The sequence below is a fragment of the Parasteatoda tepidariorum genome, chromosome 10 (genome assembly GCF_043381705.1).
Source record: "Parasteatoda tepidariorum isolate YZ-2023 chromosome 10, CAS_Ptep_4.0, whole genome shotgun sequence".
NCBI lineage: Eukaryota > Metazoa > Arthropoda > Arachnida > Araneae > Theridiidae > Parasteatoda > Parasteatoda tepidariorum.
Genome location: NC_092213.1, coordinates 41137982 through 41210070, shown reverse-complemented (window position 1 = coordinate 41210070; position 72089 = coordinate 41137982). Strand labels below are relative to the sequence as shown.

The following is a 72089-nucleotide window of genomic DNA, read 5'->3' as shown; positions in this document are numbered from 1 at the left end:
ATATTAAAAAATGTGTGCAAGTCAAAAGTATTAACAACCAACCTTTATAATCACCCTTTTACTTATTCATTATTTATTTACTTTTACATTTAGATAATATTATAATGTTTTTTTGCAAGAAACTATTACTTTTTATCATTGTTTAAAATTTACTTAATACTAATGTCACACAAAATTTTATAATAATGCAATAGTTTTATTAAGTGAAATAAACTGAAAAAAAAAATTGTTCAAATGTCTCATGAACTTATTAAACTAAAAAATAAATCCATGGATATCGGTATTATACAATTAAAATATGGAAATAATTATTAAGTAACCGTATTGAGTTTAACATACATTTTTTTGTGATATTTGCTAGTTTCACTATATGTTTGTAAATACTTACTTGTAAAAATTTTTCTTCTATTTTTACAGTACATACATATATTACTATTTCTGAGTTCTATTGTTTGCATGTCTTATATACTACAACTAAATATAGATATTTTTTAAACTGTGATTTATTATATTTTTTTAGTTCATTATTCATTGAGTTTAATTTGCATTACATTACATTTATTTAATTTATGGTGCTATTTAAAATTTAGTATTTTACGAACAAAATATGTCATGTTTTAAATGTGTATTTATTTTCAACTCATTAAAACATCTTATTCATTAAAGAATGATTTTGACCTCAATTTTCTTATGTGCTAACTTGATTTTTGAATTAAATTTTCATTTTTAGTTTTATTATTTTATATTTACTATTAATTATTTTGCCCAATGTGACATAATCTTAAGTTATTAATATTTAAGAATTGTTTTTAAGCTCTATATATATTAACAAAATGCAAAATAATTTTCAAAGACTTAACATGATCATGATAAAGTAACTAGTTTCTAACAAAGAACTCTTCTTAATCATATTCGCCATTATAAAATGATCTAGAGAATTTTTGATTCGATATTAGAGGGTGAAAAATGAAGTCTGAAATTGGGAATATCTTGCAAATGGGAAGGCAATAATCTCACCGAACCTAGCACAGTATATATGCACATACGGACTCACAAGTATTTCCTCTAACATGTAAAATGATTGGAGCTTCCATACACCAAAATGGATTGTAGTTTAATGAATTATGGAAATGTTAAAAAGCACGTTTTTGCACAATACGTGACGAAAATCGACGTGGTAAAGGAAAAAAAATCTCACTTTTTAAAACACCCAATGAATAAAGCACCTTTCAAGGCTTTTAAAAATCGAAAATAAGCACTTTTTAAAAACGCCATATTGGGTTTGGTTAGCAGCAGTTTACACATGGCTCTTCCATTATGCTATATTTATGCTGTTGAGAATATTATTCTGGCGATTAGAAATTTAGTACCTTTCTTTCTTACCCAATGTTATCAAAATTGCCAAATATGTAAAATAAAAAACTTGTGATATGCATCTATATTTGCAGAAATACAAAGTGCAGTTTCTATTCTTAGTATTTAACTCCTATACATTTGCACAAAATAATTATGCCTTCAAAACTACTTATAATAACCTTTTTTTAAAGATCTTGTCTTTTACTATAGAAAAACTAAGGTTTCTTAAAACAAAAAATCAAATCTAAAATCTGAGTTACAAAATGTGAAAACTTATGGGTGTTTGATTTAACACTTATATGAATTAAATAGTATATAGTGAATAAACTATTAAATAGTGAATAAACCATTAAGACTGAATCCTAATATTTGAAAATCCAATCAGTTTTTATTTAGTGTTCCTCTTGTTTTGTACTACACCGGAAAAGATAAAAGTTTGTTAGGACATGCAAAAGATTCATGGGGAAACTAAAATGTTTGTTAAAATTTTTTTCCAATATTCACTTAACCTTTTTATTTGTCACACACATTTTGGTGACTCTGTTAATCACAACCTAAGCATTTATAAATATATCACTTAAACAAATTTGCTTTCATTTAAATGATAGCTTTTTTGTTTCTCATTCTGTAAATATTTTCTGGAATAAAATTACTCAGGATTTTCTTTATAATATAATTTTCATAATTATGTAAAGCATTTTAGACTCATCCGCTGCAAAAAAATTTAGATTTACTATAGCAACAGATTTTCCAGATAGGGTCTATTTTAAATAAACAGCTGCAAGCATAAACCTTGAAATATTTCAATTCAATTCTTGAAAATTTTGTTATAATAAATTTGGCCACAATATTTTCCCTCATGATTAATAAGACCTAATAGTGTTATTAAACCAGATCTGACAAAATCTTGTCGATATACTATGAAGTATTTCTGATTTCTTAGCTGAAAATATATTTTTTTACTTCAGGCATTGAGCTTTTGTTTTTCATCTCATAAGAAGCTGGAAGTGTTGCTCATTAATCGCTAGAAACACCTGTGCCAAACCAGAACCATTGGCTTCACAGTCCGGCACACTGACCGCTTAACCATTAAGTTTAAAACATAGTCTACACTAATTAATGGTATATTTAAGGTTAGCCCTGGAACCATCAAGATAACATTAAAAGGCCTGCACATTTCTGAATATAATAGTGTATAGTCTGCCTATGGAAAAACTTCACCCGCCATTAGTTCGAAACAATAGTGGTGACTATGGCTACGATGTTTAACTATTTCAAGCATGGTAGCTACATCACCAAGTCAGGTTTTGTTTCAGGTCCATACAGTCTGAGAAAGCCCTCATCTTAGAAACTATTTCCATAACAGCAGACTGCCTTAGACCTCGTTAAGGCTTTCTATTAACAAAATAGTTTACTGAAGGGGATGGGGAACCGATAAATGTGCCACTGCATTATTAAGTTATCTAACAAGTATCTATTGTCTTTTAGAAGAAAATATTTTAAGTAAAGTGAGGGTAATTTTTTGTACGTAGTCTCTTAACAATTTATTATTCTGAACTCTTAAATTTTTTAAGATCATTCTGCGCCAAGAAAAAAAAATGAAATACTAAATACTCATCTTGTAACAAAACTTGATAAATTAATAACAATAAATGACTGAATACAAATACTTGTGTTATCAGTCTTAAATACTTGTGTTATCAGTCTTCTTAAAATAAAATCTATAATTAAACAAATAAAATGCTACAACTAAGAAAATGTGTTTCAATATTTGCATAGCTTAAGTTCAGTATGTCTTGTATAAATTTATTAACAGTTCAAAATCAATGAGGCAAAATCAAAATTGACTATAAAAATGGCAACAAGTATTAAAGAAAACATTTTATTGACAAAATTTTCACTTCACACAATGGCTACTTGAAACAGAAAATGCACACAACACTGAGTTAATACTATGTTATCATCATTACATCTGTCAGTGAAACAGGATTGATGAATCATTTAAAAATTTAAATCTAAGAAAAACAATCTTGTTCATTTTATAATTTAAAAAGAATAAATGGAAGAACACAACATCACGAAAAAAGCTTTTTTCAAACTGGAAAAAACAGCTATGCGTTTAACTGATAAAACACAAAATTAAAAAGAAAAAAAAACTGCAAGCATGATTAAACTACAATGAGACAAACACACATCTTTTTGCTAAAAACAGTGAGAGGCTTAAACTCAGTATGGCTTTTTTCTTTTTTTTGTTTAAAAACTATGTTATGAGACATGGTTTATCTAGGAATGAGTTTAAGTGTGTGGATGAGAATGCTCTGTAGCAGACAAATATTCAAGGATGATACAAAAAGTGTTTACAAAATGAGAAATGATAAGACTTGTACTGTTAATGATTAAAAATGGTTTGTGAGAAAACTGTTCTCGCCAGTTGATCACAAAAAAGGACAGTCAACTCAAACTGCAATCATTTTACTGTAAGAACTAGCCCGTGTGCTTCAGATCAAAAGCGTGGGGGGTTTCCCTACAAACCTGTAAAAGAAAAAAAGAATAAGTCTTTCCTATTTAAATATTTTCACCAAAATGTTCAAAACTTTAACCAAGAAAATATTTTCTTACAATACATTATTTTGAGATGCAAACATAATATAAACTTGCATCAATTTCTCTAAAAAAAAAAAAATTAGCACTTTTTTTAGCTCTAACTTCTTATTTTTAACTTATGAGGGATAAGATATTAAACTGTCATTCTGAGACTTGATCAGACCATCAGATCAATGAGTACCAGCTGGTCAAAGTAAATGTGGCCTGCAAGGCTGACCACATTGCTTTAATCACGAAATTGTGGAACCTTAACCTACCAAAGCTTACAATGGACTGTTGTAGTAAAGTTCATTTTTAGAATTAAAACAGTTTTTTTTTACAAATAGCCACCTGGGGAATGACCTTTTGTCAATACAGGCAACTCAAGGGCAGATTTGTTGGCTACTCTTTCAGGGGCACCACATTAGGTGGGCTAACAGTGCCTCCCCAGTAAGGACAGATAGAACGGAGAATGAAAGAACATCTATGCCTTGCCCCGGATTTGAATTTAGAACCAGCTCCTAGACCCCTACAGTCCAGTCAGCGTATTAAAATAGTAAAGTAGTACAAAACAGAAGTCAGGTGCTATATCCTACACAAGCTCCACTTTCTAGTTCACTGGTTAAAAAAAAATTTAAGAAAATATATAATACACTTTACCAACAGTTCCCAATTTTTTCCATTATGGAACCCTAAATGATGGAGCTTCTGAAGCAGAACCAAAAACTAAATAAAATTGGCCATTAGCAGCTTCGAATATGCTAACCAGACTTTATATAAGGAAATAAGTTTAGTCAATGATGAAAAATAATCAAAACTTAGATATATTATTGGTATGAGAAAAACTTTCATAAAAATTTTTAAGATTAAGATAATTATAAATTAAGAAATATTTAAGATAAAAAAATTGACTAACAATTATTTTTAAAAAAATTCCTACTTCTTAACACTAAACTCTAGTAATACTTTCTGGGAAAAAAAATTTCCTAAAACATTTAAAGAGATAATGCCTACCAAAAATGCAGCTCTATTTTAATAACAAGTATATATGCAAAAAAAATCCACCTCAATATTTGAAAGAAAAATCTATATATTAACATTCAAGTTTTCCAATTACAGAAATTAAGAAAAAGATTAAAGCCTAATAGAAACTCTTAATTGCTGCATCATAATAAAAAGTCTAAAATAAGCAAAATAGTGAAAATCATGGATCAAATTTTTTTTGCAAATTTGAATCAAAGTGTTGGAAAAACAAGGAACAGAACTACAAAACTCATAGTTTTAGGTCTAATCTAGCTTCAATGTTACTAATTTTGTTCTTCTATGGGTCTTAATTAGTTTTAGAACTCAATATGCTAATAAGTTTTAGAACTTAACAAAAATGTGTCAAAACTATTTCTAATAATAATATATAATAAAAAATAAGGTTTTATACTATTATTTATCAAACCTATTAAAATGTCCAAATAAAAAATAAAAAACTTTGTCGATAAGTAATTTTCGATATACATTGCCAAATATTCGACTAAAGAGTGAAATATTCACTACACCCCGAATTACAGTTGATAAAAAATTTTATTAGACAAAGTGTTTTAAACAAACATTTAACACAAATTAATGATGCAATTGCTTAAATTTCTTTTAATTTTATACCTAAAATAAATGAAACAAACAAATAGGAAAATTTAGAATGAGTAAACTTTTTTCTAATTTAAGAATAAGGTTACAAATATACACTATTCTTTTTTTTTTTTTTTTTTAAAANAAAATTAAAAATGATATTAAAAAATCAGCTCAAAAACATAGTAAAAATATAGATTTATCGCTTCATAAGTATACAAAAATAAAATTTTAAGAAAAAGTACTTTGTGAAACTACCGTTTTTCCTAAAGTTGAATTTGTGAAACTACCGTTTTTCCTAAAATTGAATTTGTGAATGTACCACTAAACGGTAGTAAATTCAACGTGGACAGACCCCTGTCTTCTATGGGTCTTAATTAGTTTTAGAACTCAATATGCTAATAAGTTTTAGAACTTAACAAAAATGTGTCAAAACTATGTCTAATAATAATATATAATAAAAAATAAGGTTTTATACTATTAATTAAAATGTCATAAAAATTAAATAAAATTCATAGTAACATAAAATAAAATTTTCGAAATACATTGCCAAATATTCGACAAAGAGTGAAATATTCACTACATCCCGAATTACAGTTGATACAAAATTTTATTAGACGAAGTGAAACAAACATTTAACACAAATTAACCTTATAAACATTTAAGCAAATTAATTGCTTAAATTTCTTTTAATTTTATACCTAAAATAAATGAAACAAACAAATAGGAACATAATTTAGATTGAGTAAACTTTTTTCTAATTTAAGAACAAGGTTACAAATATACACTATTCTTTTAAGAAAAAGAATCTACAATTACCATATTTTGGCGATATTTAATCATCCTTATCATCACCAGAGCCATCATGGTCTGAAGAACTTTTAGTGTCTTTAGCATCCTGTATAACAAACAAAAGATTGTAAGGAATTGTTTACATACGCTCATTACTCAATTATAAGACGCTATTTACAAAATACTTACACTCTTCTTAGGCCTGCCTCGACCACGTTTTGATCCACCAGATGAACTGCCGCCTGTTGACTTCTTTGCTTTCTTGGCGGTTCCCTTGGGCCTGCCACGACCTCTCTTTGCTTTGGGTTCATCAGTTCCACTATCCTATGAAATCAATAATTACTGTTAAATTTTTTTTATGTATTCAATTAATAAAAAGAGTTACCTAAAAACTATTTTAAAGAGATAGAAAATAGTAGTAAAATTACACTAATAACAGTATATTATTTCAACTCACAAGAAATATTTTCTCTGTAACGATAAAATTGAAATGCATTGCAGTGTTCCTTAAGTGTTTAAGAGGGTGGCCTACCCAGCTGGCATTTTTGTAGAAATAAGTCGCCACCCCTAAAAGACACTGCCTTTTATACCCCATTTAAAAAAAATTATTCCACTGCCAAAATAATAATTACACACTGGTATAATTATCTGTGTTGTGTTATATTCTGATTACTATTACAAATAATTACTTTGTTAGGATTATTCTCAATTGGTTAAATTCTTATAATTTTTTTTTCTTTCAGAAGGGTATATTATTTTTGAGATTTTAAATTTTAGAATTAGCAAATTTCTTTTTAAATGCACCTTTAAATGCTTATTGTCTTCAGTTAAAATTTCATTCAGTACATTTTTCGGCTTAAATTGGTAATTTAAAGATTGTTGAGAATCAAATGCAGTTATAACACAATATTACACATTTTGATAAATTTTTAAGGTACTGAGTGCCCTTTCAAAACTCAAAGTGCCCTATCTGTGAGGAAGTATCTTACCCTTTTAAATTCCTAGAAAGAACTATGGTACTGCAAAATATACTTCACATACACTAATTTCAAATAAATAAGTTATATATGACAACCCGTACTTATGCGCATTGCACCATTACACGAATTTGTAAGCGGAATTTTAACTCTTCTATATTAATGGCACACCCTGATTTGGAATTCATGAATCACTGTTCCCAGTTGCAAATCATTTGAATACCGAATAATAGGAAAAGAAATTGGAAATCTCGAATATACAAGTTCGAGGTAGAATTGAAAAAATATCGGTTTAATTAAATTAAACCAAATTTGTGATTATGAATAAATAAACAAAAATCTTTTATTGGTTGAAAGCTAAGTTATTTTCAGTTATCTAACACAGAAATTTTGTAAATAAATACCTGCTCCATGCACATTCATCAATGCCTTCAAAAATATTAATGTTTTGAAACGGATGATTGAAAATGTGATCCATTGAATTTAATATAATGCAGTATAAATTAGAATATCAAACACCTAATATCAGTTTTAAAATATTTAGCAGAACACTAACTTCAATATTTAAAAAAATACTTCAGAAAGAGACAGACAAATATTTTAAATGAAGTCTTAACTCTTCTAATACTTCACATCATTTTTACCTTTGATATTTTCTAACTTATTTAAAAGCAACTCAATACCTTGAATAGATTATAAATAAATAATAAACTAACTTTTTAGATCTTTTTAACTAATTTATGTTTTACTAATGTCAAAGGTCATAATAAAAATCTTAACAATTACCTGAAGATGTTTTAAGATATTCTACTACTGAGACAGATTACAGAAATCTAATATCTTAAGATATTATTAAAACAAATGACACTTTCTTCCATTGAACTTACTTTGCTTTCGCTCCTTGGCTCTGCTGCTTTCTTTGGCCTGCGACCACGCTTAGTTTCAGTTCCTTCACTGTCAGACATTTTATTTCACTATTATAAGAAAATTACTATTATAAGTAAAAGAAAAAAAATACAGGAATTACAATTACATACATGATCTATTAAGAATTCACAAATTCTAAAACCATAAATATATCCATTCAATACTGTTTCTAAAAGCTATACTGTTTCTAAAAGCTAAAAGAAATGTCAAAAAATTTGTCACTTTCAAAGAAAAACAGTGTGTTTAACCAGATTTTTCAACAACCTTTTAAACACTCAAAAGATATTTTTAATCACTTGAAAAAAATTCATAACCAGGATTTGTGCAGCAATAAAAATTATTTCTTCCTATTGTTCAAAGTTGATTTATATACATAAAATTAACAAAATGCAAAAACATTTCACCAAGACATTACATTATCGTGATAAAATAACTAGTTTCTGATAAATATTGCAGAAAAAACTGCAAAAATCATGTGTTTTTTTTACATTATAGAAAAAAAAATCTAATTTTGAAAGATTAAGCACATTTTACAGAGCCCCAATTTTAAAAAAAGTACTTTTAAGGGCCATTAAAAAACTTCAAATATAAGCAACTTTAAGCACTTAAAAATGCTCCACAAATCCTGAAAAATTGATCAATTAAAATTTCAGAAAATGTGACAAAAGACTAATAAATTTGTTTTAAAAAAATTAATAAAGCCATTAATTGCTTTGGTTAAACACAATTGAAAGTAAAGTACAAATTTTAAAGAATATATTTTAGCTACAATTAACAGACAGAATAGTTTTTTTTTACAAAAGCAAGCTGTGAGCAGTATTAATTTTAACACTTAGATGCAAATAACTGCCCAACAACTGGGGTGTAAAATTATTCAGTTACGGAATTTAGCAAGCAGGTATTTAAGAGATTTAGATAAAATGAAAAACTTTCAGAAAATACAATATCTCAATCAAAAAACATTCTACACACACTGATTAACTTTTGTAAAAATTTGCAAGTTTAAAATCTATTTAGCCATCTTGATTAAGATTCAGTTAAGATACTGACAGATTAAGGTACTGAAATATCCCTAAGTTAGTGATTTATCTTACATAAAAAAATTATAACTATCTAGTAAATTTTTTAACATAAAAAATAAAAACTGATAAGTACACCAACCATGGTACCCACCATAAAATAAATGAAATTGGCAATGTTTGGTTAAGCAGGTACTTTTCTCTAATATGAATTATTTTTTAACACAAAATGGCTATCACTCTTAAAAAAAAGTACACTAGAAAAATAGTTTAATTCACTTGTGCCTAGACTTTAAGAAAAAATAGCATTATAAACTGAATTTATGGGAGCATAAATTAAAAATTGTGACATTTGTAATTTTTTTTTTTTTTTTCTGTAGTTCAACTAAAAAAATAAATTAATTATAAAATATATACATCCTTATGTGCAATATTAGAACCAGTGAACACATTTCTTAGAACAATTAACAGAAATTAGACAGGAAAGTAGACTAATTTTACTATTTAAAAAACTTGTTATTTTGAATAAATGAATTATATTTAAAACAAGTAAATAATTTATTTAAATATAACCAAAAATAATTAAAAATTTCATACAACAGATCAAACACAAATTTTAAGACCTAAGTAATATGGAATAAATATAGCTAATAATTAATCAAAAAATACATAAAGAAAGTGCTAAAAATACGAAATATAAAGAAAATTATTTCATCCCAGTAGAAACAAAAAATTTCCATAATTCAGTTTTTTTAAAGAAATAGAAATTAAAAAATAATTACCCTTAAAATTAAATTTCAAATCGCTAACAAAAAAAATAAACGATATAATGTTCTTATAAAGAGACTATTAGATCCAAAAATTTACGTTATCAGATTACAGAAATTTTAATTAGCTTCACAAGTCCATTTAAAGGTGGCTTGAAAACACCATTTTTTAAAAATATTAATTAATTCCTTTTAGTCTTAAATAAAATTTTTAAAAATAGCAAAACATATGGGGATTTATTATTCAATTTATTAATACGATGTAAGAGAAGTAAAAATAGACTGTTTCAACAGCAATGGAGGATAGTATTCAATTTTAGCCATTTTTGACCGACTTGCAATAGGGATTCGAATAAAATCGGAAAAAAATTTTTAATAATTATTAAACAACATAAAAAAATTAGGGCATACCAACGGGAATCCACTAAACATATAAAAAATTAATAAAAGATTAAATAATTAATAATAAAGCTTCAATATTTTATGATCGCAGGCACATCTTCAATGGCTGTGTAGTAAGAGACGCTAACTCGAATACTGGCATAAGAAGGTAATTTTCAAAAAATCGTAGTAAATTAAATATATATTTTGGAGTGTTACAAAAAAATTGTAAAAATAAATCATACTCTTTACAATTTATTTTCAATAATTAGTTCTCTTACCAGTTAAATGTCCTTCACAAAGAAAATGGCTAGAAGATGCTCTGTATATGCCGATGAAGCTAAAAAAGATGCCGGCCTAAATCTCTCCCGCGCTTTGACTGTGAGCGGCAGATGGCAGAAGTAGTAGGGAGCGAAATCGGAGTCGAAAAACAGAAAAAAGATTGAAAGGATGGCGCTGGAAGTTGAAATTTGAATTTTATGCCGGAGTTGCCAGATTTTCGTCTGAAAAAGAAGATAAAAAAAACTTTAAATTCGTTTTATTTATTTTCGTTTTTTTTTTTAGAAAAAAAAGACTGAAATAAATTTTTACGAGTAAAAAGATAAAAACATGTGTCACAATTATTGTTTGTTATTTAAATATTGTTTGTTATTTATATTGTGAAACATTTAAATCACATTTTGCTTTGATAATACGATAACGGAAAAAAAAGTTTTTTCTTCTAAAAATGAGGAGTTGCCTGATTTTCGTCTGAAAAAGAAGATAAAAAAAACTCTAAATTCGTTTTATTTTATTTTTTTTTAGGAAAAAAAATGACTTAAATAAATTTTTACTGAGTTAAATTAGTGACCTTATACGAGAAAAAAAAATAAAAACATCTGTCACAATTATTGCTTGTTATTTATATTGTAAAACATTTTAATCACATTTTGCTTTAATAATCCTATAACGGAAAAATATTTTTTTTTAAAAAATGAGGAGTTGCCTGATTTATGTCCGAAAAAGAACATAAAAAAAACTCTAAATTCGTTTATTTATTTATTAATTTTTTTTTACTTTATATCACTCAAATAAATTTTTAATGAGTTAAATTAGTGACCTTATACGAGAAAAAAGATAAAAACATCTGTCACAATTATTGTTTGTTATTCAAACATTGCTTGTTATTTTTTTTTTTTTATTATTATTATTATTATTATTTTTTTTGTGAAACATTTAAATCACATACTGCTTTAATAATTCTATAACGGAAAAATAGATTTTTTTTAAATGAATGATCTTCCCTATGATTAGTAAACAGCGTAATTACTAAGTCAATAAATGTACTTTGGTGAATTTAATTAAGACTAACAAATAATTAGTAACAGTCAACCAACTTACAAGAGGCAAGCTGGCAGGGACCACGGAACCAGGTGCTGAGGGGGGGGGGCATTAGCATTAGCCCCTCATATTTATTAAATAATTAGAGAAAACCTATAAAAGAATGTTTTTTTTTTATCCCCTTCACTCATAAGGTGTTACATTGAGCACTGCAATACTTTAATGCAATCAGTGTCCACTGTAATATCTCATGGGTTATGCGATGTTACAGTGATCACTACAATACTTTAATACAATCAGTCACTGAAATATCGCATGAGTGAAGGGTCCGATCACTGAAATATCGCATGAGTGAAGGGTCTGATCACTGAAATATCGCATGAGTGAAGGATCTGATCACTAAAATATCACATGAGTGAAGATGCTGACGAATACTAAAGCAACAGAGCTCAGCCTTAAAATAAAAAATCATATGAAAGGGATAATATTAAGAAAGATTAATATTACCCGAAAAGAGGAAGACAATGGTTAATAACAATCACGTTTTCTTTTATCAAAGTATATACACTGCATTAAGCATTGCGTGGTAATGGTATATTAGTGTTCTGTTGATTAAGAACATACATACCAGCAATGTTTATTTTGTAGGTCATGGCAAAAAATTACCCGAAAAGAGAAAGACAGCGATTAATAAAAATCGTGTTTTCTTTTATCAAAGCATATACTTGCATTAAGCATTGGCTGGTAATGGTATATTAGTGTTCTGTTGATTAAGAACATACATACCAGCAGTGTTTATTTTGTAGGTTATGGCAAAAGATTACCCGAAAAGAGTAAGACAGCGGTTAATAAAAGTCGTGCTTTCTTTTATCAAAGCATATACATTGCATTAAGCATTGCCTGGTATTTTAGCGTTCTGTTGATTAAGAACATACATACCAGCAGTGTTTATTTTGTAGGTTATGGCAAAAGATTACCCGAAAAGAGTAAGACAGCGGTTAATAAAAGTCGTGCTTTCTTTTATCAAAGCATATACATTGCATTAAGCATTGCCTGGTATATTAGTGTTCTGTTGATTAAGAACATACATACCAGCAGTGTTTATTTTGTAGGTTATGGCAAAAGATTATCCGAAAAGAGAAAGACAGCGGTTAATAAAAATCGTGTTTTCTTTTATCAAAGTATTGTATTAAGCATTGATTGGTGGTAACTCAAGGAATTGAGCGTTCACCTCCCAATGAGGTTATCCGAGTTTGAATCCCAGCGGCGGCTAATTGATACGAACTCTACCTACAGCTCGCACAGACGACAGTGCTGACGTAAAATATTATTGGTGGTAGACGGGTTATGGGTGAGATATGGTTATGGGTTAGATGTCAGGCTGGGCTAACCATGAGAGGTTTTCGTTTTTTTCCTCTGCATGTAACGCAAATGCGGGTGAATTCCATCAAGAAGTCCTCCACGAAGGCTAGTTTGTCCCAATTCTTGACCCAGGAGTTCCCTTCATTTTTAAATTGAGTTCAAAATTACGAGGCCACGATTTGAACATTGATAATCGTTCACTCAGAATAAGGTCGGTTGTTCAACACCGGTAGTAAAATAAAATATTAAACACAAGATTATTTTTTTATTTTTTTTTTCATTTCAAAAAAAAATTTTTAAAAAAATTTCACGTTTAGCAATCAAAACCATCGCAAAATTTATAAATAATACTTAATATTATTAAACTATTAATACTTCAACTAAAATTTTTAATAACACTAATAATAAAGAGGCTAAATATTTTGATTTAATTATTGCAAATTAATTTCTTAATAAATAAAATCTGTTAATTTTTTATCAAACTCAAAAAACTAATGAATTAAAAAGACTGAGAACAAATTTGTCGAATCAAAAGTAAACCAATTTAGATCATAAAATCTTTTTAAAAATAAATTATTCTTCGTAGAATAAATCTTAGCTCTTTATTTACAAGTAGATACACTAACTACATGTTTAATAAGTTTTAAAATTACTTGTATTTAAATAAATGGGAATAAAATTAAATGGATATAATTGAAATATATTTATTGATAATAAAATAGTAAATTATTTTACATACTATAATGAGCACATTAAAATATGAAAATTATAAGAAATGAATTGTGAAAAATTATAAGAGTTACTTTCTTATCTACATTAAAGTTCTTGAAAGAAAAGAAAAAAGAAGATAATATATCGTTTCCCATGTTATTAACTTATTTCCCAATTCTATTAATAAAATATTTATCATCAGTTAGATTTAATATCAATAGCTTATTATCACAGCCTTAAGTACACTAGATAATGCAGTATGGTATAAATAATAATTTCTACATAAATCTATGATTTAAAAAAAATCATGAGATTTAAATCAATGATTTTCTTAATAAATATTTTTTTTAAATCATGCCCAATCCTGCTCTTTATTTTTCTTGACATTTTCTGTAGCAGTTTTTAGGGATTGACCTTCACACACACACACTCAAAAATCGGCGATATCAAAAATCACACATTTTTTATATAATTCATTTCTATGATATAAAAGTTTAATCCATGTTGTTGTTTTAAAAACTACACTCTTAATATAAAAGAACATTGAAATAAAATGAGACACATTTGGACATATAAATTACAATAACTTGTATGAAAAATGCTTACAAGAAGGAGGAAAAATATATCCAAGATTTATTTTTATTATAAACCCGTCGTTGAACAGCTGACCCAATTTTGGGTTTACGACTACTAATGTTACCGTTCTAATGTAATTTTGAACCTTATCCAGAAAACAAGGAAACTCCTGGATTAAGTATTGGGACTAATTTTGTCTTCGTGGAGGGCTTTTTGATGGAAATAACTAGCATTTGCGATACATGAAAAGGAAAACCACGAAAAATTACCACGGTTGGCCCGGCAGTAAGGGGACTCTAACCCATAATCCGTCTACTACTGAGGATATTTTTACGTAAGCCCTGTGGTCGGTGCAAACTGGGTGCGGGACTCGTATCGACCGGCCATCGCTAGGATTCGAAGCCGGCTCACCTCATTGGAAGGCGAATGCTCTATCTCATGAGCCACCACGGCTCATGTCCAAGATTTTATATTTTATTTTATATCCGTCGTTGAACAAAGTCGACCCAATTTTAGGTTTACGACTACTAATGTTCAACTTCGTAGCCTTATACTTTTGAACCAATCCAGAAAGCAAGGAAACTCCTGGATCAGAACCCCCAGAGGTAGTGATTTGTGATGGGAACATGGAGAATTTTGAGGCTCCACAGATTTAACGTGCATCAGTCACCATTTACCACGGGGAGTCTTCGGCCTGCGGGGATAGAATCCACGAACTCTTGGACATGGGTCCAGTGTCCTACCAACCAGGCTATCCCGGCATCTATTTTGTTAATGTAAAGAAAAACTTGTAACATAGCCATTAACCAGTCCTGAATTTTTGGCGTCCCTAATTTTCAGCGGCCCAGGGTGGTAGCCAAGTTCTCCTAACCTAAGCTTGGTCTTGCAAAAAGATAAAGATAAAAAGAAAAGATAAAAAATAGTAATAATAGTTAAATATATCCAAGCCGTGGGGGCTCAGGGAAAAGAGCGCTGACCTCCTAATCAGGTGATCTGGGTTCGAATCCCAGTGATAGCTGGTCGATTCGAATTCTGCATCCGACTCTCACCAACCACAGTGCTGACGTAAAATATCAGCAATGGTAGACGGATAATGGGTTGGAACCCCCTTGCGGTCAGGCAAGGCTAACCATGAAAGGTTTTCGTACTTTTCCTCTCCACGTAACGCAAATGCGGGTTAGTTCAATCAAAGTGGCCTTCACTGTGGCAAATTTCTCCCAATACTTGATCCAGGAATTCCCTTGTCTTTTGGATTGAGTTCAAAATTACAAGGCTGCGGAGTTGAACAGTAGCAGACGTAATAAGGCCGGCTGTTCAACGCCGATTATTAAATAAAATAAATTAAATAGTTAACTTATATAGTTGGAATGACAAAAAGGAGTTATTTAGGAATTGCAAGTTTTAAAAGTAATTAAAAGCAAAATAAAAGACAAAGGTAAACATGTCCCAGAATATGGGTGAAAAAAATTTATAATCAAACGTTTATAGCAATTATTATAGGAAAATTAGATTTTGAACTTATTCAAAAAAATAAATGTAAATAATATTTAGTAAACAAAGTATAAAAATGAAATAGACATGTGTGTGTATAGATAGATAGATTTAATTATTTTTACGGCAGCTTATTTTTACGATAGATTTAACAATTCGGCAGCTTACCCATTTTTGTATTCTATCCTGTTTCCTAAAATTTCTGTATTACACAGTAAATGCTTTTCCTAAAACAAGATTAAATGTTCTAAGGATTCTTTTAATCTGCTACTTTTTTTATTTTAATGATTCCTCTTTTTTTATTGTGCTAAATATATTATGTAAGCTGTTGCATTTTTAAGCGATTCGGATTAAAATTGCAAAATAAATATATATTTAATTAGAGAAAATACGTTTTTGTGTCTACAATGCATTCGTAACTTAAAATATGGTTTGTGCAAATTAATTAGCCTATTTTTAAGGTTAGACTCATAAGACGTTCAGTTAGAGAGTTAGACATTTTATTTGCACTTTTCGTTTTTTACACTTCAAGTTTTCTACAGTTCAAAATAGTATAAATATTGTTATACGCTCCTTGGTTCGACTCGCCTCATTACAGCGAATAGCGATCCTTCCAATACAGCGATCAATTCACAAAGTTCCGTTCACTATTAAACAAACACAATGTTATTTTAATGTCCATTAGAAACTAGATGAATCGTTGACTCCAATATAGCATTTGAAAATCAATCATTTTATTTCGAAAAAGTTTGAAGAAAGATATTTAAACCATTATTTATTATCCTAGGTCTGCGCATAATTTTTAATGCATTTTTCCAAAACTGATTGGTTCAGTTTTAATAATCACCACATATAGCAATGTAATATTTTATACCTATATTCGAATATTTGGTACATATTACATAATCCATCAACATCTGAGTTTATACATATTTGTCAGTGGCAGCCAACTAAAGCCGAAGTTTTTTTTTTTTCTTTTTGAACAAAAATTAGAACTTTATAAGATTTTAGAGCATGCCCATTTTTCTATCTGACCTTTTAGTTTACTGTTAAAATATTTATAAGTTATAAGTAGAGGTGGAAAAAAATATTAATACACTATCTTAGCTACCACTGAAAAAATATTTTCTGAAACTACGGAAAAATCCGTTGTAGAATTCTTATCAAAACCAGTTTGTCAATTACCATAATACCAGTAGTGCATATTACGGTCATTGATACATATGAATTAAGCGTCATCTGTGAAAGACGATTTCCTATGGTTTTCTTATACAAATTTCCCATTAATCTCTCCTCCATGAGCTTGGCTTTTTAGCACATAGCATATTTTATTTCAATTAATAAACATTATCTATATTAATTTAACATTAGTGTCAATAATAATATGCAGATCTTTTACGGTTACCTAAACCGCAAATAAGTATCTTTTCTACTTATTTTTTAGTTCAGAAGTTACTTTTTCTTTTCAATCAATACATTTTACCAACATTAATTAAGCATCATAGTCGATAATGGTAGTATGATGATTTCTTACCTTTTTTTTCTTGATAAATAAATAACTTTACTCCATTTCTTTTGCTTTCTAGTACACAGCTTATTTCTTTTATTTCAATATGCATATATTACCTTAATTAATTAAGCATCATCGTCGTAATTAAGCCTCATTGGCGTCGATATTGTTGAGACTGATTTCCTTACTCTAAAGGAGAAAAACTGGCGAACAAGTGTCAAAAGTAGAGAGAAGTGGATTCGAATTCAAAGGAAGGCATTGGCCCACCCTGGACTGTCTAGCCAGATATGATGATGATGGCGTCGATATTTCATGTTTCTCCTAAACTAATTAGTACCACTTTCCCATTAATTTTGCTTCTGAATACACAATTTTTTTTCTATTCTGTTACCGTTGGTTTTAAATAAGTATTTTTTTAGAAACACGTTTAAAAGAATTAATTTGAATAAAATAAAAGAGCGTGGTATCAGACGAGGTATAAATAAATAAAATTATTAATTAAACATAATTTACAAAAGAATAATATGTGTTTATAACAAAAAGAAGAAGAAAAAAGAACCATATAAGGGTCCGTTCAAATATTACGTAAGCATTACGTTGGGTTCAAATATTACGTAAAAAAATTTGCACCACGAAAAATTTTAATTAATATTTAATATAATTAATATTAAATTTTTGGGAAAGAGAAAAAAAATTTCAGGATGTTTAAAAATTTTATAAAATAAATTTTCCTCTTTCATTAAAGTTTAATCCTAAAATTCTTAGATCCGCAGTGGACTGATCGTAAGGACAAGATTACCAGTAGAACACAGAAGTCTAGCATCACTGACTGCGGTCACTAAGCGGGTGGGTGATCACTTTGATCAGCCTGCATAGAGACCGAGGGTGCGCGGTATCGGTTCTCGTTAAATTGTTCTATAATAGAGTGCTCGACTTCACGCACTGGTAGTTGGGTTACCAATCCGAATCCGGCGTAAAAAGGTGTGTTTCTTTGTGCAGAAAAAGTACGTTTTTGTGTTTGATTTCTTATCTCAACATATCGCCAGTACTAATTAATTAGCATATTTGAGGTCACCCTCTCCCAACCACCCCTTGCTTGTCGAATATTTTATAGAAGAAATGCGGAACTGGGAAAATGGAAAACAAAATTGTCAAAAAATGACTTTTCTGTAGCGCTTCGCTCTCTTTCTTTTCCATTTTCCGGTAAACGTAAAAAACTTTAACCACACTCCGAACCACTTTTTTTTCCGATTATGAAAACGGGAGAATTTGTAAAAATAAAAATCGTTATTATGAAATTTAAATAGAATGCAGAGCTAATGAACCTAAAATATAGATTTTCTTAAAAAATATAATAATAAATTAGGCAATCATATTTCTATTAAATACATAGGTGAAATTCTATTTTTCATGAACAAAGTATTTTATTTTCTATTTCAAATCCCCATAGAAGCATGGGATTTTTTAAAATATAATTTTGGGAAAAAGTAATAATTTTTTCGGCATAGGTTAGTGCGATTTTGGTGGACACTAAATAAGATTTAACAATTAATTTTATATTCTACGTATTCTCCTAATTAAGCATTCATAAATAATAAAAATAGTTGGAAACAGAAATCTCCTATTATATGGGTAAATCTTTTTCAAAAAAAGAGTGATGTTATGTTTGCTTTTATATTTTACAGTAAAATCATTTTGGAGCATAATTTTTGCTTGCAAATTCAATGTGTATTTTTTTTCTGTTCAAATAAATCTTCCAAATAATTATGGCGTTAATTATTTCACTGCTTTTAACTTCTTCCCGGACGGTATAAACCATCTAGTATAATTGCAGTAGATTTATATTCGATTATAAGTGAAAAAGCTTTGAAGGAAGTCACAAGCAACCTGTGCTCAAAGATGTGCACAATATATTTTTTAAAAATCAGAAAATAGATATTTTAAAATAAATTGTCATGATATATCGTGAACACCTGGCTTTACGATCAATATCTAATCTATGATAATTATCAGCAACAATAACATCGTTATCATTATTAAAAAATATAAATGTTGTCGCGATCATTAACGACAATCATAATATTGAGTACGATAATACCGCGAATAATATTGATATTTAGCGAACACGAAAATACAGATGAGATTATCGACAGCAAAACATTGAAAATTAGAACAATATCAGTAAATATCAATACTTTTTGGCGATATATTACGATACTGAAATTCCGATATTGAAATTCCGACATTTGATTCGAGTTGAAATAGGCTTCGGATAATCAACTCCCAAACGAGATTTATTGCGAATCCCTTCTTTAAAGCACAAAAAGAATTATTTTCATATTTTTCAGAATTTTAGAAGTCTTTTAATTCAAAATTGTAGCATTTTTATAGCTATAATTGAATTCTTTGCATTTTTATTTTAAATAAACAGATTAAAAAACACAACATGTTTGTTAGGAAATTTGACCAGACCCCCGGAAATCCCGGTCCCTGTGACTGCTGAAGGACCCTATTTTACACCTTTGAGTACAGTTTTGATGAAAAATCGAAGTTTCGTATAATTGGTTGTTGGATATTACCGTTCATCGAAACTCGAACTTTATTTAAATGCTGCACCTATCTATTTTTTTTTTCAAACTTGCATTTAAGCTTTCCGTTATTGACGGATTAACACAACTGTAATAAAATACAAAGAAAAGAAGAAAAAAAAAGAAACCATGAGTAAACAAGTTTGAAAAAGGCAGTATGAGCAGATGTTCTCGGTTGAACTATTGTGTTGATGATTCCATTTTGAAACGGCATAGCTTAGAGAGGGTGATCTGGATAACCGTCTAACATCTGCCCTCAATAAACGGGGGCGGGAAGGGGGGAATGAGAAAAAGGTATGGATTTAAATCTATCCATAGAGTTAAATTAGAAGAGTGAATAATGTAATATAATATGTTACGATAAGAAAGACAAATAAAAATGAGCAAATCAAATTCCATTACATTTTTAAATTAACTAATATTGCGGTTCAAGGAGTTTTATTTCCTTCTACCACGGAAAAGAGAATTACGAATTTTAAATTCTTTTCTGGATGTTTTTCGATTATTTAAAATCTTTTCAGTTAATTGTTTAGACTTATTACATAGCAAAGACTAATTTTAGATTGCTACTATTTAAATATTTAGAAAAAGTGACTGGAGAGGTTAATTTTGAACCTTTAGTTGAGTAAAAGGAAATAGCGCAAATAAAATAACAATGTTAAAAAGGGATGACCCAGTTTTGAGTTTTTTTTTTAATAGTTTGGTGTTGGCATTTATAAATTCATGGGGGAAACATGGAAGGGTTTGATACGTTTTTTTTTCCTTTCCCGCTTCCTTCTTCAATTTTTTATTAACACAATACATTTTTATTTTGTTAACATTATTTGATAGCTAATATTATTCGTCATCTGTTGCATGTCATTTTTTTATTTAAATTATAAACTTATGTGATTATTTTCTTTCCTTTAGTAGATATTGTCAAAAACTATGTTGTCGCTCATCAATAACTTCGAGGCTGAAAACTTTTTCTCATTATGTAATAAGTAAATTGAAATAAAATAGGATCAACTAAGCTAATATATTAAGTGATATATATAAAACTTGATTGAAAATGAAATTTAAAATCTTTTTTTTTCTTCTTATCTTTTGAGAAATGCCTCTTTGTTGTTGCTTTCTCCACGGTTATTAAATACTTGTGTTCATACAATGTTAAGTTTTAACTTCATATGTTCTACGTACTTAAGTTACGTTTTAAGTTTATTTTCATTTGGACTGTCCACACTTAGCAGGAATAACAGTTTTTACTGATAGAGCAATAAGCAGGAAATCAAAAAAAGAGGAAGGTCAACGAACCTTTTCTTTATCTAGTACATAAATAAACGCAGCTTAGCTAATGCCATTAAAATAATTCAATATACAGATGCGTAAAATGTTTTTTAAATACTGAAAAACGACGCCCTGAAAAGTTTCCATGTTATGTTTCATTTATTTTTTATAATTCTGTTCAAGAAGTTAGGCTGAAGGCTCTTAAATTTTTTATTTACATTATTAGTTTTATATCCGTCAGCTGTTTATGCTAAGAGGGGGTTGAAATTTCTTAATTTCGCTTATTTGTCATGAGGCACCGATCACAAATTAAAATTTGCATACTTTTACTAATTTGAAAGTGATCAAAATTCTAAATGGCGATTCATTTTGTTTGATCATTAAACAATTGTAACTTGCATTGTCAGTACAGATTTGAATGCTCTATCAAATCAGAGAGAGGTTAAAATTTTCGATTCCAATTTCAATTTAATGTAAAATTTTTTTTAAAAACTACGTTTGTGAAGTAAAGGTGAAAATTATTTTTTATTCAGAAAACGAAATAATAGTGCATCCCTTTCGAAAGCTGCAAGGGAATTTTAGGTGATGACAGAAGTTTATAAAAAAAAGACGAACTTAGTTAAAAATAAATTTTTACGTATTATACTTATTTTGCTTAAATATGTAGTAACATAAAATAAATTTTTTTTTAACAAATTTAAGAGTGCCATAAATTTTGGTAAATTTTATACATTTATTTTTAATAAGATCCAATATTATTATTGATTACTATATTATTTAGAATGAATTTCAGAACAATTTTTAAGAACTGAATAAATTTTTTTTCTGTATTAACTAAACAGTTGATGATTTACTTTTAATAAAATTAGACATGTTTTAAGTAAAAAAAAATTTAAAATGAATACACAGAATAAAAATTTAAGAAAAAAAATTCAATTTTTTTTTTTTTTAAATATATTTTTTCGTTACTTTAGAATTTTCTTTCTTATTTTATATATAAAAAATAATTGGATAAAACATTCTTGTTAAAATTTATGCATCTGAGTCAAGTATTGAAAAACTAAATATTGCATAATTTCCTCTACACGGAGCTTTTGCAACTATCTCCAAATTTTTTCAGCTATTGAGTTTATCATTTAATGGTTGTTAATCTATTGATGATTAATTTAATTCATAATTTTCACGTGATGTCATTATTATTTATTTAATAATAATTCTTTTATCAATATTTTAATCAAAAACTTATGCAGCAATAAAAAAGTTAAAATCTTAAAGAATAAAATACAATCCACTATTTATAAAAACTAATGCAACATTGAAATTTACAATTTCTAAATATACATATTTACATAAAATTTTATTTAGTGGAAAAAATGGCCAAAAAAAAAAGTCAGTGCAGCATTGGAAAATATTTTGCATCAAAATGAAAAGCTTGTTTTCAAAACATTTGAAGTCTACACAAAATCGTTTATTTATAAGAAAAAGAAAATAATATCTCCTCTCATTTCTTAAGATGAAAAATCGAATAAACTTTTCAGTCTGTTTTCGAACGGCATAGTTAGAACCACTTGGAGCAGGCTCCAAAGGATCCGCATCATGGAACTGACTCACTTATTCCTAAAAATTTTTAGAATTATTTTTATTTTTTTTTAATTTCAACTTTCTCTCATTAATATTGTAATTATTTAAATCTTATACCCACAAATTTTGATCAAGTGAGTTATTTTTTTGAAAAATTCATTTTGAACAAAAATATTGAAACGAAAGCTTAGTTTCAAGAGCACTTTCCACTGCAAATTTTTTTTTCATTATCTCCACATGTGGATACCATGTTAATAGTTGATAGCCAGTTGCCCAGAATTCTGATTGAAGTCAACCTCTAGTAAATTCATTAGGACAAAATCTAGAAGAAAAAAAAAACGGTAGTTGTGTGTCATCACTCTCAGTTTTAAGGCCCTTTAAAGCTTAACAGTTAATGATTAAGTACCAGGAAAGTATAAAAGGTTAAATTATGGCTTCAGAATAACAGCCATTTAATTAGGCGCTATATGTTTTAACGGTGATTTGGAACACAAATTGTGACAGATTTCATAATTTTAAACAAAAATTTTATTCCATAATCTATCGCAATCATAAATGGAACAAAATATAGCAATGAAAAAACGAAATAAAAATCACTTTTAGAATAAAAATGTATAAAACTTTGTGAAAATTATCTTTTATAACGGAGGAAAATGGCAATCAACTGCAGCTAATGAAGATTGCGAGCTAAAAAATAATGTTGAATGTGGTATTGTAGATAAAAAATCACATAATCAAATATAAATTTATTAACATGGAAGAAATGCATAACAAAATTGACTGATCACCATACACTGGTTTATTTATAATAATAAAATTAAATATACAAATAAAATAGTTTCAGCTGTCATTTTGGCTTCTTAAATTGACTACTGGGGTTGCGTCATCTGACAGATCTTCAAGATCAATATCACTTGTGTCTTCTTGGAAGTCACACAATTCTTGGGCTATTTCTAAATTAAAGAAAGTAATTTTAGAAAAAAGAATGCTTTAAAAAAAATCACATATTAAGAAATTAAATGTAACAGTTACTGGACATATATAGTAGGTATACGAGATACAATTTCTTTACATAAGAGATGAGCAAAACGGTGATTTTAGTGGTAGTGTTCAAAACTAATAGAAATGATAACTAATTGTGAAGAGCAAAAATGAAGAAGACACATAAAGTTAGTGTTCTATACATAATTTCACATTTATGAACATATATAGTTAGTATTCTATATATATATTCTCACATTTATAGACATATATAGATAGATAGTATTTTAGATATAAGTTGTTCACATAAGAGATGAGAAAAATTTTGATACTAATGGTGATATGAAAAACTAAGTAATTGTGATGAGCAAAATGTGTTTTAACACGTTCACGCCGGGAAAAGTGAAAATACTGGTACGGGGAAAAGAGAAAATACTGGCAGAAGAACTATTTCAATATTAGATAATATTTGGGAGGAGTTAATCTATTCTCAACAATAACAATTCACTGTAAGGAAATTTATCACGGCGAAGAAGCAATTCAATATAAAAATTGCATCCGTTAAAAACAATTGGTAGTTATGGATTTTTATTATTCCCGGAAAAAAACTAACAAATGAAATTTAAGGTTACCAGTTTTTACTCCGGTGCGCTGCCAAGATGAGACAATCTAGCGTGACCCACCGGTGGGTCAGCCTGGCGTGAACGTGTTAATGATAACTTATAGTGATAGGCAACGAAGTTTTGCTGCTTTGGCCAATGGCCAGTATTTATATTGTTATTTTATATAGCTGCCATCATACTCTTCACCAATTTTTATAGTTTCCTACACCAATTTAACTCTACTAATTCAAATTTTAATAAGATTTTCAAATGAAAGAAAAAGACGATTTTTCTTAGCGTTACCGTTTACATCTAAACTATTTAATTCTTACATGTCCTGAACTATTCATCTACTACTTTGATGGTCTTCGATTTAACCAATCAAATAATTTTATTTAAAATTCATTGGAGACAATCTGTTTTTCATATAATAAAAAAATAAACACTATAAGTGAATAAAAAATATTTCCAATAGATTTCCGCTATTTTGTAATTTAAATATAATTGTACAAGATATAAATTAATTTTTGTTCAATTTGAGTACACTATTAGTAAAAAACAATTAGTAAACACTATTAGTAAACAAACTATTACAAACTATTAGAGAATAAAAAATATTTCCAACATATTTCGACTATTTTGTAATTTAAATATAATTGTACAAGATATAAACTAATATTTGTTCAATTTGAGTACACTATTAGTAAAAAACAATTAGTAAACACTATTAGTAAACAAACTATTACAAACTATTAGAGAATAAAAAATATTTCCAACATATTTCGACTATTTTGTAATTTAAATATAATTGTACAAGATATAAACTAATAATTTTTGTTCAATTTGGATTTTGTACAAACCGTGCTCAAGGTTATTTTTATAAATAAGCAGTGAGATAAAATACTTTATTCTGGTTTTCGTCAATTTGCTTTGAAACAGCTTCTTCAGGCATCGGCTATACTTTGTAAATGAAAGGGTGAATTGTATTGTTTTTATTTTTTAGATTTCTTGTGAGTATAACTTAGTCGAGGTGAAGATATCTACCTATAATTATATCATATGTTTTAATTTTGAAGAGTCAAAATCAATAAATTTTTCCTTAACACAGTTCATCAATTGGCTTCTTGTGACAGAACCGCTGGATTTTGCCAAACAATCACCACTTGTACTTACCACTAAATTTATGCTCTATTTTTATATTAATCACACACCTAATTATAAACTAATACTTGTAATTACTATCTATTTTGATTAATTTAATTTTAGGACTCTTCCAATATTTAATAAATAAAACCAAGTAATTTCATATTCCATTAAGCACCATTTTAATAAGTTAAAACCAATATAAANCACAGGCACACACAGACACACACACAGACACACACAGACACACATATATATATATAAATAGATAGTATTTAAGATATAACTTATTCACATAAGAGATGAAAAAAAATTTGATATTAATGGTGATATGAAAAACTAATTAATTGTGATGAGCAAAACGTGTGTTAATGATAACTTATAGTGATAGGTAAAGAAGTTTTGCTGCTTTGGGCATCATTTATATTGTTATTTTATATAGCCATCATACTTTTCATGGATTATTATAGTTTCCTATACCAATTTAAATTTTTTATTTCAAATTTTAATAAGATTCTCTTCTAATTGAAAAAAAAAATGCAGATTTTTCTTAGCATCACGGCTTACATTTAAATGATTGAATTTTTTTAAGTCTTGATCTATTCATATAGATTCTTCGATGGTCTTATATTTAAGCAATCAAATAATTTTATTTAGAATTTATTGGTGACAATAATCTGCTGGCCATATAAAAAAATAAACACCATTAGTAAATAAAAAATATTTCCAATAGATTTCTGCTATTCTATAATTTAAATATAATTGTTCAAGATATAAATTAATTTTTGTTCAATTCGAGTACACTATTAGTAAAAAACAATTACTAAACACTATTAGTAAACAAAAACTAGTAAACAAGCTATTACAAACTATTAGTAAATAAAAAATATTTCCAACATATTTCGGCTATTTTGTAATTTAAACATAATTGTACAAGATATAAACTAATAATTTTTGTTCAATTTGCATTTCGTACAAACCATGCCACAATGTTATTTTTATGAATTTAATATATAAGCAGTGAGATAAAATACTTTATTTTGGTCTTCGTCAATTTGCTTTTAAACAGCTTCTTCAGACATCGACTATACTTTGTAAATGAAAGGGTGAATTATATTGTTTTTATTTTTTAGATTTCTTGTGAGTATTACTCAGTCGAGGTGAAGATATCTACCTATAGTTATATCATATGTTTTAACTTTGAAGAGTCATAATCAATAAATTTTTCCTTAACACAGTTCATCAATTGGCTTCTTGTGACAGAACTGCTGGATTTTGCCAAACAATCACCACTTGTACTTACCACTAAATTTATGCTCTACTTTTATATTAATCACACACCTAATTATAAACTAATACTTGTAATTACTATCTATTTTGATTAATTTAATTTTAGGACTCTTCCAATAATTAATAAATAAAACCAAGTAAGTTCATATTCCATTAAGTACTATTTTAATAAGTTAAACCCGATATAAACAACATTTTTCTTTGTTACACAGATGTTGTTACCATTATCTTTAAATTAAAAGTAAATGCCTACATTTGTCGATTGTTAAAATAAGTGGTGCAATTAAATGTCAATATCTGGGCAAAAAGTAATAATTATTTGCTATATCTTTGTTAATTAAATAGGTGAATGCTTTAAAATGATGTGCTGGTGCTAGATGTTAGGATACATTATTTATATGATGTCAAGATAGACAAAGTTATAATAATGTCAAACCTACCTAATCAAGACAAGTATAAAGTAACATTTAAAAAGAAATCTGTTTCTTTCTACTAGAATGCCACAACCACTTTAAATATTTAGGAAAAGTATTCAGGTGAAAACATAACAAGTTGAAAACCATGAATTTGGAAATTATATCTAAGTTTAAATGAATTAAGTTAGATACACCAAATAAAACTTATCACTAATTTAGTTTTATTTCAGATCACCTTTTTAGATGAGATGATGATCATAAGTAACAGAATGCAAATTATATTATGAACAATAAATGAAAAGTTAATAAGCATAGTATAACAAAATGTTGATAAGTATTAATCTAGAATAGAGCCAAACAAGGTGAATCAAGCACAAATAAAAATACAAAAGTGGACGTACTATAGTATAGCATACATAAATGTATAAAAATGGACAACTGATCCTATAGCATGTCCATTTTTGTACTTTTTGTGCTTCATTCACGCTGTTTTGCCTTATTCTATGTGGCATAAAATATATCCTATCCACTTTCAGATTAAATTTTCAAAATAAAAAGTGCAAAAATATGGTAAATGTTATTTTTCTTTTTGAATTTATGATCATTTTACAAATTATATTTCATTTAACCGATAAAAAATCGATAAAGATAACAGAGTACAACCAAATAATGACAAATGTTTATCAAAGTAAACAAATAAATAAATGTAAAAAATAGTAATATTGGTTCTTCAATATAATTTTTAGTCCTTTTCAGATTAAATGATCATATTTTCCAGTTTAGAAAATATTTTAATCAATAGGTTAAAAATAACAAGAGAATAAAACTGTAAAATAAAAATTCTAATATGATTTATTGAAGCTTAATGTAAAATTATTTATGATTACATTGGATTTTCAACATATTTTTAATAATAAATTAATAGAAATTAAAATGCAAAAATAAAATATTAGAGCACTCAAGGGCTGAATATAAGTTTCATGGGCCATAGGACAAAATTTACAGCAGGCCCTTTCCTCAAAACACAAAAAATTTCATTTTTATATTTGGAAATTTTGAAGAGCCTTTTTTAAAAATTGAAATTTTTAAAGTTTTATAAAGAAATTTTCTTCGATTTTATTCTAAAAAATGAATAAAAAATCACATTTTTATATTCAATTAACCAGGTTCTCAGCAGTTCCCGGCTTTGAGGACATTTTTCAGATAATATAAAAACATTTACCTTGAAAATCTCTGAACAAAAGATCTTCTTTACTTAAACTCAACATCACACATACAGTGGAAACATAAAGATCTTTAAATTCGTCTCTTCTTAATTTAAAATTAGGAATGTGTTTGGAGAGGAAATGAAGAAGGGTGAATCCTTTCTTTAGAAGAATGGTAATGAGACAATTTTCCTTCCGAACAGCGTAAAACTTTAACAATGTTGCAAGTACAGATGGAAATATCTGAATAAAAAAAAAAAAAATTCAAGCTATAGTAAGAAACATTTATAATTTCTTAAACAAAAGACAAAACTGATATACATTATCTTTTAATATTACTCATTAGATTCAATAAAACATTTGAAATGCCGGGCAATATAGTGATAAGCCAAAATTTTTCCAAAGGTGTCAATTTTAAATTAGATTAATCCTTAGTATTTCTTCTATTAAGGTACATTATAAATTACAGGAATTCTTTAATATGTAGAACCTTTTTATTGACTATATTAATATAGCTGTATTGTTTTTACAAATTACGCTTTCATATGTTTTTGATAATTATTTGAAAATGTGATGTAAAAAAGCTCCTTAATTTCAATATCTTAATTTATGTGTTTTTAACTACACTGGGGTTTACGTAAATGATAAATACACAAGACATGTGCCTTGGGCTGAAACCAACCAAATATTTTTAATGTTGATTAAAGTTGTTAAAAAGTATATTTTTCAAATTGAAATTTCATTATATAGATATGTTCAGTAAATATTAGACACAAAATGGAATTATGCTATTGGAAGTATTATGACCACTTTGAGCATCAGAGTTTATTTATTTGCTGACATTTTGCTTATTACACTTTTGTGGGAAGTGATACTTAGATAATCGTAAAACTATTAGTGCAACAACATTTATCGAGTGTTTCATTATAGACTGATAAGTTAAAAACTCAATTAAACCAAAACCATTGACTCAAATAATTCAGTTCCATTATAAATAAGAAAGCCACCCTTTCTAAGAAAAAACACAATCATTCAGAAATAATAAAAACTATAGGAATAAAAAAAATTAAGAAAACTAAGAAAAACAAATTTCTAAAATTAAGAAAACTAAGAAACAAAAAAAGGTCTTTCAAGGAAACAAATCTTGGTCTATTTCTTACTTTTTTTTATTATATATAATTAAGTTTTTTTCTACTAATTACACACTGCTTTTAAGACAAAAGGCTATGTTACGTTTTTGGTTACATTAAGTTTTGATGCCGTTTGTACCATAAAATACCCTTTTTTTCAGTTAATTAAACAGTTTCCAGTTGACAACAGCACATATATTCTGTGAAAAAGTAAATAAAAATTTCACAAAAATGTTAACTAAATCTCACAAATTTAAAAGTTAGAAAACATTGAGTGCCATAAATTGTTTTAAAGCTTGGACTGCCTATTTTTATAACATAAAGAGTTAAGTTTTAAAATGCAAATATTTTTTACAAAAAAACAAAAACTAATGGTGGTATAAACACCTATTAATTCTTTTATAAATTTTGTTAGATAATTTAAAATTAAATATAATAATAAAACATTTTTCAAAAGAAAAGAAAAAAACTGATACAACAAATTTTTTTTTTTTTGCATTTTGTTATAGACATTAATACAATAACTGAATTTTTTGTTTAGAAGTAGATTTATATTCAGTGGTTGAATTTCAGTTTGTTACCTAAAAATATTAACTTTTTGCATTCAGCATGAAGAATTTTATTGAATACATTTCCAAAATTTGCATTCTCAGTACTACTGAATTTAATTACTAAATTTAATTACTAAATAAATAGAACAGAAAATTTCTATCTACAATACAAAAAAGTATCAGTTTTAAGAATATAAACAAAAGCTGTTTGTATTTTGCAATTGCTTCTATGCCTCAAATATTTTCAGAGGCAATCAGAGAAAGAGGTCAAGGGGATAACAGCCCCAGGCATCCAACCAAATGTGAGATCACAAATTGATGACTAAGGACACTAAAACTTTAAATCCATAAGTTTTTTTTTTTTTTTTTAAATTGTGAAATTAAATTTCTTAACAAGTAAATATTTGGCTCAAGGAAAACTTTATAAGGAATAAAACATGACAATAAAACAAATTTAGTAGCCAAGTTTTATAAAGGACAAATGAAGAGAAATACTTCCACTACTCAAATTCCATTTGCTACAAGTTTATAAGTTGTTGTGAGGAATCCAGTGTAACTTTATTTAAACTTCATTTTAATTTTAGGACAATATTTAAATAAAATTTACTATTCCAAGGTTTGCAACCAGATTCAGATAAAATTTTAAATGTGTATATTGATAACCTTATTCAGACTATGCTGCAACATTGTGCAGATGTAAATGCTGAAAAAGGCATGGCTACGAAGCATTAACAGTATTATATAATTTTTCCGTTATTGTATTAATTTTTCAACTTATATCAATTAAAAATAAAATTATAATTTGGCCAGAGATTTTTGAATATGAAAATATTGCAGTTTATTTAATTTTTATGTTTTCAAATCTTTTTACAAATAGCAATGATAAATAAGTAATAATATGTAAATATTTGAATTTGGGTATAATAATAAATAAAAAAATTATTTGTTTATCATTTAAACAGCCAAAAGTTAGAAATAAAAAAATACTGGCCGAAGAATTTGGCACGATATTATACTAAATTTGCTTTCTGAATGTCTATCAATTACCCATGGAATTGACCTATTAATTATTGAATTTCATAACAGTACTTCATAGTCGACTCGCATTAATTTAACCATTTTTGCCATTTAAAACAAACAATTAAATAAAAATTTATAATAGAATATTATAAATAAATATAAAAGGTTTCAAAATCTTACCATCATAGAACATGCAGAACTTTCTAGCTTCATATCTGAGAAACTATGTACAGAAAATACAGAAGTTAAATAATCTTCAGCCTGAAAAAAATTTAATTTAGAATTATTATCTAATTAATATATAATGCTTATTATGCTTAGTTAATTACATTCATAAATTTATTAATTAAAAACATAATAGAGAAAATAATATCACTATTAATAACATTTGTGAACAATCAATTGTAATAGTGACAAATAAGTTTATCAATCTAATAAATGTTTAATATTTAATTATTCTTATAAGGGTGCACAACCTGCAATCCGGCAACTCTCGATGTGTGGCCCGCGGCAGCAATTTGAACAAAATGAAAAAAAATCCGCTCTGTTTTTGAAAAATAATAAAAGTTTTTCGCCGTGTTTTTGTGCTAAACGTCAATAGAACAGCACATATATTTAAACTATTGCAGTCTTAGGATAAATATTTAATCATGCATAATTCATAATATCAAAGCATAATTCTATAACAGCATAAATAGTGAACTTATAAATAGTAAATTTCATAACATTCACATTTTGACACTAAATGTACCTATAAAATGTAGCATAATTATCAACATTTTAGTTTCTTTTTTTTATGAATAAATAGTTTAATTTGATAAAGTAGGAATTTATTTTTTAAATTTGCATTTTTTATATCTCTGAAAGTTAGTAGCAGCTATTTCCAAACTTTCAGATGCAGGCTATACTGTGTCAAAAAACCATTTTTTTTTCATGTTCTTAAACAGGATAATAATGCATCGCAGCAAAATTTCGGTAAAATTTTATTCAAGGGCTGAACACTTAACGGGTTAACATAGCATATATATATATTTTTTTATAGTTTAAGCTCTCCTATCACCCCAGTTCAAATTTAAAAAAAGTCAAATGTACAAGTAAATAAAGATAATTTTTACCATTATCATTGAATCAACGCATTCCAAAGGAGTGTTAGATATTGTCCGATTTAATAAAGTGGCTACTGCACACAAATGGCAAGAGTCTGGAAGAAAGAAAAAACTTAATTATTCACACACATCCAGATGTAATTAATACTTTTTGATATAAGAATTATTAATCACTTTCATTAAAATTTATAAATCAATAATACTAATCTTTAATTATTTCACTACATTAATGATCACATTACTTTAAAACTTAATAAACAATGAAAGCAACCTTTAATAAATTTTCACAATTAGCTCCCTGTAAAAGTGAAAACTCATTGCAAAATTTAATTATGATTAAAATTCAATTCCACATTTAAAAACTAATTTAGACATTTTGAATAAATAAGTTGATAATTTTTTATTTATTATTTTTTTCCTTATGAATTATATTCTTTCTAAATAGAATAGGCGTCCCAAGCATGTGATTTTCCCACTCTCCACACTTTTCTCTTTTGTGCTACCATAGTTACAGTATATCCTGCTTTTTTCTCATGGCAGTATGTTTCAGTAAGAAATTCAAATGGAGAAAAAGTAAGATTTGCCGAAACACTGAAGGAAAAGTGTGGAGAGTGGGGAAATTGTGTATTATCCCCACTTCTAATCTGTAAACTTTAGACGAGATTTAATTTACAAAGAATATGGATAGGAATAGTTTAATGTAAAGAGGATATATCCTCTTGCAAAAAAAGCTTGCAATTTTGGGGGGGGGGGGAAAGNGGGGAAAGAAGCTAATTGCAAATTAATGTGTAGGAAAACAAAATACAAGCATTTAGCCAGAATATACATTGATAGGATTTTAATGCAATTAAAATCCTATTATAGTTTAGATGTTTTAAACTTCAATTGTAAACACTTAATATATTTACATTATAATTGTAAATGCATGTATTATTATAAAAAGCATTTCAATTGTTTGTTAAAAATAAGTTTACATTTTAGAACATAAATGAACATCAAACACTTATAAACATGCTTGAAAATATGAAAACTGTAAAAATACAAACCGGTGTTGTGGAGAGACGTATTTAAATATTCTTTCAGAGTGCAGATATTGATTAGCATTCTTAGAACAATATTTGTAGCAGCAATGTTGAAACAATTACTGATATGCCTGGTGATGACTGTATTGTCGAAAGAACATACAAGGCTGCATTGTGATAAATCATTAATTTATTAATTATATTCTACATTCATCAATTGCATCATTACATTCATTAATTATATTACTAAAAATTATAATAAAATGTTAGGGTTTTATTACAGCATTTGTTATAAACAAAATATTTAGTTTGTATTTTTTTCTTTAAGAAAATATACTATTTTTTAATACATTCTATTTGAGCTACTTATATTAAAATAATTCTTTTTTTTAAATAAATAAGCAAGCTTTGTTATTCACAAAAAATCTGAATTCAAATACTATAAAGTGACCCTTTAATAAAAACTTTATACAGTTTAAAGAAATTGTTATTTATTTATATAAATTTAAAAGTACTGGACAACATTAGTCATATTTTCAAACGCCAAAAGAAACTCAGCAGTAGAAATATTGTACATGGAATATGCCAAATAAATAAATATACATAGAACTGATAAAAAATAAATACAATAATAATTATGAAATGTAACGAAAGAGAATTAATAAATAATAATACTATATGAAATTATAAGATAGAACTGTTTTAATTTATGCTTAAAATTTATACTGATTTTCTTATAAAATCATGCAATAAAACTCAAAAATTATAAATATAATTACCTCAATCTTTTTTAAAAATGTGATAGTTCTTTGTAGACTTAAAAAAAAATAAAAATAATTTTTACATTTAGCAATATGTAATGGCAAACAATTTAACTTAAAATGATTCAAATTTTTAATGTAGCTTTTTCCTCATGAACAAAAAGAAAATTTTTTTCTTCTTCATTCCAAACCCGACAGTCAAACCCGTTTATTGAGGAAACTTTTATAAATGATTGACGTAAAGTTAATAACCATTACGAGTATAATTCATATTTGTTGATTTTTTTAAAAAATTATCTGGAAAATTATTTTATTAAAATTGCCCAGAAAAGTATTTATTAGTTTATGAAAATTTCCTTTTATTTAAAACCTTTCTTTTTCTAACTGTACGCAAAGTATACGTACGAAAGCAATGAAGAGTTACTATGTAATTCTTTCATTTGTTTTGTAAAATTCACAGGGTTATAGCTTGACAATCTATGATGTAACTTAGATTGTCAAGATAACTCTGATTAGTGACTAAAATGGTTTAAGAAAAGATTTAACCTCTTGTTCTGTAACCATTTTTGTGTCTGGTCATATTTTCCTATATAAATGCTTGTGAATTATATGTCTGATTTGCTCTCATTTTATCAACACACAACTTTGATAAAAGGAAAACATATAATGTTCATTCTGCTGAAAAAAGAAAACACTTTCTTTTTTGCAAGACCAGGACGATATTTTAATAAAATGATATTTTTGATCAATGAAGTGGTGCTTTAGCCATCAATGGGGATAATAAATATATTTAGTGCTGTGTGTGTTGCATATCTAATAATTTTTGAGCAACTGTGCAAAACACACACTTTCCCTTGCAGAGCTTTTATTTTTGATAATCTCTTCACATTCAAGCTTAAAAAATACTGATTTAATGAGCAAATTGTATTAGAATTCATGCAATGAAATTTACTCAGTGCATTATTTTAACACAATATTTAGTATACCATTTATAACACTAATTTGTATTTTAAAATTTAACCTGTCTTTCAGACCTTGATCAAACATTTACTTTTATATCAATAAAAATTTGAAACTAAATTCATGAAAATAATCTTCATGGCATAATTAGCCTAAATATTAAATTTAAAACCATTTTGCCTGATAGAGTTAAAGATAGCCGAGTAGTAGCACTTTAATACTAAATAATCACTATGTTTCGCAAATTTTCTGAACTGGATAGTTTATAGAAGCTTTGAAGAAGATTCAATTCTGGTTGTAGCGGCATAATTACTCTTCTCATAAAGTCGTAAAATATTTTGTCAAATAAATCTACAAAATGCTGTGTAATGCTAGTTTAATACAAATCATCACTTCTTTCCAATAAAGCTTCTGAAGTGTATAGTTTAGAGAAACTTTACTATATTTTTTTTATTATTGCAAGAAAATTTATAACCAGAAATTAATCAGGACCATGATTATTGAATGAACAAAAAGCTTTAGGCAAGCATACATACTAATGTTATTTTTAATGTCACCTTTTAGGATTAGTAGCTGACCAAGAAACCAAAGCTGACAAGGATAATTCAACTTCGTCCTTACACGCAAATCCATTCTAAAAGAATAATTAAAATTGTAACATGGATTTTACAAAAACAGCTTTATTAAAAAAAAAAAAAGAGTTTTGGAAAAATATAATGATAAATCACATTTTCAATTGTCCAGGAAAGCATTCTTTTGGGGAAAATTTTTTACATGCAATCACTAAGAAATTTATTCAGTAATCCAGTTGAAAAGTTCAGAAACCTAATTGAAAATAATACTATGAAATGGCTTGAAGTAAAAAAAAGAAGTCATATTGGGAAAAAGTTTGGTTTATCACTAGCTCCAAGTCCTTCAGTCATACATATTAGTTGCAAGATAAAAAGAATAAAAAAAAGTAGTAAAATAGGAGTAGTAAAAGCAGTAAGTAGTAGTAAAAGTAGTAGAAAATAAAAGTTTGAAAAAATAATTTTTTATTGTTTACATAGTTTGAAACATCATTTGCTAAAACATTATTAACGTATGACACTTTATCACAAAAACTAAAAACAGAATTATAGTAAAATTTGTATATACTATTTTTTAATTTCAAACAAAATAAACTGGCACAATGATTGTATATTGATTTTAATGGCTCAAGAGCCAAAATATATACCAAATCTAATTCTAACAGTTTCCTTATAAATAATTGCAGCAAAACTTGTTTGCTTTCTTTCAAATTCCAAAATATGTAAGGATTGGTTTGGATAAATGGTAGATATAACATTTATTAAAATTTAATAAACTTATATAGATATATTTGAGTTATTTCAGCTTATTTTACAACTATTTCAATTGCATTGTGTTAAAATACTTCATATTACTATAGTGTAAAAAATCAGATTAAATAAAAGTTTTGTTTGTGTTAACTAAAAACCTAATTAAAATTAAAAAACCCAACATAATTTTCACAACAGAAAAACTAGATCAACATTTGAAGCAAAAGAAACAGAAAAGTTGGCAGGCTTTTTCATGCAGTAATATAAAAAAATGTAAAAGAAAATGTGAACAAAACTGCTAATAGTTAGTAAAATGTATAATTTATATTAAAAAAATTTATGATGAGTGTCTATTTTAAACGCATTGAGGATTATCCTCAAATTTGCTTATCAGCGCTTTTTAGGTCACTCAATTCCGCAGGTAATCGAGAGTTTACTGTAAATATTTAAATTGCGAGAGTTATTGTGTAATTTTATACTAATAATGAAGGAAATTTTAAGGAGAAAAAAAAAATGAGTCTCATCGAATAATTATTATTTTTTAAATTCCTTATTTAGGAATGTGCAACACAAATAAGTAGAAGGTGAAAACTGTAAAAAATAGCTGACTTTGTCTTAAAACTAAAGTCAGAATAGACATATATGAATCAAAAAGAACATTAATATGTAATAACTAGAGCCCGGATTTTGATGACCTAAAAAATCTCAACTACTGCCCTTAAAAAGTGCAAAAAACGCCCTTAAAAAGGACCAAAAATGCCCTTAAAAATGCAAAAATTGCGCAAAAAATGCCTTAAATAAAGTAAAAATATTGAATTAAAAAATATTTCAGTCTTTAAAATTATTATGAGTCATTTAAAAAATATAAAGCAATGCAATACTTGTTCTACGTTCATTAAAGTTTAAAAAATATGTTTTATATCCTAAAATAAGAAAAAAAGGAAAATATATTGACAGCAAAATATTTTTATTTTGTATACAAACTTTAATGGATATAACAACTTCCATCTCATAATATTACTAAATATCAGAATTATATTGGATTATTAAATGTTTTTTGATAATTTGAAATGTAACCGAGCGTCTCTCATCTCAAAGTAAATTTTCATTCCTGCAGAAGCTTCTTTCAACGTCTACTGATGTTATAGGTGCATACTTGAAAAAGATGGTCTCACTTACTTCATCAATTTGAAAAAATTTTGCTTCACCTGTTAATATTCTATACATTTTCTTCATTGTTTGGAAGCCAGTGTAATAATGAAAATTGATAAAAAGTAGTAAAAATTGGAAAAAAGTAACAAAAAACTTTAAAAAATGCATCAAAATGCAAAATCCGCCCCAAAATTTAAAGAAAAATGCCCTATAAATCTAAAAAAATGCTCTAAAAGACAAAAAATGTCCAAAAATGCAAATGTCATCAAAATCCGGGCCTTAGTAATAACTATTTAATTAAAGTGAAGACTCAAATAATGAGTCTGATTCAAGAATTATTTGGAAAATAGCTTATTCAAGAAAAGAACATAACTATGATATAACAATGTAGAGTGTAAAAAAGGTTTAAAAACAGTAAAATATCTCAAATATACGAAAAATGAAACAAATACAGTCAATATTTTTTAAAAGCTATCGAATAATATGAAACTCGATCTTTCATCCACATCCGTTTTGAGAGTGTGGGTGTTTTAATTTTTTTTTTTTTTGGAAAAAAATTAAGATTTTTTTTTTAAATAATTGAATTTAACATATTAAAATTAGTTTTCAAAATTATATAAGATATTTCATATAAGTTTCATTGTTGATATTTCACAACCAATGATTATCCTATTTTATTACAGGTATATAAGTCGATTCCTTGATTTTCGTAAAATTTTGGGAATTTGAAAAGTCGACTTATACACTAGGATATATAGTAGTTATAGTGAAATAAAACTTAAAGAATGAGTCTTATTCAATAGAAATTTGAAAAATCGCTTGTTCAAGAATATAATTCAGCACGTACAAGTGAAAACTAGCAACTTAAAGTTGAGGTGAAAACAGCAAAAATAACTGATTTGATTGGCAAAATGATTGACATTGTCACAAAATTAAAGTCAAATGGAAAATATGAGACAATAGCAACATAGCAATACATTAATTTTATAATTACAGCAAAACTAGTAAAATTTCTCTAATAAGCAGTACATATAAGATACTAAATTTATTTGTAACATTATTAAGTTCTTTTGTTAGAGCAGCAAATTTCAGTTATCTTAATTTTTTTTCAAACTGATAGTTAAAACACAAAATGATATTATTGCCTCTGATTATTGCAGTAAAAAAAAGTATCAAAAAAAAAATAAAGAAACTAATAAAAATAAATAAAGAAGAAATTTAGAAAGGGAAGAAAAGTAAAGAATCTGTTTTAGTCAAGAATTGTTTGGAAAATGTATCATTCAAAATTCATCTAAGAATATAAGCTAGCTTGTTTATTCTACACAAATACCATTTAAAAAAAAATAGAGAAATTTTTTTTAAAATATCTGTTTGGAATTTCATTATATTTTACTGAATCCAAAGGAATAATAACGTTAAAAAATAAAACCTGCAATGACAAAAAACCACCATATACATGTATGAAAAATTGTGCTCTACAATATCACAGTGAGGCCTGATAATATATCTCACATTTAACTCACAGGATAAGTATCTGGCTTTGATAATATAAACAGCAATGTCAGTAGTGAGTGAGTCCTTTTTTCATGTCTTTCATTTCTTTTATCACAGTTAGAAGACAAAGATGCTGAAGAGCTGTCATTACTATCTTTTTTCTGAGATGCCTAAAGTTAAAAAAAGATTTACTGAAATATTAAAACATTTTCTATTTTTATTTCGTAATAAATAATATCAATAGTCTGTTAGCATTAAATATTAAAATAATTACTGAATGTAATAATTTTTTTTTTGTTAAACATATTTCAATTCCTAAAAACAACTGTTTCTAAGAAAAAATAACTAAAATAAATCCTTAAGTGACTTTTTCTAAAATAGAAAGTGGGCATGTTTGCATGTCCTGGTAATAACAACAAGCAATTTGGACCAGATGTCTTCGGATAAAGCTGTGCTATTAATTTAAAAATGTTAAAAACCTGCACACAATATGAAGACATCAATTTTCCACAAGTTACAAAATATTGTTGTAAAATAATACATCAAGAATATCAAGTTATCTAATATTTGATAAATCGTTCTCCAATATTTAATTTCAATTTTTTTTTAATAGCAGAGACATTCTGAGTTACTAATTGTTTGAAGCAACAAAAGTTAAATAGAATAAAATTTGAGAGTTATGGAACATAATCTTTGTCTACACTTTAATAACTAATGAACACCCTTTAAAACAAAAACAATAGCAATAAATAAATATTATGAACTGAAGAGCAACAAAACTAATGATTATTAAATACAAAAAAATTCCTTTTAAAATTTATACTTGTTCAAAATACTTAAAAAGAAAGAGAGCATGATTATGTAAACCAGGACATTACACTTGATGACTGATGAAAGAATTAAAAATCTTATGAAAAAAAAATATGAATGTGAATTTTATTATTTACACTTTAAAAAAATATAGAAGTTACAGTGAAATGATATTTACTAGACTTAACTTTTCAAACAAAAAATTAAATACAATTAGACACTATTGCTTGCTATAATCAATTTGTATTCTTTAGGTTATCCACATTCTCTTGCTTATTCAATAATCATGAAGTTTAATGATGTTTTGAACATGTAGTTTAATGATACATACACTCTAAGAACTAAAATAATATTACCTTTTTTGCTTCCTGAACTAATGATTCTATATGTAAGGAATTAATAGAATCAGAAAATTGATAACAGGAAATAATGTAACTTAAATCTTTCAGGCAAGATATGGCTACAGTTCTATCATAAACAAAACCTTTCTTTATAACAGAAAAAGAGGAATCTGAACTTGATTGATCAGGGAAGTTCTGAAGGTAAGACACATAATTTTCCAAAACAGAAAAATAATAATATAATATTTCATCAGATTTTTGTTCTAAGGTAAGTTTTGTAACTGATACAGGAGAAAGAAGAACATTGTCAGTAAGATGCTCTCTATCTAAATGATTCCGAAGAGTTGCACAAATAGGAATTTGTAAAGGAAACTGTCTGTTGCATAAGATTGAGGAAACTATATCACAGCCTTGAGTTTGACCTTAAAGAAAAATTAAATAAATAAATACATTTAACTAAAAATATTTAAATTAATACAGAGAAAAAGATATAAAAAGACAAATATCTTGAAAAATCTGATTCCATAAGAATACACATTTAATCAAAAATCTGAAAATGTGCAGGTGAAATGTCTTTAAAAGATACCAAACTTCCTCCAAGAAAGATTCACCTCATGGGGTATGAAAGTGGTGTCATTAGGTAAGTTTCCTAAAATATCATTCAACCAAATATCAAATAGGTTTTCCATCATATCAAAATATGTTTTCCAAATTTTTATTAATTTGACATGTATTTCTCTAGCCATCTCCATTTTAAAAATTTAAATCCAACCTTTTCAGCACCAACAAGTGAATTAAAATGCAAACATCTGTATGCCAAATCGGGATACTTTTCCCTTGAAAATTCGAATCTGCAATAAAAAGTAGGGTTTTCAATTTAAAATTTTAAAGTTGTCATGTCTAGGAGAAAAGGTTGGAGGTTGAGTTTCAGATCATTAAAATGATCATTTAGTCATTATCAAGTGCATTTTTAAATTTTTGATCGCATGTCTATATTAATTTAATACACATATTGAATATCTAAATACTTTTTTATCATTTTTTTTTAATTAAAAAAGCAGTTTTTAAAAATTCAGAACTTCAATTATTCAGAAAATTTTCTTTTCATCACTATGGTATCACTTCCTCCAAGTTTTTTTTTGCAGTATCCTGCATAATAATAAACAAATACATTTTGATTAATCTTTTTAAATATAGTTAGCTCTCCTCCCCACTACAAGAAGCTTGTAAATGATCTTATTTTGTTACAATGATAAATATAATAGTGTAGAAAGTAAATCTACATAATAATGCAAGTTAACAAAAAATTATTAGAAACAGAAGAATAGCTTTTAAATATTTTGAGATATTTCTAACCAAAAAAAGTGAGAATTATTTTGGTTCCTTACAGTTTTCTAATGCAAAAAGATTTTGCCCTGGTTCAGACTGAAACAGATTAGTGAAATATATTAAAAAACATAATAGGACTATTAATATGTTTTGAAAAAAAAATACTTTTACCACACAAATTAATAATTTAAAAACCAAAAACTGAGAGCCAATATTTCTCAAATTTAAATGATTTTACAGAAAAATACATTTATGCATATAATAAAAATTTTAAAGAAAGGAGATAACTATTCCCTTATAGATACTTCATATTACAAAAACTTATAAATAAATCAATTAAACAAAAGTGCTTACCTTTCGGCATATCAACAGACACTGCAAACTTACGATGAAGCCCTTTTTGATGATTACGTGTTTTTTCTGAAGGTCGGACAGGTATATCAGATTTGAAATCAAATCTAGAATTTAAAAAAAAAAACATAAAAATTTAAATCTCAGCACATTTTTAAACATAACATTATGACATCAATATATTTCAATTTATAACAATATATTTAATAATCAATCATGAAATCAGTTTTATTTAGAAATGTGTTTTCTCTTGAACAGAAATCAGGTTCTCCTCTGTAGAGGAATGAAAACTGCTCCATAATTCAATGCTTTATTTAATGGAGGAAAGAAAAACGCTCAATAAGAAAATTTTTGTATTAATATGCATATGAAGATCAATATTTAGAGGATTAAGAAAACAATAGAATGTTTGTTACATACAAGTAAATAATTTAATTCAGTAAAAGTTTTCTTATAAAGTCCAACAATTAAAGAGGCTATGAAAAAATTTAATTTTGGCTACATACAATAAGTTTTGTACAAATTTTCCACATATAATGGCTGCCCGAATGAAAAGTGGACAAGTTGAACAAAAAGAATATCTTCTGTGGAAAACGAAAGAAATCACCCAGAGACTTGTGACACGGGTCCCATCTAAACGATGGGACCCGTGTCACAAATCTGCTGTGGTAGCAGGTCTATGCATTTTCTATAGAAAGATTGTGGTTGATTCTGGAGCAAGTTCTGCACAGCTTTCTTCATTCCATTGTCCAAATGGAAACATATTCCTGTAATGCCCTCTTAAGTCTTCCAAAGATGTAGAAGTCACAAGGTGACAAATCTGGATTGTCCCAACATTACCCAACAGAAATTTTGTAAGGTCATCTGGACGTCACGGGTCACATGAGAGAAAGATAATTTGAGTGAGAAGGCCTGGTCATTTGCTTTAAATTGCTTTCTGTAGTTTCATTAGAGTAATGCAGTAATAAATTGATAGCACTCTCTTCAGGCAGGAAATCAATCTTTATTCCAATGTAGGTGCATCCATGTTTAGCAAAACTTTATTTTTAATTAATTTCCTCTACCACAAACAATTTTCACTGCTAAACATAAAAGCATACCTCTTACCGCCCATTTACATCCTTGTTCGGTTGGCACTGCTGTAGCCGCAGTCATTCTGTGAGAATTGCAGGTGCCACTTTTCATTTGGGAAACCATTATAACTTATCAGTTAAAGAGTGACCAAAAAAAAGAAGAAAAAAAAAGAAAAAAGGAATGTTTATTACAAATAATAAATTTTTACGTAACAAAAAAGTGTGTACAAGTTAACACTGGTAACTCCAAAGTTAAAGGATTAAGAAAAAATATATGTATTTCTTACATACAATATATTTTGTATGTACCAAAAAATTATGTCAAAGTGTACCTATGTAGCTCAATAGTAAAAAGAAAGCAAGAATAAAGTGTTTGTTACATATAATACATACTTTTGCAAATATTTATTTGGACTTTTGCTTGTAGATGCTGTTGAGTTAACTTTATTTTCTTTCAGCTGAATTTCAAGAGTTTTTACTTTATCATGAATTGCTTTCATTTCTTGATCCTAAAATATATGTATTAGGACATATAGTTTGTGAAAATTTTTAAAGTTAGAAATAATTTATTAAATAAATTATAATTGATTAAATAAATTATATAAATAAATTTGAGTTAAATAATAACACAGTGAAACCTCTCGGGAATGACCACTCTTTGTTCCACAGTAAAATGGGAGTAAATTTTTTGTAAACAAATTTAATTTTGCACAGCGTCTTTTTAGGGGTTCGGAAATGCCACTTGTGTTTGTGTCATGAAAACTGGATTGATAAATAAAATTTAGCATCAATAAAAATGACCCCCACAGATATAATTATGCGTGAAAACAAATTTACCAATTATGAGTTATAGAACTATTGTAAATAAATAATTATATTTTTTGTTTAACTTTGCATTTAATTTTATATCATAAAAAATAGTTAGATTTAAAAATGAAAGGGGGTTTGTTTAAGTTGCTTAGCTTTTTCTAAAGTAACTTTTTTTTAACTTTCACCTCTAAAAATAAATCATTGATGGCACAGTCTTTAGTGCACTCTGACTACATCACATGGTTGTAAATTTCATTCAGAGATCCTCAAAAAAAGAAGAAGAAAACTATCTAAATAAGAGCCACTGACAAATATTTTGAATACATTTGAATCTACTTATTTGTTTTGTCAATATTTTTTGTTTTGATATTTTGTTGTGGTTCCCTATTAGATCTTTACAGCATTTGGTACAAAGGTTTGCCTGGTTGCTGGGGAAGGTTCTGATTGTCTCTCCTAAAGGTGTTCTTCAACACTAAGTTTATGGAAAGAAAATCGCATGCCTCCTGAAAGTGGTCGCAAATAAAGGAGGTTGCTACACAGAGGTGGTCCTTTCTGGAGGTTTAACTGTATTAACAATATTAATGTGCTTCTTCTAAAATAATAAATGTACTAAAATGTATACAAGCAAGAAACAATCAATCATTCACAAAAAAATGTTTCTTATTGAGTATCAGATACACTCAAATTCAATCCTGAAATAAAACTAATTTTAATGTGACTGTTTCAAAAGATAATAAAATTACATTTAAGTCAAATTAATATAATTAAGATTAATTCACTCTTAAATTAGAAGCTTATTAATATTAACAAATGCATTACAGAAACATTTAAAAGATTTTCAAGTACTTGGTCAGAAAATTTTTTAAATAAGTGCTTGTAACGGAATCTTTTATAATAATTATTGTTTTTGATTAAATTATAAAATTAAAAGTAAAGAATAATTCATCATAAATTTTTAAATAAGTACATGCATTAAAAAATATATTTTGATCATTATTTTTTTCTGCAATAACAAATCTTTTGAACCTTAATGAACTTATAACAAACATTAATTAAATTGACTGCCATTTTACCATAAATAATAGAAAAACATTACAAAACTACATTAAGAACAGACATTATGAAAACTACATTATGAATGGCTTTTGAGCAATATAGCAATCAGTCATATTTTTACCAAAAACATTTTTACATCAAACTGTTCATTAGTATTGTTTCCAAATATATGCCTTATATGTTTCTAGAATTTTCACTTAAAAACAATGCAAACAAAACCATCACGGAAAAATTTTGATGTTTTCCACTAAAAATACTTTTTAGAAATTTTTGAACATGTAACTTATGTGATTATCAATATTACCTTACGCCATTCCTAACTTCAGAGAACAGTTAAAAAATGTAGTTCAACAGGAGTAACAAGACAAAGTTTACCTTAAACTGTAAGGAGCTGTGTAATTTTTCGATTTCTTTTTGCAACACTTTCTCCTTTTCCTTAAATTCATGACTTTTCTCGGTAATTATCTTATCTCTTTTGAGTTTTTCTTCAGTCAATTCTTTTTTTGTTGTTTCTATAGTATCACTTAAAATTTTAATTTTACCTTCTAATTCATACTGTTTTTGTTTTGAGGAATCCACCTAGAATTATATACAACAACACAATTATGATGCCAAAAATAATTAAAATTTCAATAAAAAGGAAAGGAGTTTAGTGGAAAAACACGTTGAATAGAAAATTTTGCCATTAAAAATCAATTTATGTTAAAGACTGACAAAATAAATTAAGATTAAATTATCACAATTCTTGTTAATCTGGAAAATTTTACGGCTTACAAATGCCTTTGATCATGTCCTTACATAAAATTCCTTAAAAATATTTTATTGCATGTGTAATTGCAATTTGGGGGATTTAAAAAGCATTACAAACTTTAAATAAGTAAGCTTATCATTATATTCAAACAAACAAATGAAGAAATTTTTCTTATTTATCTACAACAAGAAAAAATATATTTCAAATTTAAAACATACATTTTTACATGTATATTAAAATATTTCAATAAAACAAAAAGATAGCTTTATATTACATTTTAAGTTCATTAAATTGAGTTTAATTTATATCATACTTTAAATTCTAAATAATTAAAAATAAAATTTACTTCACGTTAAAATTTAGCCATACTTTCATCCGTCTTTTCATTAAAGTTGATATTTTGTGTTTATACTGAATCGAATTGTTTAAAAAAATATTACAAAATTCAGCACAAAATTATTCAGTTCTCACCTCCAACGGTACATTATTATTCACAGATGTAGTCGGCACTGATTGTGTGGCTTGAAATTCAAGCATATCAAATTCATCAGCTGTAATATCTTCTTGACCCCATAGGTCATCGTTGACAATATTACCTTCAATGTTATTTTCATAATCTAGTCGCATTCTCTTGTTTTGATTTCTAATAAAATTCATTTTTCCCATTGGTCAAAATTCATTTAAATAACATACAGACAAATTAATTGTCTTTATACAAATCTAAAAAAGAATAATAATAATTAGAACTAATAAATAGTCCAAAATCAAAGTAAAGATTTAGGAAGAAAGATGTTTTCAACATACATATCAGGAGACATAAGAATTTATGTAACAAAACTCCTTCATCAGCAAATGTAAACCTTATAGATACTCATGTAATATTTTTACAGACATATACATTTAAAGAAACATTTTTTAAAGAAAACATATGTAAAAACTGAATTGGGTGACACTTATTCTATAATATTGCTTCTGAGCAGACCCCTTGAGCTTTGGAGTATAATGGCCTAAGTAAGGATTTTGAACAAAATTAATCTTACGATAAATCTTTAAAAAATCTTAAAATAATCTTACGATAATCTTACGATAGTAAACTTACGATATAAAAAAATCTTACGATAGTAAACTTTCTAAAAAAACCTGAAAAGTGAGAATTGTGCAATCCTTCTTTAAGAGGAAAAAAAAAAAAAAAAAACTGGAAAGTGAACTTCCCAATCCTCTATATTACTGATGTGGCGTAACTACCACCATAAATATTAAATATCAATTCACTAGTATATAAGACATGTTAACTTTATTCTATCTAGAGGTACCTTTTAGTAGAAGAAGGTTGGCATCTTCGATAATTAAATTCCCACAATGGTCTATCTTGAGATACCTTTTGATAGATGAAGGTTGACATAGTCTATAATTAAATCCCCACATTAATGACCTGCGGACGTGATATGAACTAGCCAAAATGGTGGATGGTCCACATTCAACAGTTGATTTGCTTAAAAATATACTGCTCATAGAAAAAGAAAATCCGGTGAAGTAAATAAAGTCTCCCAATCAATAAACAATAATGAAAAAATAATGAGTGAAATGCTATAAACAAAAAATTGAAGAGAAATATACAACAAACAAAATTGATGCATGATTAAACTAGTGGTATCCGTTCATCGAATTCTATCCCAGATAAAATTCTGGAAGGGGAGTAATGTGGCGTAACTACCACTATAAATATTAAATACCAATTCACTAGTATATAAGACACGTTAACTTGATTCTATCTAGAGGTACCTTTTGTTAGATGAAGCTTGTCATCGTCGATAATTAAATTCCCACACTTATGCTTAAAACAACTACAAATAATGCAGTAAATTTAAAAAAATAAATTTTTTTTGACCCTATAACAAAAAAACGTTTACTCTGAAACTGCATTATAGTATTTGCTGCACTGATTATTAAACTGAAACTTTTAAATGAAACTAAAAAAGTCAGTATTGTTATTTCAACATTATATTCTCAAATAAATAATATCAATATTAGAAAAAATTGATAACGATACGGAAATATACCCAAGTTTGATGCTAAACCTCTACTGTAGCACATCAAAGTCAACCAGATCAATGTTTGTCACTTAAGTTACAAACTTATTTGTCAAACTAAAGCTAACTTATTAATTCTTCTCAAAAAATTACTACACTTACAAAAACTTTGTAAAATTCGTCTTTGTGTAGTGCCCAAATAAAAAACTGATCATATTTTAACAAAGTGTTAAAATTACATGCAACAAATAGTAGAATGTAATACTTACTAGGAAAAAGTTATCTAAATAATATGCAAAATTGTTTGTTATAAAAGTTTGTTTTGTTGCTGCAGAAAGGCTAGAAATTATTTCGAATACTTAATTAAAACAAATTTGTTTAAATATTAAAAAGACTAATTACTTCCTATGATTAATTAACATTAAAAAAAATTCGAATTTGTATGAAAAGTTTACAAACCCGCTAGTTTTAATTTGTTTTGTTTTTATAAGTTTGAAGTTAAAGTTTGTAATCGAACTGTCACTTTATCAAATAAGTCACAATAGAGACAACTTCAACTTACATTTAAATCTCTACTCGGAATCGGCAATTGGCGATCAAAATGGACTGCAGGTGGCGTAGAGTAGAACTCTTTACCTATGGCAACACATTACATGCTTTCCCCATTAGCGTGTAGAGAGTCGTAGAGGAAGGAAGTACGTTTTTTTTTTCTTATGATTTTCATACAGATTAAAGTTGGAAAACTATACAGAACTGAAAACTACATTAAATATAGTTCTAAAGAGAAGCATCAAGGAAATTTTAAAAAATATTTTTATTAAATAAAAAGGAAAATATTTGGAAATGGGAAAATATCGCGGTACATTTCTATACGACTGAAGAGAGGAGGAGAGGAAAGGCAGGGGGGCCAAAGACATGAAATCTGCCTCTCCCTAGATGGTGTATTCGAGCACTGCGATCACCAATAGATATGGTCTTCGTAGATGACGCATAAACAAAATTCTTTTTCAATACTCAGCATCTGTGTGTTTTAAAAGTAAGTAAGCTACATTATATAGCCTTAATTTTAATTACGAAATTAGAATCTATATAAATTTGAAACTACTTTAATCGTAGTAGTGATCATCATGCGCACCACGTTCCTTTACACTTTATATCACCTTCCATTAGAACACCGAAGTCACTGGCTGATGCGGTCAGCAAGCGGGTGGGTGACCACTTTGATCAGCCTGCGAAGGGACCAAAAGTTCTCAGTATCGACCCTCGTTAAACTGTTCTATTGTAAAGAACTCAACTTCGAGCGCAAGTCTTCCTGCTACTAAAGCCGAGGAGCCCTCCCCTCTTCAGGTGACCAAAATTGCGATGGCATGTCTTCAGATCATCCTCAGCGATGTTTTCCAGACTGTCACCGATATCCAATTGTGTAGCTCTAGAGCGACGTAAATAAAGTACCTACCTACCATAATATAAGGAGAAATATTTTTGGTATGGTTTGTAGTTTCAGTACAATTCTTCTGCCCGCGATAATACAATCCCTCTTCATCAACAGCAATTTAGATACCGACATCAGTATGCCTATTTACGTTGTTGTAGTTCATTTATGTCGCACTGGGGCAGCACAATGGGCTATTGGTGACAGTCTGGAAAACAACCCTGACGATGATCCGAAGACATGGCATTACAATTTTGATCCTATGCAGAGGGGATGGCACCGTCATTTCGGTAGCCTGATAACCTGCACGCGAAGTCGAGCATTTTACGGTAGAACAATTTAACGAGGAAAAATGCAGCACTCCCTCAGTCCCTACGCAGACTGATTCAAGTGGTTACCCACCCACACGCTGACCGCAGCCTGTGAGGCTTGACTTCGGTGATCTGCTGGGAACAGTATCTTAACGATCAGTCCACTGTAGAACGAGTCGAAAATTCGCGTAGACAAACGGCATTTAAGATACCATTTACACTGCCTGCAAAAATTTCAAGTGTGTGAATTCGTGCTAATCAGATCTTATTCTTATACGTTTTTTTCCCGCCTGCTGTGAGAATCGTTAACTCTAGCAAGATTTTTGAATATATGCATTACCATTCTAACTGGATCAACCACCTCCGATCGCCATTGAGACGAGGAAAACTAAGAACCTGTTAAGTAAAATATGGATGGTGTTTTCTATACTAAGATGTGCTGCAAGCTCTTTACTGTCTATATTTCCAGGGTATTGTTTCCGGTGTATTTTGAAGCCATTTGGCTCACAACGTGATCATTGCGGTTTGAGACTCTCTAGAGTAATATTACTTGTATTTATTAACTGATTTATCATTTGTGCTTCTAAAAAAATATTTGTCATTTGAAGACCTATCATTGCAATATACCAACTTCGAAATTTAAACCAAAATGATAAATCGCAAAATGAACTTAATCTTGCTGCTGGAACAATATGCTAACACTAACGCCTGATGGTGTACGGCTTGTCAAAGAACAAACAATAATAAACAAGTAAAAAGAGTCAAAATCGGAACGCCAAGCATGTAAGTTTCTTCGAAATCTAGCAACCATGTCACCTTTTTTAACAATACACCTGCAGCGGCTGCTGTTTTTAAGCCAATTTCAAGCTAAACGCCGAAATGTGGCAAACTTACGTCGCCAGTTGGCGATAAGGACAATCACGATTGCAGACCTAACTGCACCTGTTTTTCTCCTCAGTTCGGTCTGTGACGACGCCTGTGTATGTTGCTGGGACAACCTGTCCGCCACGATGTTTAATCTAGAANTGAGTTAGTGCTTTGGTTACGAGCGCTGTGTGAGGTCGAGCGTTGTCATGAAGTAAGCGGACTCCATTTGTCTATTCATAACGTTCCCATAAACAGAAACAATTTCTTTGTGAATATTCGCTGGTCTCTGACCTTTTGCATGAAGAAAACGTATGACGGAGCGCACTTCGCATTTGGTGGGATTCTGAATCGCCGCAACCATTTTAAACACGACCTACTCCAATCAGAATCAACATTGAAATGCCGAACGACCGCGAGGAGAAAGCTAACGGTTCAAGGTTAATACCTGTGTTGCCAACTTGCTCGCCAAAACTTTTCTTTTCCTCTGGATTACGGTGTATCTTTACTTTTCGAAACACCCTCGTAAATCGCAAAATGAACTTAATCTTGTTGCTGGAACAATATGCTAGCACTAACGCCTGATGGTGTACGGCTTGTCAAGGAACAAACAATAATAAACAAGTAAAAAGAGTCAAAATCGGAACTGCCAAGCATGTAAGTTTCTTCGAAATCTAGCAACCATGTCACCTTTTTTAACAATACACCTATAAATTTTAAAAATACACCTATATCATTTCAAACTCACCAGAATTACTTAATATTGTTAATATTTTATGAAATACTGCAGATTTGAACTCAGAAATCAAGTAATTTATTTCTTTTATTAAAAACAAAATTACCTGCTTGAAAATATCGCCCTACAGAATAAGTTGTAGTAAGCAGCTGTATACTTTCTAATCTGAAGTAGAGTAGATCAAGAGGATATGTTGTTAACATTTATATTAAAAAAAAAAACATCCATATTTTCCTGTGAAAAGCTTTATTAACCAGCAAGTTCTTTTTCTCCCTGTCAATGGCGATTTAATGTATAGCACCAGCCTGAAGTGAAAATGCTCCTGCCCATTTCCAGGGAATGCGATTTTTTTCAGTGCGAAAAATTACAAGCATACGAGAACGTGTTTTGAAAGATTTTCACGAGTAAATATTTTCCACTAATCCGGTTCTCACACGCATGTAGTTTTCTTTCGCATTCGAAAAAAATCGCATCACCTGTGGACATTTTTTTGCATGTAATGCCTGCAAAAAATTTGCAAGCAGTCATTCCTTATGTCTTTCGTCACAATACTTACATCTTGCAGTGACGTCAGAGTTCACTGTGAACTCATCACCGTAAATCTCAATAGAATGTAAGTTTAATCCTTTTTTTTAAATCAATCATGAAAACAATATCAAATGCCAATCTTATATTTTGTTTCAAACTAAAAAATTGAAAATAGTGTTGTAGTACGCCCTCTTTTAAACACGTAACAAACACTGTATTTTTTTAAAAAGTTAATAGCTGTCGGGTAAAAATTTCAGAAATTGACAGTGCTGCTGTTTGGTGAGGAGTTAAAGAGTTGAGAAATTTCATATTGTTGTCTATATTGTCTAATCATCGTGAATAAAGATATGGCCTCGAACCTCTGGACCTGTAGTCAGATATTTTATTAGAAAGAAACGTATATTCCGAATCCGGTATGAAGTGGTAAGCTTTATTGTAGTACCCACGAAGACTTTCATCGTATGAAAGATATATTATTGTCAAAGAGTTTACATATTAAAAAAACCTCTTCATAAGATAACATTTTCTTTACAACATTATGTGGTTATCTGATGTAAACGGCCGACAACTTAACCACAGTAATATTTCTCAACTCTGACAATCAGCTGAGATAAGATGGTTAGGACCACATACTGACCATACGCAGGCTTTGTCTTTATATGGTTTGAATACACGTCACTGCTACTCGGACCGAATGGGATCAGTGAATGTTGCCAGCTTTTAGAACACTCACTTCATGCACTTCAGATCGCCGTTTAGGGCGAGTAAGAATCTGATTGGTGAAAAATATTTTCTCCTAAAAAACTCCCCAATGAGATTCACCATTTTTCTCTGCGGTAATCCTAAGTGCGTGGACCATACTCTGTTAGAATGATCCTTTACGTTAATAATATACATGCGCTACGTATAATATGCGTCTTCGAGTATCAGGAGAGTGGAAAAGTCATTTTTGTAACAATATTTTTTTTATTATATGCAGCACTTGATGAAGCAAAATTATTGATCCTTTGTAGAGGGGATGGTATTCCGCTTCGGTAGCCTGACGACCTGTACGCGAAGTCGAGCACTTTACGGTAGAACAATTTATACCGCAAGCCAATACCGCAAGCCTCGGTCCCTACGCAGACTGATCCAAGTGGTCACCCACCCGCTCACTGACAGCAACCAGTGATGCTTGACTTCGGTGATCTGCTGGGAGCCGTGTCTTAACGATCAGTCCACTGCGGGACTTAGTGTGTGGCGAAGGATGAACGTTAGTTTCTGTCTTGATTTTCAAATAGATTAAAAACTTTAGAGTTGTGAAACTATATGGTACTGAATACTACATTGAACTTAGTTCCAAACAAAGTGTCGTAGAAATTTTAAAAAATATTTGTGACGATTAAATACAAAAAAATATTAAGAAGGAAAAAAATACCGTAATACATTCCTATACAACTAAAAAGAGAAAAGAGGGAAGGATCAAGTCATGGACTGGTATTCTCCCAAGATGGCGTATTCGAGTGCAGCAATCGTTAATAGTTGATAATGTGGACGAGACTTGAGCCAATGTTGAAATGGACGTTCCGGAAAAAGTCTACCGTGACCCATGGCGCTTTCAATGCCCAGAAAACCCGCTAGAAGTAAAAATCGACGCAGGAGATGCCTATTATGAAGTCTTATATTGAACCGTTTACACCAAAAATTATTCTCAATCAGATGATTGACTTAACTTGTTGAATAAACTAAGTAGATTTTATGAAAACCGTCGTCACTCTTTCCACCCTCTTTTTCAGCCTTCAGACCTTTACAGTACAATTAAATTTTAGATTGCTCATGCCCGAGTTTGAAGCTGAACTTTAATGTGTGTTATAATATTTCGCTCGAAGACGATAGTTTTTTTTTTGTAATCGATAGTGTGGCAACAACCATATTACATTAGGATTTGTTAATCTATCAACTGTTCTGAATGAATAGAGCATTACGGTCTACTTCATATACAATGAGAAAAATACTAAATCAGATCATGCTTCTTAAATAATTTATTAACTTTCAAATGCTTCATAAGAAACACATAAAGTGAAAAGAAACATTACAGAAAAAAAACAGTTATGCTCATATAAACAATCATTGCATACGTCATTTTCTTAAAAATAATTTTTTACACAATTTACTCCTAAAAGAATGTTGTGAGAGGCAAAAGAGCGAAGAATCAAAGCTTGCAGCTGGATCATAAAGCAGAAATCTGGGTACAAGCACAAAAAGTATTTAGAAAACACCAGTTATGAGAACTATACACTTATTTCATCTGTCACCTGTAAAATATAATAAAAAAAATAACATATAGTTTAATACATATAACAGTATTCTTGTGTCATAAACAAGGGGGGGGGGAAACTGATTTTTTAAAAAAATTACACGAGAAGGTTTGAAATATACATTGGTCGACAAAATTAAAGATGGAAGACATTTTCCCAAATATCTCAAAAAATACTGAACAAAAATAAAGGAAATTTGGTATGGATATAGCTTATTCCATGATAATAAAGTATACAAAACAAAAATGAAAGTGCCATTCACTGGCAAGACCTATTGCCAATAAATCCAATGTAATCTGAACTTAAGGATAAAAGATGACAATAAAAGTGAGGCTTGTACAGTGTGTGTTGCCTGTAGTATGGTCACCTCTGACAGACAGACAGCGTGCACAATGAGTATGCATGCTGTTAATAAGGGAGTTAAGATGGACTTGTGGAAGACCCTCCCATTCTTCCACCAGAGCAATTTTTAACTCCAGAATGGTTCTGGGGGAAGGTTGGCACATCGCAATAGCTCTCCCAAGAGCATCCTTAGCATGTTCAATAGGATTCAGGCCAGAGGATTTGGCTGGCCAATCCATTCGTTGAATATCCTCGCTTTCCAGATACTCGTCAACCATGAAAGCACTATGTGGTCGCGCATTGTCGTCCATAAAAATGAACTCAGTGTCAACAGCGTCCTTGAAGAGACGCACATAGGGCTCTAGGACCTCCTGCCAGTACCTCTGGGCATTCACGGAACCATTGTCAAACACATGGAGCGGTGTGCGGGTATGTTGCATGATCCCTGTCCAAACCACGAGTCCTCCACCAGCATAATGGTCCCTTTCGATAATGTTGCTGGGATGGTATCGGGTTCCAGGTTCCCTCCATATCAATAACCGTCCAGAATCAGGTTGTAGACTGAATCTGGACTCATCGGTGAAGAGAACATTAGCCCATTGAAGCTGTGTCCAATTCTGATGTTGTCTTAATTTTGTCCACCAGTGTAGTTTAGAAACACATTCTTTAGAATTTTTTTTTAACTAAAATTAAACTGTTTCTACTTTTACTGCTTAAGCATTATTGAGTGAAAATAGATCAAATTCAGGTGCTCTTTCACTTTAAAGTATTTTGTTTTATGACCGTCGTTGAACAGCCGACCCAATTTTTGGTTAATGTTTGGTTGGAAAGTGTTTTCATATTTCTGTAGAACCCTTTTATATTTTCCCCTTTTCAACTGATTTTTAAATCTCTTTTTTATTTGAAAAAAATGTTTTGATGGAAGCAATGAATTTAAATTAGAAAGTGAATTGCATTAGGATTTGGATTGCTCTTTCTTCGTATGCAATTCGTAAAAAAAATTTGCAAAGTTTAAATAAATCTTATTAAAAATTTTGAAATACGGTTATGTTCCCAATGTGACGTATTTTTCAATAGAAAATGAATTACATTTGATTTCAATTTGGATTGTTATTTATTCGTATTCAATTCGTAAAAAGTTCTAAAGCTTAAAAAAGTATGGTGTATGGTGTTAATAAGGGAGTTAAGAAGGACTTGTGGAAGACCCACCCATTCTTCCACCAGAGCAATTTTTAATTCCAGAATGGTTCTGGGGGGAGGTTGGCGCATCGCAATAGCTCTCCCAAGAAGGTCAGGGGATTTGGCTGGCCAATCCATTCGTTGAATATCCTCGCTTTCCAGATGCTCATCAACCATAAGAGTCCTATGTGGTAGCGCATTGTCGTCCATAAAAATGAGCTCAGGGCCAACAGCACCCCTGAAAAGACGCACATAGGGCTCTAGGACCTCCTGCCTGTATCTCTGGGCATTCACGGAACCATTGTCAAACATATGGAGCGACGTGCGGGTATCTTGCATGATCCCTGCCCAAACCATGAGTCCTCCACCAGCATTATGGTCCCTTTCGATAATGTTGCTGGGATGGTATCGGGTTCCAGGTTCCCTCCATATCAATAACCGCCCAGAAATAGCGTCCTAGCGTCATAGAAGAATATAGCGTCATAGAAATGTGCGAAATGCTTTCCATCTCTTAATTTTGTCCACCAGTGTATATTATAACAGTGGTTACCAACTGGCAGCTCGAGGGCCGCATCGGGACCTCGAAGTCTTCTTTTTTTTTGGTCCTCGAATTAAGATATATTAGTTTTCCATTTTTTGCGCACAATTTTCTTAAAAAATCTGTATGGGTTTAAAATACTTTTCTTTCGTTAAAAAAAGAAGAAAAAAAAGAAAAGGAAAAAAAAAACCAATGTCTTCGTTTCTGTAAAATTTAACATACCAACGGTGCAAAAAAATTTATTTCTCCAGTTTTGCATCCAAGAAAATATTTATTCAAGGAAATATTTATGATTATTTTTAATTCAATACTTTTGTTTTGGACGACTTGATAAAAATCCGACAGTAATATTCAATGTTCATTCAAACATAAAAGAGTCCTATATAAAATTCTGACAAAGTTGCGGCCCGCAATTCGGCTGGTGCTTTTAATTGCGGCCACCGACCTCATGTAAGTTGGAAACCCCTGATATATAATCTTTATATAGGTCCATATATAGGTTCAAATTTGAAACTTCTATTTTGCTTGGAACGTGTTACTTCACATTAATGTCAAGAGGAGTTACTATGCCAAAATTATCCTAATAATTATCAAATATCAATATAAAACTGTTTCAGTTTTTCCGTTTCATCAGATAATTAACACATAGGAGACTTGGAGAACTTGATAGCAGCTTGTTATTTAGCTTTACCGTTCATCAGGCTAATTGTCCCCTAATTACTCCTATATTAACAAAATAATGAAATTAAACTTTTTTTCCTGTTCATCTCGTAACACGTAGTCCGCATTGGAGATTTTTATTAACGTAAAGAAGTGTTATTTATCATTACTGTCAATTAGGCTAACTACCCCAAAAATTACAAAATATTAAAATGAAACTTTTTGATTTTTCCAATTTGTTTCCTAAGGAACTGTCACCGATGATCCAATTTTCTGAATATAATAAGTTCTTTAAGTGTTGTGTTTTTTGCATTGAATAACCAATTGCTTTTCAAACTTGCCTAACTTTTCACAGGTGACCAAACAGGTTTTGATCTCCGTTATTTCGTTAATAATTCGCCAGATTTTAATAATGTTTTTCCTTTTTCTTCTCTTAAATAATATACAGTTGTATGTTTTCATTTCGCTTTTGTCACGGATTCTAAATAGTATATACATGTAACATAAAAAGTTTCAAGTAATCTTATGCATTTCTTTATCTAAATTTTCTTCATTATTTAATATTCAAAACTTAACGCGTTGTCGTAATTAATTATTCACTTCCTCTTTTCGTATTCTAAATTAAGATCTTAAGTATGTAGAAATTAATATTTCATCAATTTCCCTGTAATCAACCGTGAAAAACAATATTTTCCCTCGACCTATTTAATAGACCAATTGTTATTACTCAGATTTCTCTTATTCCCTACAACGAAACATTTAACTGATACAGATTTCCCCTATTTTTTTTTAATATCGGAGCACTTCGATTTGTGTGTCACTTGGATGATTGTTCTCTTTCTAATAATAATTAAATAAATATTGTGCCTTCTTCCCCTGCCAAAGACCTGTTTTTATTCTTTATCTCGGCAACGTCATTAGGAGTCGTCAGGATATAACGGTATACATCGGAGGCGAAGACCTGCTTTAAGTGGACAATTGAATAATGTTTATTTTCATCAATGATCGCCTAACTTCATCATTAAAATTTTTTAAGCACTATTTCACTGAAACAACCAATTCTTCTTTAACAAATTGCAACTTCTTTAAACAACAAAATTTCATGATGAATGGGTTCTCACGTTTTATTTACGTATGCAACATAATATGAACTTAAGTTCTAAAAACTATGAATACCACTGAAGAGCCTCAATATTTTCACCCCCCTCCTTGGACTGGAAAGATAAATTGCCGATAGCTATGGAAGAATTTTGGATTTACAAGTGACCAATTCTTATTCAACAAATTGCAACTTCTTTAATAAACAAAATTTCATGATGAATGGGTTCTTACGTTTTATTTGCGTATGCAACATATTATGACCATAAGTTCTAATGATCGTTTTCCTTTTTGACAAAGGCTGCATAGTGATGGTTCTTTTAATAGTAAATAAATTTAATTATAATCTAGCCTATCCATTTTCACCAGAACGGAAATTGGCTTCATAAATTTTTTTCTTTCTTACTAGAAATATTACCGGGAACTTTCAATGGTTTCAGTTCACATCCTTGACATAAAGCATTAAAAATATTTTGAAATTTAATCTTTGTGAATTAAGCAGTTATTCACCATTGAGAATTCTTTTATTTGCAAAATCATTTATTAACATATTTGAATATGAATGAAAAGAAAAACTTTAAAACTACTTTTTTGGGATTGTATGTTTTAGTATAAATATAATACCGGTAGTAGTTTTTTTTAATCAGCAACAATAAGATTGTTTTTTATAAATAAAGAGCAAAATATATTTTTACTTATAATTAGTGTTTGGATAAAAATAATTATAAACGGAACATCGGTGTCACATCTGCGACAAAGAGTTCATTGTTTTCCGCAACTTGTCTAATTTGTCGTGACATAACATGTCGTGACATAAAAATAACATGTATCTTATACATGGAAGTTAGACTCACGCAATTTTTTGAGTATATGGGTGCACAAATAATTTAAATTATATGTTATTGTAAACTATCTATTCGCGATCGCAGCGCTCAAATACGACATCTGGGAAGAAGACCAATTCCATTGCTTCACCCATCCCTCTCATACTCTTCTCAGTTATTTAGAAATGTACTTCAATATTTTTCATATTCAATTGCTTCAAAGATTTTTTAAGACTTCCACGACGATTTCTTTTGGAACTATTATAGGGAACTGAAAATTGCATTGAATGTAATTCTAAAAAACGAGAAAATTTAAAAATATATTTTTAACGAATACGAAAAATATTAAGAAAGGAGAAAATATCGTAGTACATTCCTATAAAACTGAGAAGAGAAGGAGAGGAGTCAAGACATGGAACCGGTCTTCTCCCCAGATGGCGTATTAGAGCGTTGAGGTCGCGATTCCGTGTACCTGGAGCAGAAATTTAAGATGTGTAAATTCAAAATTCTTTTCTGGTGATTGAATTTTATGTTTTAGATAGTTTTGTATCATAAAAATGATCAATAGTTTGAGGTAAAATGTACAAAATGGGTTAAATATATATTCCACATATATTTTTAAGCAGATTCCAGTCATTTTCAATTAAGAGAAATGACAGAGAAAATTTCTCGATATATAACAAACCACAGGAAGAAAAAATATTAAATAAATTAACTTTTTTTCCTTAGTTGTTGTTGTTAATTTATGTCGCACTAGAGCTGCACAATGGGCTATTGGCGACGGTCTGGGAAACATATCGGAGGATGATCCGAAGACATGCCATCACAATTTTGATCCTCTGCGGAAGGGATGACACCCACGATTCGGTAGCCCGAAGTCGAGCACTTTACGGTAGCACAGTTTAACGAGGACCAATACCGCACACCTTCGGTCCCTACGCAGACTGATCCAAGTGGTCACCCACCCGCACACTGACCGCAGCCAGTGATGCTTGACTTCGGTGATCTGCTGGGAACCGTGTCTTAACGATCTGTCCACTGCGGGACTTTTTTCCTTAGTAAAGGAACGATTGCGTATGAGGAAAATTTTATAATTCTCTCTATATTAATACATATAAAAATTAATACCGAATTGCTTGTTTAAAATAATCCAGTTCTTTGATATAAGTAATTTAAATTCTTACGTTCACAGGAGTGTTATTAATATCATATTACGTTTTCTACAGCCATCTGTAATTAAAAATATAAAAAATTATTTTGTGTTTAGAAATTATGTTCTTAAGAGACCCCTTTTCTCACGACTAAATTCAACAGCTAAAGGAAAACAGATGAAGGGTAGAATTCTAAATCTGCACAGGATCAAGATTGTGATGGCACGTCTTCGGATCTTTCTTAAGGATGTTTCCCAGACCCACACAATAGTCCACTGTGCAGCTCTAGTCCGATGTAAATAAAGTATCTACCTATCTTTATTTAATTTTCACAAATAAACTGATGTTGGATATTTACTCCATTTTGCAGCATTCTTTGATAGATGCAAAATACTAAATCGTCTTCCAATCAAAATGGGAGACAAATAGCTGGCATTATTTTAGAACTTAATTTTTTTTCGTCAGAATTATACCAATACAATTTTAAAAGAGAATTGAACTTTACTTTAAAGGTAGTTTAGTTATATATATTTGCCGTCTTTTAAGATTTTTTAAACAAATGTCTTTGTTTTTATATTAAGAGAATTTTACAGCATCATCCAAATTAAACAATAATTTAAAAAAATATTTAACAAAAAACATTTATGCATGTAAATGTACAGTATTAAATTAAATTACCGAATCAATATTAATAGTAGCATAATTTTATTGCTTTACATTTTTTTAAGTAAAATCCAAAGAAATTCTAGCAATTATCAAGCGCTATTACTCTTAATTTAATAAAGCGACGACTTAATTTCCCCTTTTTATAAAAGCACATGGTTGTTGAATGCTCGACCATAAGTTGGCTAAGAATGAGAAGAAAGAAAACGAACATTAAAAATTTAACCCAAAATCCAAGATGGCGAAATCTTTTAAAAACTAATTTTTGCTATGGATGTTGACCTCCTTAGTAACTTAATCCTTAATGATATTTTTACTTCATATTTATATAATTACAATAAATTTAGTAATAGAAAAATAATTTATTCGAAAGAAGTTTTATGCACTAAGTAACTTCATTGGCAACTTTTTTTAATTCTGGACCAAGTTCTTATTACAGATTAGAAATGAAACAGGTTCAGCCCCGAGCGCGACGTGGACTTGTTTATTGAAGAAAGGTTTCGGGTGCAGACTCATCACAAAATTTTCCTAAACTTTTTTGTTACTACTAAACAAACGTTTGGTTCAGTTATTAAGTATAAAAAATGTAAAATTTCTAAGGGATAAAAAGTTACAGAGGTCTGCTACTACTAACTATTCCAAGCTTTTGCTTTGCAAGGTTAATACTAATTGTCAAATTTCTCTTATTTAGCTTAAAATTTTGTTTTAGTAATCTTGGAGTTTCAGTCCGTTCAATATTTCTCTTCGTTTTTTCTTTTATATGATAAAAAGGTATCCATGCCTAGTTAAATTCTTAAATAGATTGCTACAGTAAAAGATAAAGCAAAGAACACGAGTTTGCGAAAGAACATAGTCACAGAAGAGTGTGTGTATTTGCCTATTTTCCCCCCCGAGACAAAATTATCAAAAATATGCCCGGCATCGTAAACCGAATTACGGCAGCATTTTAGTGAAATTGAGAAAAACCAAGAAATCACCTGGAAAAAAAAAGAACCCCTTAGGAATTCGACTTAGACCAACAAAGGTATTTGGATGAAAGTGTTTCGGATGTTTGAGGTTCTAACTGAACTTAAATAAGAATAACATTAGTTTCGCTTTTCGTTTTAACACTTTTCATGCATATTAACACAGAAAAAATGCACACAAAAATCTACAAACAAAACATTTATTAGATTTTAAGACTTCACAGAATCAAATTGCGTTAAACTCATTCTAAAATGGGTGATCATTAAATAAGGGAAACAGATGAAATCACAGCATAATCATTTTAGGAAGCTTTTACAATCTTCATGCAACATTTTATTTTCAGTAAAAAAAAAACATAACATGCACATAATCTTATGTTAAAATTTGCAGATATCAACAATTTCAAGACAAAAATAGGCAAAAAAAGCATTCTTTTCAGCATTTCTTTAAAATTAATACATTTTGTAAAATGTTATATTTTCTATTATTAATACAACAAATTTTTATTTACACGTAATATTTACAAATTCTACACATTTTAGAGCTATCATCTCTTAAAGTTAAATATAGATGCAATGAGAATGTTTAAATTCATATTTTACAACTTAGTGGATAAAAAACTTAATGGACAATAAAGTAAATGTAGCAATCGAAATTTTAATTATAATTTAAACTTTGCAGTTAAACTACAAATTCAACAATATTAGATTGAACCACATCTGAATTGATTTCCTCGCATATATACACAGTTATAAAAATCAATACTTCCATACAAAGAACTTTAAGTAAGAACAATAGAGTTCAGCACTCAATTCAAAATTTTGCACTTACAACTCTTGCAGAATCATTTATTATGTTTTTAAAATTCTAATCAAAAATAACATAAAAATACACATATTTTAGGTCATACAAGTTAGTATTTATGTGAGAAAAAAAGAATAGAGTGCCCTTTTATTGTATATGAAATCTCACCAATTTCCTATTATTTTTATAGCTACTTCTTATTTCATATCTCATTTTAATGTATCTCATATTAATATATCTCATATTCATTTTAATATCTCATTTTAAATCATTTTTCCAATTTTTGGAAATAAATTAAAATGGCCAAAATAACAGCAGCATCCTATTGTAAACTTTTGTCAAACAAAACTAAAGTCAGAAAAAGTTGATAATCAATATCACCTTTCAGCTTCCTCAGACAATCAAACTGGTTTTGATACTTTTAATACTTTCATAGTCATTAACATTAAAAAATTTGTCAGATTTCGATAACTTTATTTTCCGTTACTAAAATATTAATTTGCAACATATAAGACGCACATTTTCTAGACATTATTTTGGGCAAGAGTTTTTGAAATACATAGAGGTGAGTCTAGGAATTCTTGTATTTCTGATGGAAAATATGAATAAAAATTTATCTATTCTTTAAAATTAAGGGATGATAGCTTAAAAGTTAACTTTCTTAGAATATATTTTAATTTCAAATCCAAATTTAGAATCCTATAATAACAATAAAGCCTAAAGATTAGATTAAGTCTTTAAATTGGATCTAACGTATCGCAGATTTTCATGGCCTGTCGCAACACTTCTTTTGGACTTTGTAAGTCATCCATGATTGAGATTTTATGAAGCTTATCACGATGAGCTATTCGCTCGAGTTCAATATTATCTATCACAGAAATGCGTTTCCCAATGATTTTCTTCTGATCAACAGAATTTTCATTGAAGGTGGGATCTGAGCAATAACTTTGAGTCGAATGGGATGAGCTTAAAACACACTTTGAAGAGCTGAAGCTTTCAAGGCCATCGTCAGACAAGAGATTTTTTAGCAAATCGAATGTTTGGTTGGTATTCTTTTGATTCCATATACTTCCGATTTCTGAAGTGGTTTTCTCCAGACATTTTTGCTGTAAATCACATTTTTCAGACTCATCTGAGAGTCTACTAAGAGGGGGGCTTGGAATGTGAGCAAAATTGGAACACTTACCATTTTCCATCTTAGAATTAATTTGGGGAGTTCCAGTATTCCAAAGAATACCCAAGGGTTTAACCTCTACATGAAAATCCGTTTTTTCTTTGATGGGTGATTCACAATAGTTAGGACTGATTGCATCCTTAGCACCACATGAATTATCAGGTGGAATCTGCTGATCCATAGTGAGATCCTCAAGACTATCTGGGGTATTTGCACCATTTGAAATAGATGATTGAGATTTTGAGTTTATCCCATCATCCCTGTCATATCCCATTTTAAGCAAGAGCAATTTTTTTGGACGGTTATTCAAATCATTAGATGCAAATAAATTTTCGGATGGTGTTAATTTGGGAACACTCTGATTAATGTTAGTAAGCTCAGAATCCATGCAAGTTGGAGGACATGCCATATCCCAAATGCTGTTTTCAGATGGCAAATGAGGTTTATAGGGACTGTTCTTACCTGATTGAGCATTTCTAGGCGATTGTTTTCCGCTATTCCCAACATCACATTGGACCGACATTTGAGGAGAACTTTCAGATCCTCCGATACAATGCTGAACCTCAGTTGAAAACTGTCGTATGCCAGGTACAGGGGATGGTACCCTTGTAGTAGAATCTGTTTTACTGGGAGCCAATGTTTCTTGCTGTTCCCATAAGCCCTTAGGTTGGGAAGATGCTTGAACCATTTGATTGTCCCGATTCCTATTAATAGAAACTCTCATTTGAACTACAGGTTGTGAGTGCACTCTGGGCGAAACCTGCTCTACCCGGAAACTAGCAGGTCCAGAAGATTCGACAATACTCCCATCATTGGAGCTACTATAATGTCTGACAATTCTGGTAGCAGTTGAGGGATTTGCATGACTAGATGCAGCTCTACCATCTGAAAATGTGAAATTGATTTGATGAACAGAAGAGCCAGAATGAGAGCCATCACTGCGGTTAGTTTCTCTAATGCTTTCTTCCGAAACTGGACTATATGTGGAAGACCTAAAGCGCATTTTACTTGCTTCAGCTTCTTTGTTCAAGCTCTGACTTCTTCTACGCTGAGTCTCATCAAATGAGGGGAAAAAGTCAGCACAGCCTGCTAGTTTATCACTAGATGAGCGATTGTATTGAAAATATTCACGAGGGCGCATGGTGGCATAACCAGAAGTATTGCTATGAGTGCTAGATTTTCTTGAACTAAGGCTTGGATAAGGGTCATTATAAACTTCAAATGGATCATCTGAATTCATATGCAACCACTGTTCTACTCTATGTTTTCTACTTTCTGGGAAATTTTCAGTTGGCTCTTTACTACTACCTAGCGACGTTGGTGAGATCGGTGGTGACATAAAATCTTTTGACCAGGATTTCATAAAGTTTTTAATCATTTCCTGCTTTCCACCACCCTGAATGGATGACATAGACGATACTCTACCAGTTCTAGAAAATTCATCTGAAGGACTTTGTCTAATAGAATATTCAGATTCATATCCGTCACTACCAACTCCACTGTCTCGACGTGGGTTATGTCTTGATATATTTCTTTTAAGAGACCACTTTTCATGTCGACTAGGAGAATCTCGAACACTTGACTCCTTACAAAAACCTTCATTTGGAGATTCAAAAACAAATCTTAATACCTTTTCTCTTGGACTCTCTGTTCTATCTCTGCTCTGAGAACGAGTTCCTGTATTGTAACCACTGCTGGCTCTGGACCCACATCTTCGCCACTGAGGTTCAAATTTAGACTCGGAACGATCTTGACTAACAGATCTTCCATATGTTATTGGCTCATGTTGGATGGTGACTCGACTAGGAAAGCCTCTATTAGCTGATCTTAAGAACTGCCAAAGACCCTGTGATCCATATACAACTGCACTGGAATCATCAAAATGTAAATCACAATCTTCTTCGTTTTCAGAGGATTCTCTATCTGCGGATCGCCCACTGCGGATTTCAAATTTCTTTTTATCACGTTCATTTCGTTCACTTTCAGTTCTTCGAAATAATCTGAAGGGATTTCGTCTTCTTTCTTTACGAAGAAATGGATCTTTTGAAAACTTCTGAAACATATTATTCATTTTTCTCATATTACACATCATAGTATCGCCTGTCCAACTGTCGAATATGTCATCATACACCTCATTTGAACCAGATGAACTTTGGCTGTCTGATCTTGCAAGACATGGCGAATCATTTCTGAGATGAAGATCTCGAAATTTTTCGAATTCTTCAACATTTCCAGGGCGGGTAGTGATTTTTGTTTTCTTTTCCACTTTTGTCCAGGAGCCATCTGCTCCAGGTGTGGTATAAATTTTCTTAGTCTCTGTAATACAAGCTCCATCTTTGGTAAAAGTGAATTTTTTGTAACTACGAGCTATTGGGACTAGTGGCTTGTCATCTTCAAATTTGGCCAAATTATATGATTTATTTGATGATCTCTCATCATCAGGAGATAGCCTTCTCAAACTTTCCTCCATCTGTTCTCGCCAGCCACTTAATTCTGAATCAATTGTAGATGATATTGTACTCCAATTCTGAGATCTTTCTTGCAATTTTCTTTCATTTGAATATGACGAATTGTCCCATAATGGTGCATTCTTGGAACTAATTATTTCACTTTTTAATGTACTATTATTTGAACTTTGAGTCGAACTCAATTTTATCTCTGCTTTGCTAGTAACATTTGCCTCCTCATCTTTAGTATAAGGTTTGGGTGCTTTATAAAAAGATGGCATCGGTTCAGCAGCACTATTAGCTGATGCAGGAGTTGAGCACACTGAAGATGTTTCAGAATCCACGGAGCTTTGCTTTGACATTCTTCGTTCAGCGAGCTTAGCTTTTGCAATACCCTTTTTAAGAATACCTTTTGCAATGGTTTTCTTCTCTTCTGTAATAGCCTTTTCTCTGCATTCCTCTTGCGAATCATTTTTAATTACATTTTTATTAATATCCTCTACAGGAGTTCCAACAGAATCCCTCCGTTTTTCATCTTTCTGAGATACTTCAGGGCTATTCAAGGGAGTAGTTTTTGATTGCGCATTACATTCAGATGAAGATTTGCTTTCAGAGTTTAATAACTTTTTAACTGACATAGGTTTTGGAGATGGAGTTGATTGTGGAGAATCAAAAGTTTTAGGTATTACAATTTTACCAGGAGGACGACCCATTTTTTTGTTTTCTTTTTCTTCTGAGTTAGTCAGAGATTCTCTACGATTAACTGTGGTTTGAGACTCATTTAATCTAACCAGAGAATCTTTGCTATCTTTCTGATTAATTTCATTTAAATTACTAGGGTCTTTAACAATTTTCTGATCTCCAGACATGGAGTCTTTTTTGCTGGGAGTTTGTGAATTAGATTTATCAACAGATTTTTGCATGCCATTTTCTTTAGTAGAGGGAATGTCAGATTTTGCTTTGTTGCTAGAAGCCTCTGGAACTTTTTCAATTTGTTTCTCAAGTTTATCAGTCCCAGTCTTAGCTAATTCCTTTTTAACATTAACTGAATCGGACTTCTTAGGTTTCTTACTCTGGTGTGCTAAACTTGAAACCCTGGCAAGGCTGGATCCAAATGAGCTCTCAGCTAACCTCTTGCCACACTCTGTCTGTAGAGCAGCTGCAATATCAGCCGGAAGGAACTCCTCTTCACTTTCTTCAGCGTATTCATCAACTGCTTCTTGCAGATTAGGGGAACTAATACTTAATTGACTAGCGCGACTTCCTTTCATAAACGCAAAGCTATTTGCTGCAGTGTCAGGATTGTAATCATCTTCTTCTTCTTCCTCTTCATCAGGGATATCTTTTTCAATAGTTCTATTTAATAAAGTTACATCATCAGTTAATGGCTTTTCAAATTCTAATTCTTCTTGAGGGATGGGAGAACCAGGGGCTAATGCTAATAACAAATCTAATCGTACAGGTGTCAGGTTTGCCATGTCTGCAGCTACTTGCAGCAAAGAATGTTCGTAGCCTAGGTTCACCCAGTAGTCCACACATATATCAACTATCGTTGCACGCTTAGTAGGATCAACAGTCAATAACTTACGTATTAAATCAGAAGCATCTGGAAGTAAAAAAGTAAAATCATTGTTCAGAATAAAAATCTAACTTATGTTCTATATTATTTTATTTTGCTGAATAAAATCTGAGTTCATAATTTAATTAGAATTTCAGTTAAATTGAGTTACAGGTTTCTGCTAAATTTTAAAGTTGTTAAACTATAAAAATAAGATTAATAATAAAATCAAATATAATATGTTAAATTTCAATATTTAAGTATTAAAATTAATTCAGAAAATGGTGTAAAACATTGAAATACAAGCATTTATCAAAGTAAAATTATAGCTAGTAGTAAATTAATATAAAATTAATTCAACATATTTATTGGTTTTCTGTTAAACATACATTAAAACAGTGGAAAAAAATTCTTTATAAGATATTTGTGGTTATCTGGTTGAAAAAGAAGGACTGTGTTTATCTAAATGTTTGACAGTTTTTTTAAATTGAAAAGATCAGACGCTACAAGAAATTCACTATGGGATAAAAATTGATGTATTAGTAGAGAGAGTGTTCATCCCTTAAAGCACACTAGCCAGCCAAAGCTGTGAAAAACGTATTTGAAAATTTAGGCACACTTTTTATACTATTTATAACATATTGTTCTAAATTTTAAATTTGTATTTGTACCATATGTCACTTGTAAATGTCAAATATCAGCATATTATTTAAAAGATTATTTTGGATCTAAATTCAGTTTAAAAAAATAAAAACAGAAAGGAATTTTTTTTCTACTCGATAAGTCCAATATATTTTTTTACATAAAACATTCAAGTGAAATAACATTATTTATTTTAACTATTGTGGAGATAACTTCTTTCAATAAGTTGGGTCATATAATTTTGCAATTTCAACACTGTCCAAATGCTAGACAATTTTAATTTTGGAATGTCTAGCGTTCCGACAGCACTCAAAGTGCCACTTTTAGCTTGTTGAAATTACATGCTTCAACTTAAGTAACTCAACTTATGTGACTTAACTTATTAGTAAAGCTTCACATTTATCATGCATATTGAAAATCGGAACACTCAAGCTTTTACTTGACTAATTTATTTAATTTAACAAAGCTAGATAAGCAAACTGCTCCAGCCAAAGATTATAAAAGTACACAAAAGAACAAATGCATAATCAATAATTCTAAGATGAACGTCTTCAAAACAGTATCAGTACACTACAAATATGTGCGTTATTGTATAATTTCAATTTTTTTATACCAAACAAGAATTTAAAACTCTACAATAAGAAGCTACACATGTTTTGAACCTCTAGGGGTACAAACATAATTAGTAGAGAAACAATGCTTTTGATTATATATACAAAATAGATTCATAATTCATATTTTTAAAAATAAGAAAGCATAGAATTTCATTTTTATCAAAACGCAAACAAATATGCAATTAAAAACTTTAAGAACATGATATAAAGCAATAACAATCATACTTGATTTTTTCTTAGGCTCAAAATAATCAGCCTCAGATATTTGTGTCACTAGCTTTTTGAAGTTGCTTCCATCAAAAGGCATGGCTCCATATACTAAAGTGTATAACAGGACACCCATACTCCAACAATCAACCTTAAAAAATGAACATTATGACTTTAATTTTAAAGCCAATTAAACTAACAAAATATCAACCATGAAAATTATATTAAAAACTTTTTCAATAGTTTTCACTAACTATTATTTTGCTCCTTCAATATTTATTGTAATAGGAGTGTTATTGTAATAGAGTGTATATATAATAAGTAATAATACGACAACTGATTTATTAATAATAAATTGCTTTCACTACTTAGCATACATATTATTATTATTATTTTGGATAATTCAAATTTACTAAGAAAAAAGTTTTTAAATAACACACAATATAAACAGACATAAGTACCTCTGATTATTTCATCGTGAAGCAGTGTTCAAATTTATTGAATTATAATTGAATTTATTTAAAAATTCAAGCTACATATCATAATAAATAACATAAATTGTAATTTGTGGATACAATTGTAATTTGAGGATACTGTAATTTGAGGAAAATATGTATTCATTGATAAGTATTTACATCACTGAATATATAGTTTGAAAACTAATTAAACCTACATGTTTTTTTGTTTTGTTTACAGTAATGATTTTGAAACAGTTTGAAACTTAAAAGTTAAAATTAAAGATTTATGAGCGCCGATTCATCAGGAAAATTGCCTGAGTGTAGTAAAATCTTGGCTAAACCTGATTAGTCCTGATCAGTAGGATCAACTTTGGTGAGAAATAATGCAGTATGTAGCTAAGCTTTCTTTTGGTGAGTTGAGTCACTAAAATAAGTTCTGATAAATTTAATAATATAAATTTACTAAATAGGATATTAAATAATAATAATAAAATGGAAATTATATACTGTGCCGTGTAAGTGCCAAGGCTGTAAAAAATTATTAAAAAGAAATTAAAATATATTTTGTTGAAATTAATGTAAAGTCACTGGAAATGAAGTTTACATTAAGTGTTAATTTAGAGAGAAAATTTATTACAGGGTTAAAAAAAAAGATATCTGTAGAATCATACCGCTTTGTTAACAAAAAATGTATATAAGTTAATAAAACATGCATTTATTTTCAATGCATTGCGTACTGCTCCCATAGATCACTTAATCAAAAATGTTATGGTTTTTTATTTGAGCAGCTTTAACAGCTAATAATTAATAAACATATCACATAAAAACTAAGTTTTCATAGATTATAAACAAACTTTGATGATACGTTTGCTTCAACAAGAGAAAAAAATATGGAGAAATATGTTTAAATATTTCAGAGACATGTACTTTGCAATTTAAGGTATACTTAATATAAAAATATTTACTTCAGGTCCATAATAAGGAACTCCCTTTACAATTTCTGGCGATGCATATAATGGACTTCCACAATAGGTATTAAGGAGATTTTTCTCATCAAATACATTCGACAAGCCAAAGTCAGCAATCTGTATTGAGGAAAGACAATATTAAAATAAGCAAAGAAATTGAATAATTTTTTCACTCTCAATAAATTGGAATTCTTAAAAACTATCTTGTTAATAACCCCCCTGAAAATAAATAAAATAAAATATGGTAGTTTCTATGGATATCTATTAAATTAAAATTTAATTTAAAGAAGAAAAAAATGTAAATAAAATGTTTTTTTTTTTTTGTTTTTTTTACTTTTCATCCTTTTAAAAACTTCTTTCGGGGCAAACGTACTTTTAAAAATAATAATCTTTAACTTGTTTAGCATTTGTTTGCTCTTGAATTTATAACAGGGGTGATTGTGAGCCCAAGTCAAAATTCCAGAAAATTTCCCAAGTTTAAAAAAAAAAAAAGTTTAAATTTAAAAAAATTTAAACAAGTTTTTTTTTCTTCTTTTTCTCAATATTTCTTAGTTTATTTAAAATCTATTTAAAATTTTACACATGCCTTCACCATTTACACATACCTATGATGACCTGGAGAAGTAATCAAAATTTACAAATATGTCTTTCTTTTTTGAGTTTATGATTATAACAACTATTTACTGATAAAAAATGAATATTAATCATGAATATAAACTTATAAAGTATCTCACTGGTTCTCCCTTACAAGCAAATAAAATAAACTGTGTTTTTAAGTTCCACCTTTGAAAATTTGATTTTCGGAAACTTCTGTGATCAATAATTTTTTTAAACGTCTGGACCTTCGATCTCCAGAAATTTCCGGATCACTGTTAGTGAGAAATCCGGAAAACCGGATTTTTTCCGGAGCACAATCAGCCCTGATTTATATGCATAAACATTTTAATAGGAGAAAATGTGATGAAATTAATAACATATCTGGGACAAAATGGCAATTTTTAATAATTTAACTTCACAGTTCCTTTGAAATTGACATAAGTTTTTCCAATCCTTTGAAAAATGAGTACATTTTAAGAGAATCACTTTGTTCCAACTAACTACTGTTATTTTAAAATATGCACTTAAAAAACTTTAGCAACCTTCAATATTATAAGCAAGTAATATTTAATCAAGGCAATTGCGGTTCCACAAACTCCAGAAGATAAAAACTATACCAATTTTTTATTTATATACAGTTAGAGATATTTAGGAGAGTCCAAAAGAAATACAGGAACTGTATAAATTTTTTTTCATTGGAAGTTTAGTGAGTTTGTCAGGGTGCGTCCAATGTATTATCAGAAGACTTATTTGAATAGTGGATTAATTCCATTTTTACAGTCTTAATTTCGTTTCAGATAGAGAGCTTTGAAACCTAATGTTTTTCCTATCCTGATTGATCTTCGGTGACCTCCCTTTGGCAGCAGTAAAAATTTTGAAGCAAAAGTAAGAATGCATTAATTTTTAAAATAAAATAGAAATAACTTGCATGAAGGCTAATTCCTAGGCTAATTCCCTTTTTGTTAATAAGTGAAGTTGGACTATTATTGAGCTGATCACTTCAAATGAAGACTCTCTTAAGTTTGTAAAAAAAAAGGAATAAATAAAATAGAATGAAGGCATTATATGTTTAGTTAGTCTTAGTTACAGTACAGTAAATATAGAAATTATAACAATAAAAAAAAGGCTTACTTTGGCATTTCCCTTTTCATCCAATAGCACATTTTCAAGTTTTAAATCTCTATGGCAAATTTTGTTCTATATTATAAATGAATAAAAAACATTTAGTAGTATAACAATTATAAATTAAATTAAGCATTTAAAAAAATAATGCAAAAATAGAATGAAAATAGATATGAAATTAGGGTTGAGTGGATGGTAAAGAAAAGAAACATTGAAGCCTTTTAGCTAAACTGGGTCTTTCCCAAGAAACAAAAATTTAAATAATTTATTATAGATTGTAAACTTTTAAATTGATACACGGTACANTCACTTTGCTCCAACTACTGTTATTTCAAAATATGCACTTAAAATTTTTTTAGCAACCTTCAATATTATAAGC

General features: G+C 29.1%; 4 protein-coding genes across 9 annotated transcripts in view; 1 reads left to right on the top strand and 3 right to left on the bottom strand.

Annotated features, from left to right (window-relative positions):
• Nucleotides 1-3607, top strand: part of LOC107441823 (small integral membrane protein 29) — a 15937-nt gene extending 12330 nt beyond the window's left edge. For both annotated transcript variants that reach the window (XM_016055205.3, XM_071186279.1), the window contains exon 4: nt 1-3607. This exon is cut by the window's left edge and continues 1455 nt beyond it. The gene's annotated coding sequence lies outside the window, so the exon portion shown is untranslated.
• Nucleotides 3223-10931, bottom strand: LOC107441824 (high mobility group protein HMG-I/HMG-Y). Of its 2 annotated transcripts, none has more exons than XM_016055206.3 (5): nt 10704-10931; nt 8216-8302; nt 6541-6675; nt 6379-6457; nt 3223-3888 (listed from the first exon to the last, which is right to left on the bottom strand). In XM_016055206.3, the coding sequence occupies exons 2-4, from the start codon at nt 8291-8293 to the stop codon at nt 6395-6397; spliced, it is 276 nt and encodes a 91-aa protein (XP_015910692.1). In that variant the 5' UTR covers nt 8294-8302; nt 10704-10931; the 3' UTR covers nt 3223-3888; nt 6379-6394. The 2 variants fall into 2 exon arrangements, with proteins under 2 accessions (XP_015910692.1, XP_071042381.1); XM_071186280.1 differs by having other exon boundaries at nt 10453-10712.
• Nucleotides 10932-23558: 12627 nt separating this feature from the next.
• LOC107441820 (uncharacterized) lies at nt 23559-48186 on the bottom strand. Of its 2 annotated transcripts, none has more exons than XM_071186281.1 (13): nt 48093-48186; nt 45972-46220; nt 45125-45328; nt 43277-43392; nt 41814-41917; nt 40146-40552; nt 39009-39149; nt 35572-35648; nt 33318-33460; nt 32281-32366; nt 31346-31426; nt 28482-28707; nt 23559-23780 (listed from the first exon to the last, which is right to left on the bottom strand). In XM_071186281.1, exons 2-13 carry the CDS (start codon nt 46164-46166, stop codon nt 23668-23670), a joined length of 1893 nt encoding a protein of 630 aa, XP_071042382.1. In that variant the 5' UTR covers nt 46167-46220; nt 48093-48186; the 3' UTR covers nt 23559-23667. The 2 variants fall into 2 exon arrangements, with proteins under 2 accessions (XP_071042382.1, XP_042901975.1); XM_043046041.2 differs by lacking the exon at nt 48093-48186 and adding an exon at nt 47800-48072.
• A 5218-nt stretch (nt 48187-53404) lies between these two features.
• The window catches only part of LOC107441821 (uncharacterized), a 76611-nt gene continuing 57926 nt past the window's right edge, over nt 53405-72089 (bottom strand). The window contains exons 4-8 of one of the 3 annotated variants that reach the window (XM_071186717.1): nt 71720-71785; nt 69989-70108; nt 68584-68716; nt 63560-67150; nt 53405-53695 (exon numbers count right to left, since the gene is read on the bottom strand). In XM_071186717.1, coding sequence (XP_071042818.1) covers nt 53685-53695; nt 63560-67150; nt 68584-68716; nt 69989-70108; nt 71720-71785 — 3921 coding nt within the window. In that variant the 3' untranslated portion in view covers nt 53405-53684. Of the gene's footprint in view, nt 53696-61302; nt 67151-68583; nt 68717-69988; nt 70109-71719; nt 71786-72089 lie in introns of those variants that run through there. The other 2 variants (XM_043046042.2, XM_021146457.3) reach the window with 2 other exon arrangements.

What these genes read in the sequence shown, in the direction of transcription:
- LOC107441824 (XM_016055206.3), bottom strand. Translation starts at nt 8,293, where the DNA reads ATGTCTGACAGTGAAGGAACTGAAACTAAGCGTGGTCGCAGGCCAAAG. An exon ending in AGCCAAGGAGCGAAAGCAAA is followed by an intron (nt 6,676 to 8,215) that starts GTAAGTTCAATG and finishes TTGATTTCATAG; the next exon opens with GATAGTGGAACTGATGAACC. An exon ending in GAGGCAGGCCTAAGAAGAGT is followed by an intron (nt 6,458 to 6,540) that starts GTAAGTATTTTG and finishes TTTGTTATACAG; the next exon opens with GATGCTAAAGACACTAAAAG.
- LOC107441820 (XM_071186281.1), bottom strand. Translation starts at nt 46,166, where the DNA reads ATGGGAAAAATGAATTTTATTAGAAATCAAAACAAGAGAATGCGACTA. An exon ending in ACAGCTCCTTACAGTTTAAG is followed by an intron (nt 43,393 to 45,124) that starts GTAAACTTTGTC and finishes CATATATTTTAG; the next exon opens with GATCAAGAAATGAAAGCAAT. An exon ending in CCAAATAAATATTTGCAAAA is followed by an intron (nt 41,918 to 43,276) that starts GTATGTATTATA and finishes TTTAAATTCTAG; the next exon opens with ATTTGATTTCAAATCTGATA.